Source organism: Solanum tuberosum, unplaced genomic scaffold (genome assembly GCF_000226075.1).
Source record: "Solanum tuberosum cultivar DM 1-3 516 R44 unplaced genomic scaffold, SolTub_3.0 scf00004, whole genome shotgun sequence".
NCBI lineage: Eukaryota > Viridiplantae > Streptophyta > Magnoliopsida > Solanales > Solanaceae > Solanum > Solanum tuberosum.
Genome location: NW_006238930.1, coordinates 1,649,624 through 1,719,183, shown reverse-complemented (window position 1 = coordinate 1,719,183; position 69,560 = coordinate 1,649,624). Strand labels below are relative to the sequence as shown.

The following is a 69,560-nucleotide window of genomic DNA, read 5'->3' as shown; positions in this document are numbered from 1 at the left end:
AGGTTGTTGCTTTTCTTGTTTTGGGTGTGTAGGGTTTTATTAAAAAGGAATTTCTGTGACAAAACAGAATTCTTATGCTTGTTTGTTCTTCTGAGACTCAAAATTGAATTTCAAGTTGTTAAGAAGAGGAGTTATAAGAGATTTTTTTTGAGGTAATTTAAAATTTTCACTTTATTAATTTCTTTTATGTTGTTTACTTGTTTTTCAAGTTTTATTCTCTGTTTGCCTTTTGAGCTTTCATGTATTGGTTTTGATCTTTATGTTTTGATTATTTGAAAGGAAGAAAATAAAAGAGAATTGGGAAATTGGACCAGAAGTTTTTTTTACTGATATTTCATACCTTTTTTGGGCAAAATCGAACAAGGAATTTTTATTTTATTTTTTCATGGAAAAGTAAGGAATTAATTCATAGATTGCATTGCCTTCAATTCCAAAATTTGACTTGAAAATTGAATAATTTTATTGTTATATACTTGTTAACCCATCAGAAGTAAGCAGGCTTTGATATGTTGATGTTTGTTATAACTTCTGTAAATATTGAACCTCACTGGCAATTTGACAGGGTGTATCGTGCCTGAGGAATTCCTCACTTGGCCTCCGCTATGATTGTATATTTGTATGTCCAAAAATGTTGTATTTGGCGTGCAAAGAGATAGCAATTATACATGAATGAATTGGGTTGGTATACTTGTTTTGTAAGACGAAAAAGTTATGCCTATGGCTCAAAAAATGAGAGAAGTAGAAGTATAATGCAAGATCAACGGAAGCACTTTCCGTGATCTGAAGACATATGTTTTAATTTTGGAATTTCCTTTTCATTCGCATAGCCAGAAGATTTCTTAGCATCGTGGATCTTACTAGAATTTTCAAGCGATTACTCTGGCTTGTTGAACTGAAGTAGATTGGATTGATTGTTTTTTTTTACTGAGCTTGCAACTGTGTTATAATCCCTCTAAAAAATTTGCAAGATTCTATTAGTCTGATTTAGAGTCCGTTAAGTCTTATTCGTGGTGTTTGATCTTTTTGCTGTCTAGTTTGCAGTTTTTCAGCTTTTTTTCTCTCTGTTTAATTGTTTTACTGACTTAATCATTTTTCTACCCCTTGTATGATTGCAGGAATGGGCACTAAAGTACAATGTAAGACGTACTTGCCAGGATTTTGCTCCATGAGTGATCTAAATAACAACGGAACTAATACCCCATGGCTCTTAGATCATGAAAATAAGTCAAGGAAAAGAAGTCAGTGCACTGATTCAATTTTGTCGTCGCAACCAATTGATGGATATTCGGGATGTGACAGAGAAAAAATGAGGCAGACAATTCTGGAGCATGAAACAATTTTTAGGCATCAGGTACATTGACTTTTAACTATTTCTCACTCAAATGGTTGCATTTCTATGGAGGGCTAAAATAAAGAGATCATAGTTTTAACATTTATGTGCTCTTGATGTGGTTTACACGTACAGATCCAAGAACTCCACCGGCTATATAGAAGACAAAGAGATCTCATGAATGAACATCAAAGGAAAGAAATGTTTAACAGTCAAATGAAGATATTCCAGTCTAGTCCCTCATTGTCTCATTTTCCTTCATTGGATTCTATAGCTGGCCAGCTATCAATGAAAGATGCTTCTAAGTACAAATCATCCTTTGATTTTATAGAGAACGATAGTAGGTCCATTCATTTCTCCCCTCAAGTCACAAACAGTTCAAGGGAATGTGAACCTCACCAGCCTGGTAGTAGTTTGTTCCAGAGAAAAATGTTCAACTCTAGATATGTAGTTGAAGAGTGCACGAATAACGAAGAAGAACAAACTACTATGAAACAATTGGGATTAGCTGGCATTCAAGGGAACCCTGCTGAGGGAATTTATCCAATCCCCCGAAGAAGAGATGTGAAGACACCTAGAGCTTTAGAATTTCATTCTGATGCTGATCTTGACAGAACCAATTCCTCAAAAAGGACTGATGAACTGGCTGACTTGAATAAACCTTTACCACTTGAAGAAGATCCTCCTTTGGTTCCGGATATCAATATAACCAGCATTACTTGCCTCGAGGATGGCAGCTCTGATGGGGCGAAGTTCTCTCCTAAGTCACTCAAGGAAAGGATTGGTGGAATTTGCCTCAACCACCCGCCTTGCAGGAATGAAGAAGAGCAGTTAACTTTTAAATTTAATGCTGGTAAGAATGTTTTCATGATGTAAACCTGTCTTGTTACTTTTCAACTGTATCAGTAGGCAGTTACTTTTCATATGTTTCATTAGAAAGGAGGATAAGCCGATAAGGAAGAATTTTTAGCTAGTATCCGATGCCACTTCCAAATCGACTTTCTTGACTTAGAGAGGATTCCCATATGGTGTGTCCTTTCTATATAGGGATATTAAGGGAAGACTAAATATATGTCAGCAACCTGTATGGTGCACAACTTTAGTTCTAGTTGTGACTTTTTCTTGCTGAGATATTTGTTAAATGAGTTGCAGTATGAATGTTTAGATGGACTACCAAAAGTAGGAGCGGAAAGGACCACCGTAATAGTCACAGAAAGATCTCTTGTTGTGTAACACCTCTTCATTTGATATACTGCATCCCCGTTTTCTTTCAATGCGTAGACAGTTGTTGAGGTTAATGCATATTATTCTAGTAAACAGGTCTCTATTATTGAAAAACTCTTAATTTTGCGCAATAGTCTCTACTGATGTTTGGACCTACCTTATTTCTTCTTTCCAATTTTCATATTTTCGTCTTTTATGAAGTAGAGGTCATGATTCTAGTAAACAGGTCTCTATTATTGAAAAACTCTTAATTTTGCGCAATAGTCTCTACTGATGTTTGGACCTACCTCATTTATTCTTTCCAATTTTCATATTTTCCTCTTTTATAAAGTAGAGGTCATGATGCAACAATCACACATGCCTTGCGTGCCGTATTTTATATTATTATTTTGCTACTAACTTTCGTTTTGATCTCATCTTCTGTTACAGAGCAAAAGCAACCAGATAACAGATCTTCTGGAAGACTTGAAACTGCTGAAAAGTTACCTAAAGCCTGTCAGTCATCACAAGGTCATGAACTTTTCAAGCACTCTCTCATTAAGGAAACCAAGAATGAGCACCCAAAGAAAAGGACAATTTTTGGCGTTGAAATTCATGAAGAAAATCAAGTACAATCTGCTAGCTTTTCCAATGTGCAAATGCCTACTCATAAATCTCAACCACTTTCTCAGAGTTATACTGAACTTCTGCGAAACCTTGCGGCCTATCAAGGCAATATGCATATGGGAAGTGATGTCAGATCAGATTCAAGTTCAAAGAATGTACTTCCAGACCAAAATGTTCTTTGTAAAAGATCTCAGCCAAGTGCTAAAGATTGGACAAATACTTTCAATTGTGTGAATGACATGGATTATAAATCTGCTGGGTTAAAGAATGCCAGAGATACTTCTGGTGTATCTCAAACTGAAGCTGCTGGAAAAACACATGTATCTGGAGATTCTCAGAGGAAACAGGAAAACCCCCGGGAAACATTGCCTTGGTTAGTCGGGAAATCACAGGAATGTGTAGAGCAGACCAAAGGGAAGGAAAGTTGTTATCACTTAAATCTGGACTCCTTGCAGAATTACTCCCAGCAGTTTTTTAGAAGAGAAGACACAGCAGTCAACTCCTCTCAATTTATAGATCAGAGACGGGGAACCTTGTCATCGATATCCTCCAAAGGTTCTGAATGCCAGAAAGTTGAAGTTAGTGACAGCACTAAAATAAGGACAATTTTTGGTGCTCCAATTTTAAGTGCCTCCAAGGACTCGCATGCAGCCCGTTCTCTCTCAAAGGCCACTTTTCCTGATATTGACGGTGTTACTGCCACAATCATTTCACGGGATGAGACTGTTTGTACAAAGAAGGTGGAAGCTAATGATTTTGTTCAAGAAAAAGGACTAAATGGTTGCACTTCTGGTTTAAGGTATCAGATTGATTTGAACTTGTCTTTAGATGAAGAAGAGGCACCATCCGCACCTCCTCTTCCTCAGGCTGTGGTGAGGATTGCAACCACTGAGATAGACTTAGAGGCTCCAGCAGTTCTTGAATCTGAAGAAGAATGTGGGAATTCTAAACTTACATTAGAAGAATCTAACAAGTCGAGTGAAGAAGCCATGAGGGTTGCTGCAGAGTCTATAATTTCCATCTCAGCGTCTAGTTCTGTAAATGGAGATACAAATGATGTGTTGCAAACTGAACCTAGTGACTGCCTCAAATGGTTTGCTGACTTGGTCTCCTCCCACTCTAGTGGCCAAGAATACATTACTAGAAAGATCAGCTCAGGTACAGTGTCCGGGTTTTGATGAGGAATCCATTCCCGATGGCTTTGATTACTTTGAGTTTATGACACTCAAGCTGGAAGATTTGAAGGAAGAAGAGTATTCCTATAAAATGCTGACAATGGTGAGCCATAATGACGAAGAAACGGGGGCCACTACCTTACCAAAACGGCCTCGAAGAGGGCAAGCAAGAAGGGGCAGGCAACGGAGAGATTTCCAGAGGGACGTTCTTCCTGGTCTTATTTCCCTGTCAAGGTATGAGGTGAACAAGGATATTCTGGCATTTGAAGAGCTGTTTAAAGCTAGTGGATCCTCTTGGCAGTCTAGCTTATCACATAGGAAAACCGGTAAGAGTGGCAGGGGAAGGCGTCGTTTAGCAAATGCTGATCCTTCCCCAACAATTCCTGCTGATTGCACACCTCCGGTAAACCAGCCTTGTTCTAGTGAGCTGGGGCTCGAGGAAAAAAGTCTAACCGGGTGGGGAAAGAGAACGAGGCGCTTGCCAAGGCAGAGATATCTAAACCATAATCTTACTCTTCCTCTGAAGCAATGTTGATGTGTAGGTTAGACTCACATCATGAGTTTGAACCTTGCTGCAGACAAAAAAACACTTGATAGAGGGGCGGGTCTATTATCATCAAGTTCTAAACCGTGTGCCATCTGGCCCTCGGGGATTTCTCGTGATAAAAAAAAAATTCTGAGGGAGAGGGGTGGAACGTCGGGGTATAAGAGCACCAAGGGTTATTGCAGCTTCTCTTAAGGGATCTCATGACCATTAGAGCTTATTTTGTACATTTCTGTGTAAAACTTAAATGTCACATTCACTGCTTCAATACACTATTGTAAGAGTTTATTAATAATGCTACATTATTTTTCTACCTTAATAGAAATCAATCTAATTGGAAATGAAATAGCTGGTGTATTCATCCATCAGAATTAGGAGTAATTTTTTGTGAAAAGTATAACGGAATAGATATATTTGAATTGAAAGTATAACATGAGATAGTATTTGGATTAAGTCTCAAAATATATTTTACGGTAAAGTGCCAAAAATACTCATAAACTATATGAAAAGATTTAAAAATACCCTTCATCCATTTTTTGGTCTAAAAATACCCGTTCATTCATCTTTTTGGCTCACTTATACCCTTGAAACTAACAATTTTCTCTTTATTCTTTATTTTTTAAAAATATTTATTATGTGTCATTCTCCTATTGGATAATATAAATAGCCCACCTCAATTAGATTAGGGATAATTTTAGAGACCTCCCTTCAGGTTTCGCTCTATAACACTCATCTCCCCTGTGGTTTACGATATTACGTCTACCTCTCTTATTTTCATTTTCTTGTAACCATTCTTTAAATCTGTTTAAAATAAATATAAATTAATTTAGATTTGACATTTTTACCCTTCTATATATTTATTTTTTATATTAATAAATATTATATAAAAAAAAACTCATTTAACAAATACTTTAAAAAGTAAATCAGCACAAATACATTAAGGGAGGTAGACGTAATATCGTAAACCACAAAGGAGGTGAGTGTTATAGAGCGAAACCTAGAGGGAGGTCTCTGAAATTATCCCATTAGATTATTTCTCATTATTTATCCAAACCAAAGCAAATATACCTCTTCAAAACCCCAATTTTTTTAATATAAAAAGAATATTGTAGTTTTTTATTATTTATTTATTTTTGGATCCAACTCCTCTCCATTTTCTCAATTTTTTACCTATTGAAGACTCATGACATAAGAAAAAATTAACGGCTAATATTTAATTAATTAAATCAAGATTCTAAACATGATATAGATGATTAATATTTTATAAACAAATTTATTATGTCATAATCATAACAATATATTATCTTATCCATAAATACATTACACACATTTTTCTCTATTTTCCTACTTAAATTTTCCCTACGGCTACGACCGTCCATCTTTTTTTTTTAAATGAGTTAATTTATAAGTAAAATTGTTTGTGGAACTTTTTCTTTGAAAAGTATTTATCACAAATTAGCAAAAAAATTAAGTTAACAATTTTTTTATTTATTTTAGAAAGGTAGATAGATATTGTGGCACTATTAATATTCTTATAATATATTAATTATTTAAAACAAATTTTTTTAAATTTTTTTTTAGAGCAAATACAAAAATTACTAGATTTTTTTATTAAAAAAATGGGGTCTTGAAGAGGTATATTTTATTTTTTTTGAATAGATTATGGGAAAAAATTTAATAGAGATGAGATTTTTATTTTATCTAATAAGAAAATGACAAATAATAATTTCTTTTAAAAAATAAAACAACAATGGAAGGGTATTTTTATACCAAAGGATGGTTGAAGGGTATTTTTAGACTTTTTTCCTATAGTTTAAGGATAATTTTGGCCCTTTTTCATATATTTTAAAACAATTTGTACTTATATTTAGTCCTTTTCCGTTTTGAAAATGACTCAAATTGTACCTATTTATATTACTAATTTCTTAAACCTCCTCATTTGTCACTTCCTAAATAATTTAATCAGATATTTCTTTGAGACTATTATAAGCAACACACATGGCTAATTGATTAGAACTGTTTTCTTTTGTGTTAAATATTTTTATTTAAAGTTCAATATTTTTTGTTAGAGAGTGATTTGTCTTCCATGTGAATCTCCCCGCACACAAATTCGAACACAGGATGAAAAATCAGAATATAAAAAAGAGGTCCTACCGGGAGTCGAACCCAGGTCGCTGGATTCAAAGTCCAGAGTGCTAACCACTACACCATAGAACCCTATTTGCATAAATACTTCATTATAAATATTACTCCCTTCGTTTAAAAAATCAACCTCCTTTTGTTTTTAGTCTATTTAAAAAAAATGATTTTTTTTTTTTTTTTTTTTTTTTTTTTTTTACAACTTAAAATATATTACCATAACCAACAAAAAGTACGAATACAAATGATGAGCACCTTTCTCTGATAACAAAGAGCAGGCCTCCTACCAAATCATAAGAAAACTAAAAACACATTAAATGCTGAATAAAATTCCTACATTTTATTGCTTTCTTGGAACTACTAAGTAACTGTAACCTTTCTCTGATTTCCTTCTTTATCTGTGCAATTGCCTCATCCGTCTGTACACATTTGCCTTTGTATCGCCTCCAATTTCTGGCACGCCAAGTATGATAAATGATAGCTCCACATATCGCTGCCATGATCTCTTTTTGAATTAGCTTCCAGTGTTTCCCATCTATACATTCCAGAACTTTCATTATACCAATATTATGCAATTTTTCTTTATTTTTTGTAACACTTTATTTTTATTTCTTAAACTTTCTATCAAGTCAAACTAGACCACTTTTATTTTGCAGGGATGAAGTAATATTATCGTCAAAACCGCCTGTTGGGGCTTGTGAAGACTTTGTTTGGCTAAGGAGAGAGTGTTTGATGGCATACCATTTCTGGACGTGGGAAAGAGGAGAAAGGGTGTTTGTTGGCATACCATTTCTGGACATGGGAAAGAGGAGAAAGGGTGTTCGTTGGCATACCATTTCTGGACGTGTTAAAGAGTCCATAGAATGCTATGCCTTTGATAGGGGAGACCGAATCACGGGGATTTCTAGTTTCCCTCTTCTCTTCGTCTCCAAAGTCCACTCTCTGATCAGCTCCCGGAGATAATCGGAAAACCAATCAAACTATTTTTTGATTTCCGATAAAAAAAAAATGTCTCAGATCCTTAATCCGAATCCAACTTACGACGTGATAATCTTAGGTGCTTCAGGTTTTACTGGGAAGTACGTCATTAGAGAAGCTCTCAAATTCCTGGACGTTCCCTCTTCCCCCTTGAAGAATTTAGCCATTGCTGGCCGTAACACTTCAAAGCTTTCCCAGGCTCTTCAATGGGCTTCCCGTCCAAACCCACCACCCGAAATCCCCATTCTTACTGCCGATACCACTGACCCATCTTCTCTCCGTGACCTTGCTTCACAGACTAAGATCATTCTTAACTGTGTCGGACCGTTTTATCTTTACGGTGAGCCTGTTGTTGAGGCCTGTGCTGATTCTGGATGCGATTACTTGGATATTTCTGGGGAGCCTGAGTTTATGGAGAGGATAGAGATGAAGTACCATGATAAGGCTGTGGAAAATGGATCCTTAGTTGTTTCGGCATGTGGGTTTGACTCTATTCCTGCTGAATTGGGATTGATGTTCAATTCGAGACAGTGGCTGCCGCCGGCTGTTCCTAACAGTGTTGAGGCCTACCTTAGTCTAGAATCGGACAAGAGAATTGTTAAAAATTTGGGGACGTATGAGTCAGCGGTGCTTGGTGCGGCTAATATGGACAAATTACAGGAGCTGCAGCGGAGCAGACCAAAGAGGCCTCGTCCTGTGGTAAGGCTTCATTTCATGTTGATACTGATGATCTTGGTCTCAATTCCATTACCCAACCATCCAATGTGAAGAGGTTTTTAGTTCTGGTTATCCAGTTACACCTTAAATTGCAGTCATGGTAACATCTTACTTTATTTAGTCATAAGGAACTCCCAACGGAAGGCTTGTTATTCTACAAGCGTTTCGCCATAGATTTCTAAATATTTTTTGCAAATATTATTTGAGTGAAATTTCATCACCTGTTTGGCTGTAGTATTTGAGAAACATATTTCTCTTTTTCAGGAAATATGATTTATACCTAAAAAATTTAAAAACTAACCATAAGTTTGTATTACAAGTCCATTGAATCTTCTTTGCAACAAATAACAAGTAGTGTCCATGACTAGAACAATATGGTAGTTCGGAGTGAGTGCAACAAGCATCATTCCATACATCGTGAAGTAGACAAAGCACTTGACTTTATTACCCTAAGCCGATTGTTCATCATTTTCATCAATAATCGTATCATCACTTTCATATTCACTGAATATTCTATCACTACTTTAGTGTTTACGTAAAAAATTATGCAATACAACGCAAACAACTATTAGAGAGGGTGTTTTTGTAAAAGATAAAAGTTTGGTATAGAATTTAAATTTTTCAAAGATGCCAACCAATGATGAGGTTATGTGAACTTTAGCAGGTATTACGAGAAACACAAGCGAACCCATATACCATGGTTATCAACAGAATAAAGCCTTACACAACTCATTGGAAAAAAAATATAACTCAATATTTATGTGTTACTTATTAATTTGTATCTGGCTTCTCTAGTTCAGGGTATCCGGCAACTTTAGCATTCTCTGTGGAGAAAATTTTACATAAATTCAAATGGTCTACTACATAGCCATATCAGAAGAAATTGAAGTTGATAAACTGGGAGTGTGCTTCGCGAGCAATATATCCCCTCTGATTTTAATTGGTTGAAACTTAAGTCTTGTGTCATGGGATATAGATAAATATAAGCTGAACCAATTTGTGAGTGGTATTAAAATGTGTTTACTGCTGTGAGAACCTCCAGATTTATGATTTACCCTTTTCGTCCTCTATGAAGGCATTCACATATAAATATGTACACTCAGTTTCATGAATCCATACGGCCAACATCTGGTCCTGTGGTGTGTTAATTATGTGGCAGGGAATGATGCTAAATGAGAAGTGATTTTGTCTTTGTAAAGATTGCATCAGTATTGAGAAAGAGTAATGGATTTTTTTTTATTCTCTTGTTTCACTGGAAGAACACTGTAGGTTAAGAAGCAATTAATCGTTACAACTTAGAAATCAATTAATCAGTATGTGTTTGAAGATGTAAACTGCAATCAAAGTCCATCATGTTAAGGTTGTTTTCCTCATTTTGCTGAATGTTCGCATCATTATAAAAATGTATTTTACATGTGGAACTTTGAGAACCAATTAACTCTTTCCCTAAAATGTGTGTCATAGTCAATATGTGATGATGCTGATGAGTATATGGTAGAAATTCATAACCTTATGATGGATAGCTCGAATCCGTGTATGACAGGGATCAACATTTTTATTACATGCATACTTTTAATAGAGATTCATTGTTAGAGATGGGCTTATTTGATACCTGCAACATTTGCTGGATTACTCATTGCATACTGTGTACCATGCTGCTTTGGTACAGTAACTTTCAGTGTTTCCTCTGTAAAATAACACATTAGATCAGTGAAGCATATTATCACTCTCTAATATTTTCCTGTTTGTTTTAGATTCCTGGTCCTCCTCCTAAGGGTCCATTGATGAACCATCTAAAGGAAGTTGGTGTTTGGGCTGTAAAGTTACCATCAGCAGATGCAATTGTAGTCCGAAGAACACTTTCATGTTTCGCTGAAAATCCTCATGGTTTACCTGGTGTTAATGAAAGCGCTGAACAAGTTGAGAGGAGGGAGGCATTTTGGTCAAGCATAAAGCCAGCTCACTTTGGTGTGAAGATAGCTTCAAAATCTCTGTTAGGAGTTGTTCGTTTCATTATAGTCGGGCTGTTCATTGGTCTCTTTGGTAAAACTAGTTTAGGGAGGTGGCTGCTATTGAAATTCCCTTCATTGTTCAGTCTTGGATGGTTCAGGAAAAAAGGTCCAACTGAAGATGAAGTGGCAAGTGCTACCTTTAAGATGTGGTTTGTCGGACACGGGTTTAGCGATGGCAGTCTTGCATCACAAGGAAACAGGAAGCCTGATACAGAGATAATTACAAGAGTAATGGGACCTGAGGTTGGTTATTTAACAACTCCAATCATTCTTGTCCAGTGTGCTCTCATTTTGCTCAAGGAACGAAACAATCTTCCAAAAGGAGGTGTTTTCCCACCTGGGGTTGTGTTTGGCCCAACCGACCTCCAAAACAGGCTTCAACACAATGGAATATCTTTTGATGTTATTTCAAAGAAGACAATCTAACTAAATGGTAGTGTTCCCTTCTATTCACATGGGAAAAGTTGAACTTCTAATAAAGGGAGAATGATACTAGTTACTTATGCTTTCATTATGTGTTTTTCTTCTAGACGTTTTTCTGAATGTTTATATGCTTGCTTAATACCTTAAGGTGCTTCCTCGACATTTGTCTTTCCGTATTTAGACTACTGGATAAGCTCTACTTTGTTTATCAATTTGTTAGGTCTGTTAACTCCTGTGGATCTCCGATGTCAGGAGCTTCCACTTTACACCTGTAAACTTGCTATAATTGACTGCATTTGATTCTTATTGTGCTTTAACTTATTCGTGTGTTGTTGGCCTGCAATCTTTTGACTTTAACAGCATACGAATTGCAGTTGCAATTATTTTTACAAGCAAAGGATCAATAGGAATGGCATAGATACATCATTTTTGTTCTGCTGTTAATGTTTCAATGAATTTCCTCAGCCTCTTCTCTGAGCTCCCTCCGATTTCCTTGGCCTTTCTAGCTTGTTTCCTCACTTTCATTGCATTTACCTTCATATTAACATCTCCCATTAAGTTTTTCACCATCTCTGCAATCTCCCCACCTTTCACTAGATTTTCCTCACCCCAACCCCATTCTTCTACCTACCTCCCCAATCCTGCCTTCTCTACAACTTCTGCATTCAACTTTTGATCACCATGCTGTGGCCACGCCATCATTGGCACTCCTGACCAAGCTGCATTCATCACTGAATCCCATTCGCACTGGTTCACGAAAAGTCCAATGGCTGGATGGTCCATAATAGCTGCCTCATAATCCCCTGGTTTCATTATTTTCCCTTTCTTTTCCATCTCTACCAGGACTGTATTCCCAAACAACTCTAGAAGCTCTTCTTTTAGCACCCATAGAAACTTATATCCGCATATCTCTAGTCCTTCTCCTATTTCTCTTAGTTGTTGTGCAGAAATCGGCTCTCTAGTACCAAAGTTAACATATACAACTGATTCAGCAGGTTGTTCATCTAACCATGAACACTGATTGTCTTCTCCTAGGTTGTAATTTCCCACAGGACCAACAGGAAAAACAAGTGGAAGTGAACTGGTTACTCTTCCATCATCGAGGGAAGCAATTGTTTCTGGTTCAAACCAGTCAAAGGTGTTCAGAAAGACACCAGTCACTTGAGGAAGAGCTCGAGCATTTGGCAGCAAGTAGTCTTGCAATACATAGTTTGATGGTGAATCGTCCAGCCATGAACGGGGGATGCTTGATTTTGTAACTGATCCTATACCTGGAATCTCAAGATTGCCCGAACAGTACTTAAATGCATTAGGATCTTCGGATAACAGTACAGGAAGGTACGCTACAGTAGAGTAAAATTTAGCTGATGTTGTGGAGATATTGTAAAGAGGAATATTGAGATTATTAGCTATCTGTGAAAGACTAGATGGAAGAATAAAAGTCTGAGACAATAGCAGAAACTGGTTCATCCAAAGAAGACACCAGAGGGCCGAGCTGGTGAAGTGAGTTACTAATAGCATCAATTTGCATGATGAATGGATCACTAATTGAACAAGTAGAGGTATTCAAAGGAAGAATTTGAAAATCTATTCGATTGATTTCTGGGTGAATGGCGAAAAAGTTGTTGATCAAGATGGACTTTGTGGTAGTTATTTCAAGTGGCATAGTGATGAAAGTGATTCTACATCTGTGTGAAGCTAACATGGAAGCTAATCGAAAAAATAGAACCATTTGTCCCACTCCCAGTCCACTTGGGAGAAATAATATGTGAACTGGCTTTGCATAGTTGACAATAGAATCAGACATCTCCATGGCTGAATTGAAGAATGATTTCTACTGATGAAAGCGATCGAATACCTAATTTTTTAAACGATTAAGGCGTGGCTCCGATCATATTAGTTTCGTACAATTAGGTATTTGATCGCTTTCATATGCTTGTTTGGTAGTTTGAGGAACAGTAAAGGAATCAACTTTGGCATCTGAAACTATATTATACATGGTGATTGTGAAGCTTGGGGCATTATGTGCAGCCAAGAACAAAGCAAAAATGATCAGGTTATATTTACAAATGTTTTCAACTGTAATTAGCTTCAAATTAACTGGAAAAAAAAATGTATAACCCAAACACCAGGGGAGAGTAATCTGAAATTTACTAAGTAAAGCTCAGATTTTAGTCCAGAGAAATGTCAAGTTTACCAAATGCCTTCATATATTTCATATTTGTGATGCCCTCCTAATCTATTAATCTATTAGTCAATCCTCAATTATACGTAATACGTCTATAATTCATTGGAGTCCTGCTAACATTTAGACGCTCACCTGTCCAAGAGGGTGAATACACCTTTATAGGCATGTAAGGGTTAGATGAAAAGACATATATTACATAATTATCATTATTCTTTCTCCTGGTTTGATATCACAAAATCATCATTTCATAATTTCATTGAGCTTTTCTCAAATGCCAATTACAAGAATATACTATTTAAGATCTTAAATTCTTAATTAACAGTATATGTATGTACTCCTTTTTATTTACAAAACTAAGTTTAAAATTACAAACATGACAGAATATTTAATTTTTGATTTTATTAAAAAAATATTTTAATATTCTATTTATTTCCTTTTGGGGGGGTTATGTGCTAAATTCATGGGATTGATAATTATTGTTTACTTTTTGGTTTACCAATCATAATTTTACTCTTTTATATTGTTTTTTTGCCCATGTCTTGAATTTTTGTTTTTTTTTTCTTTATATATTTTAATATACGAGTTTATTTCCTATTTTTGGGGATAATGTGCTAAATTTATGAAATTGATAATTATTGTTTACTTTTTGGCTTTTCAACCATAGTTATACTATTTTATATTTATTTTTTTGCCCATATATTGAATTTTCATTTTATTTTATTTTTGTATATTTTAGTATCCGATTATTTCCTATTTTTGGGGGTTAAGCTAAATTTATGGAATTGATAATTATTATTTACTTTTTTACCATAATTATACTCTTTATTGATTGTAGTGTTCTCTCACCTCTTTAACATTGTTTTCATACAAATATCTTTTTCTTTTATTGTGACAAAAAAGAAATTCTGAAATTTATGTACGTTATTTTTTTGACAAAATATTTTAATTTTTTATGGCATGACTTAAATAACCATTTAAATCTAGAAAGTTTATAAAGTAATTAAAAACTTGAATATTATATAGATTTCCATAGAACATTGGTGTTGAGTCACACCTCAATATATACCATATACTATATCAAATTTGTGTAAAAGAAAGAGCAACTTTCACATATAACAAACATAAAAATCATATTTGTATATTATAGCTATAGTTTGCATAATTGCGCTCTACAACAAATTTTATGTTTGCTATGGAGCTTTTGATTTTGTATAATTCGCTAGATACATCCAATTTTATACAAATTGTTCAGTTTTGTATAAACTCATGAATTTATACATTGTAATTTGTTTAATAAGATCTATATCTGTATAATTATAAGTGTATAGGAAGAAAATATATGTATTTGTATTTGTATATACACTTTTCTCTCGCTTTATACAAACACAAATGCATTTTATACATTTGTATACCGAATGGGTAATTGTATATCAAAAATGGCTAATTGTTTACCGAACCGGATGACAAAAAATGGGATGTTTGCTGCAAATTACAAATAAAATACACTATGGATATAGAATTTAGGGAAAATGGTCTGAAAAATACTCCAACTTTGGCCGAAATTGTTGTAACGATATCAAACTTTATGGAGGACCTTTTACCCCCCTGCACTATTTAATAGTGTATTTTAAAGGTATATATGTGCCTACATGGACACGTTACTATTTATAATTATGTAATATTTATGATGTCCACGTGGACACATATATACATTTAAAATACACTATTAAATAGTGCAGGGGGTAAAAGGTCCTTTCCAAAGTTTGGTATCGTTACAGCAATTTCGGTCAAAGTTCAGATATATTTCAGACCTTTTTCCCTAAAATTTAATTTGAATTAATAGTTTGTTATTTCATACAATTTTCCCTAAAAGAAATATATGTACCATATAATATATCAATATTGTATCATCTAAAACACCAAGTTATACCAATATTTAGTCACCTAAAATATCAAAATTACATCAACATTGTATCATCTAAAATACCAATGGACTCCATAGCTCTATCCACACATGTTACACATAAGGAATATTTTGAAAAGAAGTCGGAATTGCATCTCTTTTGATCTAAATAAACTTGGACACCCATATCGTTGTGAATCTTCATTGGCGGAGATGGATCCACTCACGACATATTTGAGTTCTAAATGATAAATGATTTTGTCCACACCCAATTGGAAAGATATAGTAGTAATCAAGCCTTCATATTTGGTGTTTGCATCATACATCACTCCTTCAATATCATAATCCACATAATTACCTGTATAAAATTACAAATTCTTAATCAATTTCCAAATGTAGTAGAATGAATTTCATAAATTAATTAAATTACACAATTTGGTAGTTAGATTGGTAATCGATGGTATACAAAACAATTGATGATCTAATTTAGTAGTTTGACCAACGTTTCACCAAAAACCTTATCAATAACAAATTGGCAAATTTGTTGTAATTAAACAACCCAAACCAAACTACATAATATCCTTGCGATGTATTATAGTGGTGTATAAAAACTTAATTCACACAATCAGTTACACCAAATAATTTATTTATTTTCAACTAATAATTATACATAATAAATTACCATCACAAAATACGCAACTCAATACTAATTATCTAATTTAGACACCGATAGATATTCCAAAATATTAAGTTGAAGTTGGCGTTTATACATGGTCTAAATATACTAATTACACCAATTCACATACCATAAGTATTTTGAAAATTAAGGTATACACTTCGTTATCACACCAATTTAGACAAACAAATACATCAACACATGTAGTAGAGTATTAATTTGACACCAATCCAGACAAACAAATACACCATCATATGTACCAGATAACATACCAAAAAAAAATTCAAATTAGGATTTTATATATGAACAATAACTAACATATAAATTATTTTTCAATATATTATTTATACCAACTCAGATAATTAAATACATCAATACATGTACCAAAATATTAACTTAAAGTTGTTGTATATACAATCGAACATAATATACCAATTACATGATTACATCAAATCACATACCATAAATAATTTGAGCATTATGGTATAATATACGTTATATATACCAACTAATACAACTAAATACATAAATACATGTACTGAAATTTTAACTTGACGCTGATCTTTTTATAAGGTCTAAAATTTTAACAATAACAACATATCACACACCAAAAAAACTATTGATATATGTTGTTAACATAAGGCATGCAACATACCAATCAAACCACATAATTGTTGATTTATGATTACGTTGGTACATTAATCAATTAAACCTAATAATATATATTTATATATATATATATATAAAACTAGTAATATACCATAAACAATTACTAAATTTTAATCTTTATTCAACAATTAAATCCAGCCAATCGATGCACCAGACTATCAACCAAATCATATGAATTTTATATTACACCAAAATCGACAATATAAACCAACGAATAATTACCAATAAGATTAAAACTCAGATGGTGAGAAAAATTAAATATATCAACCACGTAAAAAAAATTATATCAATTGTTTTTTTATCAAATACCTGATGAGTCCCATCGCCCGTTGTGTTGAATTAGAATTGAAAAATTATTGATAACCATTTTTGAATAGTCGATCAGAGTAGACATGAAGTTTTATTTTTGTCAGAAACCTCTCGTCGTGGGAGAGAATATATAACAAATCTAAGTAAATTAGGGAAGGTAAAATAATTGAAAAAAATTAAGGAATACGTGATAAGCGAGGCTGACTTTGTATACGTTTTTTTAAAATATAAATTCTAGTTTTGAAAAAGAAATATTGCTATACAAGTGGAAAAAGAAGTATTGTTATATTGTAGTAATTAAAGTTATTAAGTTGTATACTTAAGTTTTTTGCGAAAAGTCCTTTAATAGTGATCTTTTAAATGTCTTTTTACGAACTTCAAATCAATTTGTAGCTACTAATTTATGCTTAGTTAATCATCCATTAATTATTATTTTTCGCAACAATAATCACCTAAATCACAACAAATTTTCAAATTTAATCAAAAACTGAGTTTAACTTTCTTTTTGAACTCCTCACAAATTGAGAAAAAATAATTTCGAACCAAAATGACCGAGTCTGAAATTTCATCTTCCAATTTCCCTTCTTTTTTTTTTGTAAAAATTTCCCTTTTACATTTATGAGCATTTGTTTGTGGATTTTAGTTTCCGAGTTGGTTGCAAAATGAAAACTTTATATACTTCTTTTGGGCGTAGAAATTATTCTTCCATTTTCTCTTATTTAATTTTTGTCCTACTCGGTGTTCGAAGTTCATATTGAAAGTCTCTATTAAATTCATATCACGCACTACAGGTCCATTTAGGATGGCAGCTAACAAGTTTTTTTTCATATCTAAGGCTCGAACCCGAGACATCTAATCAAGTATAAAAACAGTCCCACACTGTACCATATAACCCATGTTGGTTCCATTTTCTCTTATCATTCTTTAACGAAAAATAGAGTTGGGGAAATAGATATTCTTCTCTATTTAAAAGCATCTTTTTTGTGAATTTTAGTTTCTGGGCTTGATAAAAATGGGGACTTAAAGTAGTTTTGCGGTGGAATAGTTAATTATTACTTTTAGATTGTGTTTAAAATTTGACAAGAAAAAAGAAATTGATTAAAAATACTTCCTTCGTTCGTTTTATTTGTCTTCGTTTGACTTAGTACATTTATTAAGAAAATAATTATTTTACTAAATTATCCTGATTAAATTATCTTTAGTATTAGATTTTAAAAAATAATTTAGAAAATAAGTATTAAATGTTGAAGGTAAAATATAAAAAAATAAATATATTTTTTCTTGATAAATTAAAAGTAACAAGTAAAAATAAAATTTATTTTAGAAATAAATAACAAATAAAAGTAAACGAAAAGAGTAATATATTGTTGTTTAGTTGAAAATTGGGTTAACTATTCATCTATTTAGTACTATCTTCTTTAATGGACGTGAAATTTTTGGGACAAATAAAGTAATACCTATGAAAAGCTCATTTTGGTATTTTATCTCGGGAAAAAAGAAGAGCCCATTTTGGTAGGTTGGTTGGATGTACCAGTTATATTTCATTAAAGTTTTCAGCTGTATAACTTTACTCTTCAACTGTAAAGTCCAAATCAATTAAAGATGGCCAGCGGTGGCCTTGCCTTATCCATAGAAAAATTAAAATTTTGAGTTTATGTGCTATGAAATTTAAGACGAGATGGTGATTGGTCATAATAAAGAATTAAGAATTTATATATTATATTATTTTGAAATGTTAAATAATATTTATCTACTTTATGAAATTAATAAATAATTTTATACTTAGTTCCTAATTTACCTTTATCATTAATTATAATTATTTCTATGTTATATTTTTTAAAATATTATATTTAAAAAATATATATTAAAATTATTTTTTTATTTATAGTTTCTCGTTAAGTAAATATCTAAACTGAAATACATAATTTCTTTTATTTTTGCTGTCTGCCTTCTTTCATGTCAGTCCTGATCACAAAGCTGGTCTATGCAAGCTGTAAAAGGTGAAAATAGGGGGCCTGCTGCTTCCAAATTTGGAAAAGAAAATTTTAGAAATAGGAAAGAAGTCTAAAATAGGAAAGAAGTAAAGAGAGTACTTAGTACACGTAATAAGGCTCTATAACTAGCCTATAGTATTGATAATTGTGCTTTATAACTATAATTTTGTTTGCTTAAACATGGTTAGTATTAGAGGCGGAGCTAGGTGGGGGTTCGTGGGTTCGGACGAACCCACTAACTTTTCCGTAGATCATATGTTTATATTAGAAAATTTAATATATATATACACACACCTGTGAATCCTTAACAAAATTGATTGGCAGCTCAGTGGTAAGAAATGACGGTGAAAATTCTTTTCACAGTGCTTTGCAATATTTTTCTCTTTTCTCCTAAGATTTAGAACCCCCAAATTTCTAATTCTGGCTCCGCCTCTGATTAGTATATACAAATTTTATATTTATCCATTTATGATAAGAAATAAATTATTTATGTATAAATTCAATATAATGTTTGGTTGATAATTTAGAAAACCACATAATAATCTTTATATGAGAAAATTTATTTATTATTTTATGCAGTATAAAAAGTGTAATAACTAATATCTGCATAAAATAACGTATGAACTCATTCACAACTAATCTTTATATTATTAATACTCGCATAACTTTAATCAGCTACTAAACAACTATGTGTAGATCCTCCCTCGCCTAGCATTTCTTTTCAATTAGTCTCACATAATTTTTTATACATTTATTTATTTAAATAAAAAATCTAATTAAACATCTCCTAATTATTTTTTATTTTTTTTAAAAGGTACGTGAAGAAGCTGTATTTGTGTGCTAAAGAGGTGTTCGTACATGCAGAGAAATTGTTCTTATAGAGTACAATAACTCAATAAAATAAATATCTAATAATATCATAAGATATGAATAAATTTAAATAAAATAGTAAGAAAACATCCTAAATAATATTTTCCTAAAAGAAATTTAAAAGGAAAATAAAATATAATTTGAGATGAAAGGGAATATATTTATTAGTATATTTTTTCTATATATTAGAAGAGAGAGTTTCAACATTATTGGCATTAGACGAAAGTTTAAGGGTATAATGATATTTTCAAAGATCAGTTTTCTTAGACCACATCAACAGCTTCATAAAAGACCAGTCATTTTCTGTTAAATTACAGATGATGCCATTCACTGAAATATCATTGAATTTGATGGGACCCATTGAACTATACGCTACACTTATGGTCCGTCTGTGTTCCCTCAACTTTTTCCATATTTTTTTAAAAAATAAAACACTTTAGCCATTGTCCATTGATGAGATTGGAATTGGTCCTAAATAGATTTTTTTAAAATGAAATATTATTAATTCAGATTGAAAATGTTTATATTAAATAATATTTTTAAAGTGTTATATTATATTAAAAATATCACGAATATTAAAGATTTAATTAATGGTCTTACTCTTATATGATTTATAATATGTTAATTACAAATATTATATAGTAGAAATAATAGAAAGTATAAATAGTAATTTTTCAATTCTCTCTATAAATGAAGAATAAGGAGTGAAATAGAGAATGATTGGAGAGAACATTCTCGATTTACTCTCCAAATATAGAGAATATAGAGTAAAATAAAGGTGGATCAGAAGATAGTTTTATAGGTTTTTTGGTTTCGAGATATTCAATAATTGATAAATATGATCTTTAAAATCAAACTATGAGTAAATATAAATAATATTTTATTTTTTTTAAATATCATATAAAATAAAATGAAAAAGTCAATAGACTCCTTACGCTTCGGAGATAATTTATTGTGATTGAAAACATCTTCCCCTACTATATTATATTTTTAGATAATTGAGATTTAAAAATTTAATTAAAATATCAATAGTATATAGAATTTATAAAAATAAATTATGCATACCTTATCCTAATATTTTGCATATAATTTTTTATAATGTTGAGCCCGTGCTGACACGGGTCATTTTTTCTAATAATTTAAAGACGAAGTAAATGTACTTTATTATTAATTAAAGTTTTCAACTATCATTATTTGATCGACATATTCATTATTACTCCATCTTTCCGATCCGTTATGAGCAGCAAAAATAACTTCCTTATATATATATACACACTTAAAACTCTCAAAAAACAAATTATTATTATTTGAATTGAAGATACATGTGGGGTAACTTCATAATTAAAATTTTATGAATTTAATTTTTAATATTTATGTGTTATGATTTTAAAGTTATGGTCATATATATTATTACTATATGTAGTTATAACTTTATTTTACAAATAAATTTATGTTTCATTTTAAAAATATTAGATTGAATTTTGATCGAGATGAATTTGATACTGAGGGGTCGTTTGGTAGAGTGTATTAGGAAAAATAACGCATGCATTAGCATTGTGTATTACTAGTACCTTGTTTGGTACTCTTTTCCAACCTATGGATAACTAATGCTTGCATTAGTTATACACTCTATTGTGTATTAAGGTGTGTATTGCTAATGTCATGGATTTCTAGGTATTAGCAATGCAATGGTTTTAATGCATGCATTAGATTAACTAATGACAAAACTACCCTCTAAGCCTAATAATAATAATAATAATAATAATAATAATAATAATAATAATAATAATAATAATAATAATAATAATAATAATAATAATAATAATAATAATAATAATAATAATAATAATAATAATAATAATAATAATAATAATAATAATAATAATAATAATAATAATAATAATAATAATAATAATAATAATAATAATAATAATAATAATAATAATAATAATAATAATAATAATAATAATAATAATAATAATAATAATAATAATAATAATAATAATAATAATAATAATAATAATAATAATAATAATAATAATAATAATAATAATAATAATAATAATAATAATAATAATAATAATAATAATAATAATAATAATAATAATAATAATAATAATAATAATAATAATAATAATAATAATAATAATAATAATAATAATAATAATAATAATAATAATAATAATAATAATAATAATAATAATAATAATCATAATAATAATTATAATAATTATAATAATTATAATAACCTTATACACTCTACCAAACGACCCCTAAGGGTGTACCCGCCTCTGTATGCATGTATACATACTCCTTCTGTTCGTTTTTTTTATTTTTTTAATTCATTTCAAAAAAATAATATTTTTTTAATAAAGCTTTATTTTATTTTTTCGCGATATGCTTAAGATCATATGAGGTGACCTGCAAAACTTTCAATATGGCCCCATTCTCTGCTATTGGTTTTCAAGTATATGCGTCATAATTGACCAAATATATAATAAGTACTAGCACAATTTATGTATCTTATCTAGTGGGGAAACCCTCTTGTTTAATTAATACGATAGACATCGAAATTTTATGATATTGATATTCGGTAAAATGAATTTAATTTTTTTTCTAAAATTTTTGAAGGCTACTTTACTTAAATTTCTAGCTTAGTTTTTTATAAAAAAGAATATTCTCGTGAAGAAACATTTTAAAGTTTCATAAACTTCTAAAATATTGATAAAAAAATTAAGATATCATATACTCTTTTTGTCTAAGCCCCCAACATACATTAGCTATCAAATACATTGCAAATGATTGTCTAAAATTAATCCTATATTCAAGAAATGCACTACGAACAATTTTTTAATCACGAAAGTGTTAATTAATTGATTACCTTACAAAATTAAGAAAGTACTAATTATTTTTTTCTATATTATCCTTGCAATTAATTATTTTTAAAATATTTACATTTGTTTGTAAAATTCCAAAGAAGTTTTTTTAAGAGATGAATTTAGTAAAATCATCTATGATATTTTAAGCACCGTATAAATAAGTGATCAACTAATATGAAACAAAGAAAGTATTTAATTGGTAAGAGTCGGCAATTATCTAATCTCCAAATTTCCACCTAGGAAATATTTTAATTTTTCTTATGCCAGATTTGGCTATATTTATATCACATCTACTTCTCATTTTTTCAAATACACTTGTCCTATTTTTATTTTTATTTTTAGTAGAAAATATAAATATTCATTATAATATGGAAAAAACTAACCCGCATCAGGTGTTTACATCAAGTCAATGCAATTTTCATTATTACGTGATTTAATGAAGTAAAATAAACTATAAATTTAAACACATGTCATGCATGTATTGGCTTGGTGTAAACACCCGATGCGGATAAGTTTTACCCATCAAATCACCTAACTCTACTGGTGCATTACATGGTTATGAAAATAGCTCATATATATTCCTACGTTTTTATACAAATAACTCACATTATACCCTTTTAATTTTTTATTTTAAAAAATAATTCATGGAGGAGTATATTTAATCTTTCTCACTTATTTGATTCAACAACTAATTTGAATTTATTATTTCGATGGACAAATTTATTTTTTCACATATTTTCTTGTAAAATTATAGTCGCGCCCAATTTTTTTTAACTGATATAAAAACTAAATTACAATATAGCCATATATATTTTAATCTGATAAATATTGAGTTAGTAGTTTAAATTTTTCTGTGTAAAGATAGATAAATTTTATAAAGACACACAAATGTAACCCCGGTCGATGGACACCTTTTTTTTAAAAAAAATGAAAATTAAAAATAAGCATGAGATTCAATTTTTTCTTCTTCTTAAAAGGCTTATATTTTAAGGGAAGTTGGGGAGTGGGAGTATTTTAATATTTGGATATTTGTAAAATTAGTGATATTAATTGACATTAAATTTTTTAGGCGAGATACCTTTTTCTTATCAAAGTTAAGAACGTTTTCTCAAAATTCAATTATTTTAATTATGATTAAGGTATTTATTAAATTATTTCAATCTATACCTATAAAAACAGTTGGACAAATGTTACTCTAACTACTATGCACTTAAAAAAAAAACGAAGAGTGTAATGGAGATGAACGAAACATTTAGGTCCTAATTATTAAGATTCTCGATAGTTTCAGATATTACTTCATCTATCATATTTCATGCTTAGGATACATGAGTTGGAATTTGCGAAATACATGTATTTTCCGAATTTTAAAATTGAGATACATATTTTATTTATTAAATTAATTGGTTGTAACTGATTTCCTTAATTAAAGAAGTAATTGAGGATTTTTAGAATACATGGACAATTAATTTAAAAAATTTAAATTAATCAAATCCCTTAATATAAGGCGGAAATCAAGCAATGTATCTATGTTTAATTAATTTCATTTTATTATTCTTTGAAATAATAAATTCATTAATATTATTAATAAAAGACAAAAAATATGTATATCTTAGTTATGTAATTTGATTAATTTCATTTTATTACTCTTAAAATAATAAATTCATTAATTTGATGTATCTATTATCAATATATGAGGTATCCAACAAACTAAACACTTAAATACATGAGCATCATACATGTACATCCATATGTATCATAGAAGTATCTAGATTTATTTCGTGTATTTTTGTTATATATGTCTAGTATTAATTTCATGTATCTATTTATATTATCTAATTTTAATTTCATGTATCTTTTATATGTATCTAGTATTTAATTTGATGTATCAAGTATCAATTTCATACACTATATTCAACATGTACATCGGATACATAATAAGCATATACATTTAATTATGTGTATCTAAATATAAAATGTAACTAAAATGCACGAATTTAGGAACAAATCAGGATGGTAGAGTATTAATTGTCTTATCATTAATCCAAAAAAAAAGTAAAAAATTTAAAAATTCTTCCATTTTTAGCATCTGATTTTTTTTCTTCTCATAGATACATATAATCTTAAGTCAGATACATGAACTCTTAAACTGGATACATGTACACCTGATGTGTATCCAACATTGTTAATGTATAGTACCTTTAACAAGAATCATCCGATTTTGAGGATGGTCAGCCATTAAATTAAAGAGTTTGAGAAACAACAAACAAAAAAATATAAAACCTAATTTGTAAAAAATTTTAAAATTGAACTTCAAAACATTATGAATTTTAACAGATACATGAGAATAATAAAACAATAGAAACAAACCTATATGCAAAATATTGATTTGAACATGCATGTATTGATAGAATGAAGGAAGAAAGAGGGAGAAGATGAAGGAAGAAAATGGGTTGTTGGACATGGAGGTGGGGAACAACGACAGATGGGAATAGAAAAAATTGACCTGTCAATGAATCATTATTTAAGGAATTTAAATTTAAGATAATTATTCAATACCATAATTAAGAAATTTGTGTATCCGATTAAATATTTTAAAATATATGATATAATTATTAAAAGTGGTAATATGTGTAATTATTTTAAACTAGAGGTAAATATAGTATATATGATAGTAATGTATATGTAGTTGCGTAGTTTTTCCGAACATTTATCCCTATTTAAACCCCAAGTTGAGCTTCCCAAAAAGCAATCACTAAAGAAGTGCTTAACCTCTGAAGACTTGCTCTTCCTCAATTTCTCATTTACTAAGGTGCTTGTTCTTCCCTTCTCTATCTCTATGTGTTCTGATTTATAATATGATATACTATGATATACGTTAAATTTTGAGAGTCAAACTTCTTTATTTTAGTTTTGTATTTGGATTGGACATACAAGCTTTAAGAATGTCGAAAGATAATTTAAAGAACATGCAAACAAATCTTGAATATAAATTTTCTTGTTTTACTCTTGAATTTGAACTATGTTATATAAATTAAAATGAAGAAAATATATGTGTGTATTCACTTTTACAACTAAACACAATGCCTAAGTTGGAGTTAGGGTCATTAGTCCCCCTATAATAATTAAAGAAATTATAATAATGCATCAAGAATATCATAGACGTTTCTCTATCCCTCAATTGGAACTAGTTTATTTCTTTTCCTCTTCTTTTTATTACTCCCAAGTTGAGTTTTGCGCCCTAATCTTGTCTAAGAACATTTTAAAACTTGGCTTCTTACGTTTAAGTATATTATGAGACCATTTTTCCTCCCAACAAAATGACCACATCTATATGTAATATAGATATTGTATAAATAGTTATGTAATATATTAATATTGAATTGTTGAGGTGTTTCACACTCTTTTAAGAAAAGAAGATTAAGACATAAATTAGGCTTAACTTTCCATTTTTACCCTTATTAATTATTATCAAAATTATGATTAAAATAACTAAACATTAATTAATAACTAATTCCAATACTAACTACTGAAGGGTAAAATTGGAAAATCATTCTAAAAGTAGTCTTGAAAATTGAACAATTAAGTTAATTTGAAAAATGAAAAATGTCTCAACAATTCAATTAATATGAAAGGGAGGGAATAATTTTTTTGAAATTTGCTTTTGATAATTTACTTTCTTAAATCATTTCTAGACGTAAATAGGAAAAAATATAATAAGATGTTAATTATTTGTCTAGTAAATTTGAAACGTATTGGCTATTACAATGGTATTCTACGTGGAAGAATTTCAGAATAATATAACTGCCAACGGTAATCCAAATTAAATGATCTCTAAACCAAAATGGGCTATCAGAAGAAGCAGTACTTTGGTTGCAATAAAACAAGTAGAGCGACCATTTTGGGTAAATATTTTAGATCCAATTTTTTTCTATTAGGAGAGTCGATTGCTTTGAGAATTGAGATCTCTCGACCATTTACAAAATAAATTTAGAAAATGTTTTTTCCAGATATCTTAATTATACGAATAGGATAAAAAAAAATTCACAAAAAAACATAAAACAAAATAATAATAATAATAATATAAGCAACCTATAAAATAAAATCAAGAAAACCTCTTTAGGCCTAATCGTAAGGGGTACAGAGGCGGATCCAAGATTCGGAGGCTAGGGGTGCCATATCATCTAAATGGTAAATATTCGGGTTATTTAGTTTTTTTATTACTATAAATAAATTGATCAAATATACATATTTAATAATGTCTTTTTCTTTTAAATATTCTAATATGAAATATATACTCTTAAATAGTTTGTTTTTTGATATATTTTTTTAAGAATAAGAGACCTTATTCTAGAACTTTGAGAAAACAAGAGATTTTTCACCTTAAAAATTCAAATGTGTATACGTCATTTAACACCATATAGTTGAAAAAAAATAAAAATAATACATGTAATCTTGTTATCTCCACTTAGTGTGACGTTAAAGATTGAACCTTTAAATTCAAAATCTTTAACATAATACTATCCATCATTTCAAAAACTTTTTCAAAAAAGAAACTATTTAAACATATTTTTATTAACACTTATGTGACCTTCAAAATTTAATACTCCCTCTGTCCCTAATTACTTGTCCACTTTTCATTTTATAGTTGTCCCTAATTACTTGTTCATTTTGACAAATCAAGAAAGGACAATTTTTTTTTACCTATTATACCCTCAATTAATTACTTTGAAAAAGGTAGAACTTCTTGAAAATCTTAAGCTTTTAATTCATCCACTTCATAATTAATAGGGGTAAAACAATAATCTCAGTATGTCAATAATTGTTTTCTTAATAGATGTGTCAATTCAAAAGTGGACAACTAATTAAGGATTGAGGAAATATCAATCTATAATTAATATAAAATATCATGCAACGCACGTATCAATTAAAGATAGATAAATAAGTAACGATTAGCAAATAAAGAAACTAACTGTGGGGGGAGGGGGGGATAAAGTGCTGCCAAGGAGATTCAAACTCTCAAATCTCACGTTGATAGAGTTGTGCTTCGCCAGTTGAGCCATTCAACATATTATTCATTGGGTGACAGATATAATATATATTCATATATTTTACTTATATACGTATATATACAAAGTTTTAACCGAGGTCACTGGGTGCCGTGGCACTCCACCCATAAAGTTAGATCCGCCCCAGCTGATAGAGTTACGTGCATGTATTAGTAAAGTAGAGCTTAGTTACTTATGAGTGAATCTATGTAAAGTTATTTTATATAGATATTAATTATTCCACCTTCTATGCTATATATAATAATATATAAATTCCATCATAATTTATACATGTATTAATTAAGTGAGTTTTTAAATAATCAACTAAATATTATATTAATTTTTAATACTTAGGTAAATTATTTTATAATTACCTATCAAGCGCCATATAAATTATACAAAAAATAATATATTATGAAAATTTATTTTCTATCAAACGACTCTATGTGATTTGGTCATTTAACTTCTCATGGCGCCATAAATGCTCTGCAAATCTGCAATACAGGAGGAGGAGCATTGATTTGGAAGTTTGCCGGGAAAGAAAAGAATCACGTGAGGCGTACGTGAGATTTTCTCTCCGTTAAAAAAATAACTGACGGAATCTGGGTCATAAGTGCATCATTTTGCCAAAAGATGTGGACCATTGTTACTGCATACAAAAGAAATAGGACCATTTTGCCAAAAATATTAGACTATCCAACATGTTTTACAATTTCCAATCGGGCCATATCACAAAAGCCCAGCCCAACTTACGACGTGATAATTTTAGGTGCTTCAGGTTTTACAGGCAAACACGTCATTAGAGAAACTCTCAAATTCCTTAACCTTCCTTCTTCACCATTGAAGAACTTCGCCATAGCAGGCCGTAATACTTCCAAACTTTCACAGGCTTTGCAATGGGCCTCCGGCCCAAACCCGTCACCGGAAATCCCGATCCTCACCGCCGACACCACCGACCCTGCTTCACTCCGTCACCTCGCTTCCCGGACTAAGATCATCCTCAACTGTGTAGGACCATTTCGTCTTTATGGAGAACCGGTCGTTGAGGCCTGTGTTGATTCCGGTTGCGATTACTTGGATATATGTGGAGAACCGGAGTTTATGGAGAGGATGGAGGTGAAGTACCATGATAAGGCTGTGGAGAATGGATCGTTAGTTGTTTCGGCTTGTGGATTTGATTCTATTCCTGCTGAATTAGGCTGGATGTTCAATTCTAGACAGTGGATGCCGCCGGCAATATTTAGTAAGGTTGAGGCCTACATTAGTCTAGAATCAGGCAAGAGAATTGTTGGAAATTTGGGGACGTACGAGTCAGCGGTGCTTAGTGTGGCAAACGCAGACATTTTGCAGGAACTAAGACGCTCCAGACCCAAGAAGCTTCGTCCTGAGGTAAGTTCCTATCACCTTCTCTCTATTGCTCATTACTTTCTATCAATGCTGTATGAAAATATAGTCAAACTTTTAACTTAGTTAGATTGGAAAGAATTTGAACATCCAACAACAACCGAGTGAAATCCCACAATTGTGGTGGAAGATTAGAGTGTACACAGATCTAACCACTATCTCATGGAGGTAGAGAGGTTGTTTCGGAATAACTCTCAGCTCAAGTGCAGCAATTTCAGGTGTGAAGAAGAAAACAATGACAAAAACATAACAACTATTAAGAGAGATAATATAAAACCTAAAGAAAAAATACAAACAACAACAAGATAGTGCAGTAGCCAAAACCTAGCAAACAAATGATGATAGATATTGGAAGGCTCAGTTCAATCACATCGTTAAATGCTTGCGTAACTATTCTAGCTTCACTACTTTTTCTTTCACTGGTGAAATGCTGTATGGTGACAAGCAATTGGTCTTTAAAGCTTGAGAGGTCGATTAGGTATTATGTGTAATTTGAAGGTGCAACTTTTAGTCAATGTCCAGTGAATTATGTTAAAGTCATTTTCTCATTTTGCAGAATGTTTACACTTCTATAATCTTACATTTGGACATTGAGAACCCACTGTTGACATCGATGAGTATATGGTAGTGATTCATAAATAAACCTTGTGATGGATATCATGAATGCATGTATCGATCATAGGGACTCATAAACTTTATGGTTGATTTCTGGTGGAATGAATGAGTAAATGATGGGGATTTATCAAACCAAATGATAAGAGAAATTCATTCTTAGATGGACTTCTTACAACTTGATACCTGCAATATTTGCTAGCTATTACATTCCTCAAAGCCGTACATATGTAGCATGCAGCTGTGGGGACAACATTCACGTTTTCTTAAATAACACATCGATCAGATCTGTGTAACATAGTATTTCTCTCTCACTCTCCATTAATATTGTTTCAGATTCCTGGTACTATTCCTAAAGGTCCATTGGTAAATCACCTAAGGGAAGTCGGGCTTTGGGCTGTAAAGTTACCATCAGCAGATGCAACTGTGGTACGGAGAACACTTTCATGTTTGGCTGAAGATTCTCGTGGTTTACCTGGTGTTAATGAAAGCACCGAACAGATTGAGAGGAGGGAGGGATTTTGGTCTACCATAAAGCCAGCTCACTTTGGTATGAAGATAGCTTCGAAATCTCTGTTAGGTGTTGTTCGTTTCATTACAGTTGGCAAGTTCATTGCTCTATTTGGTAAAACTGATATAGGGAGGTGGCTGCTTTTGAACTTCCCTTTAGTGTTCAGTCTTGGATTTTTCAGGAAAAAAGGTCCAACTGAGGATGAAGTGGCAAGTGCTTCCTTTAAGATGTGGTTTGTCGGACAGGGGTTTAGTGATGGCAGCAGCCTTGCGTCACAAGGAAATAGGAAACCTGATATGGAGATAATTACAAGAGTAATGGGACCTGAGATTGGTTATTCGACAACTCCAATCATTCTAGTCCAGTGTGCCCTAATGTTGCTCAAGGAACGACGCAATCTTCCAAAAGGCGGTGTTTTCCCTCCTGGGATTGTGTTTGGCCCAACTGACCTCCAAGATAGGCTTCAAGAGAATGGAATATCTTTTGATGTTATTTCAAAGAAAACTGCTCCCTGCAGTTTTAGTCATATTGAAAATCACATGCAAGAAACGTGACTTTCACGTATTCAAAGAAAACACAAAAAAGAAAAAGAAAAATATTCATATGGAAGTTAAAGAGATGTAAGATAGACGTGCTCCTCCAAAGTCCCATATGGCTCTCACATAACCAGAAATAAATCATGAAAGCTTCATGCAATATAAAAGGGGAATTTAGACACAGTGAAACTGATAATCTTTGCAGTGATCTTTTGTGTGGGCATTCAGTTCGATTTTAAAAAGTTTGATTTGATTTTTCAATTTGAAAACCAAAATTCATTGCTGTTGGTTTGATTTTTTTAAAATTTGATTCCGTGTTATATCGATTAGATTTTTCGGTTGGAAATTTTTATGTTGGGTTCTTGAATGTGATAATTACTTTTTTTTTTTATTTATTTATGAAAAGGACCTGTGATAATTACATTTAATTTCAATGTATAGTAAGTCAAATAGGCATTGGAAAAATAATATTTTTAAATATAAAATCAATCATATTTTTTTGACTTGTAGGAGTGTCCTGATCAGTAGCAATTTGTACTAGCTATATTTCTTTTTCTTCGTTTTCCAAACAACCTCATATTTCTTTGACTTTATTTTTTAACATTTTTGCTGCATGCCTTCTTCATGTCCGTCCGTATCTCAAAACTGGTCCATGCCGATAGTAATAGGTGAAAATAAGGGGCCTGGTGCTGCCAAACTTCTAACTTAAAGGTGTAGATCCACCCCGTCTAGCAATTATTATTTTTCAATTCGTCTCGTGTAAGTTTTTTTTTCTTAAAAGAGCTAAATTAAGCGTGTCATTATTCTTTAAAAAATGGTGTCTTTGTGTGCTATAGAGGTGTTCATATAAGCGGAGAATATTATTCTTGAAGACCACAAATAACTCAATAGATTTAGTTGGCTTCTTCGCTGCTCTTTTCGGGTTCTATAAATTTCATCGTTTAATTAGCTATTGAAAGAAAACGTATTTTATTTTGTCAAGACCAATGCTTGTAAGTTGTAATATCGATCAGGTGGAAAAATAGAAGACGAAAATCTTATATATAGTGGATAATTTGATGTAAAAACAACAAGACAATAGTTAATTGGATAGTTTTTTTTTTTTTTTTAAGAAATCACCCAATTATTAATGTTTCACTTAAAAAGTCACTCAATCAATTTATCATAATTTTTTAAAGTTAAATTTAAAAAAAATAAAAAAGTAACAATTTTAATCATTTTATTGACCCGCCGTACTTGATTCGATCCCTAAAATTACATGAGTCAAATATACTACATATTTACCGGTAATATCATAAAGTCATATTATTATTTTATATATATATCAAAACTGATATTGGCATAATATTCTGTTACATCTCTGGTTTAATTATAAAAATATAATAAATTTAACTATTTATGCAATGTATATTTATCTTCGCAGGATACCGACTGACAACGGAATGTCATAAACTAAATAATATCACGTGTGCATTGTTACCATGTAAAATTCTCTAAAATTAAAGGATCTTGATAAATATATCTTATATAATTTTTGTGAGCTGTATTAAGTTTGAGTTATTTTATAAATAAAATATCAATAATTGAATAACTTTTAAGTTATAAAATAAAGTTAAGTGACTTTTTAAGAAAACTCTTGTGAGTTGAGTGATAATAAATATCATCCCTTTCCTATATAAACCCCCAAATCGAGCTCCCAAAGAAGCAATCACTAAAGAAGTATATATGGCTTGCTCTTCGGCTCTTCCTCACATTTCATTTTCTCATTTACCGATCAGGTGCTTCTGTTTAATTTAATTATATCTGCGTCTTATCTATCATGTTTATGGATCATCATGATTAACATATATCTGTGTCCGTTCACTTCTTTTTTCTTTTATTTATTTATTTGGTGTCTGATATTTTACATTAAAATTGGATTAATCGAATTCACGCTAGGTAGGACCCATTCGACGATAGCGCTCTCTACCAAGAATTTTTTCATACTGATGTTTTGAACCTGAGATCTCTGATCAAGAGAGAAGCAACCCGTGTGCATTCACGTACAACTAAACAAAATGCCTTAGTTGGAGTTAGGGTCATTAGTTACCTATCATAATCAAAGAAATCATAATATTGCATCAAGAGTAGATAGAGGTTTCTCTATCCATTAATTGGATTTAGTTTATATTTTCTTGTTCTTCTTCTTCTTATTATTACTCCCAAATAGAGTTTTGGGCCTTAATCTTGTTTAGAAACATTTTGAAACTTTCATTGTTCACTTGTTCCCTTATGCTACCTTAATTTTAATATGCCTCAAGTAAGAATTATACCAAACTCAGAATCAGATCTTTACGTGTAAAAATGAAAAAAAATTATGCCAGAGGGACATACAACTAAATTCTCTTTGTCATTTTCATGGCATCTAAGAGGTCGTTGAGTAGCTGGTAAAAATTATGCATGTATTAGCAATATAACAATTAATTATGAAGAAATTTATGTATATTTTTAAGCTATTTTTATCTTGCATAAAAATCATAACCTATATTTCTGTAGTGGACCAATTCGTTAACATACTGCCAAGCCATTTTTTATTAACATAATGACACCGGGACCTTATTGCAGCCCACTCTACTGAATCAGTTGCTTTATTTTGGTACCAACAATTAAGAATTGTTTTCCCCTACTTGCTGCGTCAAAAACTAATCACAAGCTTCTGATAAAAAACGAGCAGTTCTAGTAAGATTTGTAATATGAATACCCTTACGCTTTGCAGAGATATAAGGCGCCATTTTAGGATTCCATTTCCTAGTGCCATGACCAAAATGAACTCCCTGCCTCCATCATCTCTTCCAAATTTATGCTCCAATATCTTCTTGTCATTTCTCCTCACAACCCCCCCCCCCCTTTTTATTCTTTTTCAAAAAAAAAGAGAGACAAAGAACCATGAACTGAAATAAATAATTGTTCCGATGGAACCTTCTTTTCTACTGTAGATTGGACGTAGATACACGACCCAAACCATTGTAAATCAAACATAAAATTAATTTTATAAGAACAACTTTCACATATAGCAAACACAAAAATCATATTTGTATACTATAGTTATAGTTTGCATAATTGCGCATGATAGCAAACATAAATATGTATATTTCGCTATACATATACAAAAGAAAACAGTTGTATATAATCTATTTCTGTTTCGATAAACATATACAAAAGATCAATTGTATAATCTGTGTTTGTATAAAGCGAGAAAGAGAGAAAGACAAAAGAGAACTGGGCAGGAGAATATTTGTATTGTATAATTATAAGTGTATATGTATCTGCATGTGTATATACAATTTTCTCTCGCTTTATACAAACAGAAATATAATTTATACATTTATGTTTGTATAAGCGAGAGAGAGATTGGCGAGCGACATCTGGAAGAGGGGAACGAGAATATATGTATATATACAATTTTCTCTCGCTTTATACAAACACAAACACATTTTATACATTTGTGTTTGTATAAAAAGCGAGAGAGGCGAGGGAGAGAACGAGAGTGGCGAGCGAGATTCATCAGGAGAGAGGCGAAATAACAACAGTTTGTTATGTGGTACAATTAAATCAAACTATGTTTATATCATTTAATTTAAATTAATAGTTTGCTATTATATACAATTTTCCCATTTTATAATGAAGAATTTATCTCATAATCAATTGTCAAACATAATATTACTTATACAAAATTTAATACTCCTATAACTCACCTCCAAACCAACTACAGGATGAGGAGCATTGATTTTGATGGATTCTCTACTACTGCATTGAAGTTTGGCAGGAAAGAAAAAATTCACGTGAGGCGTACATGGGATTTTTCTCCGTTAAAAACTGACGGAGGCTGGGTCATAAATGCAACGTTTTGCCAAAAGATGTGGACTACTAATGCTGCATATAAAAGAAATAGGACCATTTTGCCAAAAATATTGGACTATTTTGGACACCATCCAACAATTTCCAATCGGGCAATGTCACAAATGCCCAGCCCAAACCCAAACCCAAACCCAAACCCAAACGCAATCCCAAGCCCAACTTACGACGTGATAATTTTAGGTGCTTCAGGTTTTACAGGCAAATACGTCATTAGAGAAGCTCTTAAATTCCTCAACGTTCCTTCTTCCCCCTTGAAGAACTTCGCCATTGCAGGCCGTAACACTTCCAAACTTTCCCAGGCTTTGCAATGGGCCTCCGGCCCAAACTCGCCACCCGAAATCCCGATTCTCATCGCCGACACCACCGACCCGGCTTCACTCCGTCACCTCGCCTCCCAGACTAAGATCATCCTCAACTGTGTCGGACCATTTCGTCTTTATGGAGAACCTGTCGTTGAGGCCTGTGTTGATTCTGGGTGCGATTACTTGGATATATGTGGAGAGCCGGAGTTTATGGAGAGGATGGAGGTGAAGTACCATGATAAGGCTGTGGTGAATGGATCGTTAGCTGTTTCGGCGTGTGGATTTGATTATATTCCTGCTGAATTAGGCTGGATGTTTAATTCGAGACAGTGGATGCCGCCGGCAATTTGCTGTAAGGTTGAGGCCTACATTAGTCTAGAATCGGACAAGAGAATTGTTGGAAATTTGGGGACGTACGAGTCAGCAGTGCTTGGTGTGGCTAATGCGGACAAATTACAGGAACTAAGGCGCTCCAGACCCAAGAGGCCTCGTCCTGTGGTAAGATCTTATCACTTCTCTTCCTTGTTGGTTAGTGATTACTTTCCATTTTATGGTTATGTAAAACTGCAGTCATCGTAAAATTGAAATATTTATCTTGATATCATATGATTTATATACTCGTGTCTATCAATGCCTATGAAAGTATAGTCAAACTTTTAATTAAGTTAGAGTGGAAGAATTCGAACATTTATAGCAACAACATACCCTTGTGAAATCCCACAAGTGGGGTTTGGAAAGGGTATAGTGTACGCAAACTTACCACTACCTCGTGGGGTAGAGAGGTTGTTTCCGAAATATCTTCGTGCAACAAATTCAAGTACAAAGAAGAAGAAAACATTGTAGAAAGCATATTAACTACACGGTGAACAACAAAATAGTGCAATAATTGAAACATGGTAAACAACCAACAGGCAACAACAATATACCTAGTGAAGTCCCACTAAGTGAGGTCTGGAGAGGGTAGAGTGTACGCATGCCTTACCACTATCTCGTGGAGGTAGAGAGACTGTTTCCGAAAGGCTCTCGGCTCATGTGCATCAAACCCAAGTAAAAGAAGGAGAAAATAATGAAGAAAACATAACAATTAATAAGAAAAGCAATGTAAAGTCTATAAAAAAGAACAATAACGCAACAAAATAATGTGATTATCGAAACACAATACACAACATATGACCAGAACTACAAGGGTACGACTAGTACTATGACAGGCACTAACAAGCCTAAACCCTCGCAAGGCAAGACAACACTCTACCCCTACTAACCTTCTACCCAATACGTGACCTTCATTCCTTTCTATCTAGAGTCATGTCCTCGGTAATATGAAGCTGCCCCATGTCTCTTCTAATCACCTCTTCCCAATATTTTTAAAGCCTACCTCTACACTTCCGCGTACCCCCAACATCTAGCCTCTCGCACCTCTTCACTGGGGCGTTTATGCACCTCTTCTTCACATGCCCAAACCATCTCAGTCTTGCTTCCCTCATGATAAACAACTGACGATGCAAGTATATGGTAGGGATTCATAAACCTTGTGATGGATATCATGAATGCATGTATCATAGGGATTCATAAACCCTTTGGTTGATTTCTGGTGGAATGAATGAGTAAATGATGGAGATTTATCAAACCAAATGATAGAGATTCATTCTTAGATGGAACACTTGATACCTGCAATATTTGCTAGCTAAAATATTCCCCAAAGCCATACATATGTAGCATGCAGCTATGGGACAGCATTCATGTTTTCTTAAATAACACATCAGATCTGTGAAACATAGTATTTCTCTCTCACTCTCCAATATTTTCTCGTTTGATTCAGATTCCTGGTACTTTTCCTAATGGTCCAATGGTCAATCACCTAAAGAAAGTTGGGCTTTGGGCTGTAAAGTTACCATCAGCAGATGCAACTGTGGTATGGAGAACACTTTCATGTTTGGCTGAAGATTCCCGTGGTTTACCTGGTGTTAATGAAAGCACCGAACAGATTGAGAAGAGGGAGGCATTTTGGTCTACCATAAAGCCAGCTCACTTTGGTATGAATATAACTTCGAATTCTCTGTTAGGTGTTGTTCGTTTCATTACAGTTGGCAAGTTCATTGCTCTTTTTCTTTCTCAAAAAAGTTCATTGCTCTTTTTGGTAAAACTGGTATAGGGAGGTTGCTGCTCTTGAACTTCCCTTCAGTGTTCAGTCTTGGATTTTTCAGGAAAAAGGGTCCAACTAAGGATGAAGTGGCAAGTGCTACCTTTAAGATGTGGTTTGTTGGACAGGGGTTTAGTGATGGCAGCCTTGCGTCACAAGGAAACAGGAAACCTGATATGGAGATAATTACAAGAGTAATGGGACCTGAGATTGGTTATTTGACAACTCCAATCATTCTAGTCCAGTGTGCCCTTATTTTGCTCAATGAACGAGACAATCTTCCAAAAGGAGGTGTTTTTCCTCCTGGGATTGTGTTTGGCCCGACAGACCTCCAAGACAGGCTTCAACAGAATGGAATATCTTTTGATGTTATTTCAAAGAAACCTGTCTACCGAAATGGTAGTTCCCTGCAGTTTTAGTCATATTGAAAATCTTTTGATGTTATTTAACTTTCCAGGCTAACTTTAGAATCCTTGGCCGTTTTTCTTTTCTTCATAATGTTCTTAGGAAACTGGATCAGCTTTATTTTGTTTGAAAATTATTATGTCTGTCAAGTCCTGTGTATCTTGTAGGATAGATTTCAAATAGCATGGCAATGAAGTTGATTCTAGATCTCTATGAAGCTAACATGGAAGCTAGTTGAATAAATGGAACATTTGTCTCACTCCTAGACCACTTGGGAGAAATAATATGTGAACTGGCTTTGCAGAGTTGATAATTGAATCAGACATCCTGATGACTGGTGCAAATCAATGAGCTGATGTTTTGTAAAGATTAAAGGCATGGCCCCAATTACGTTGCTGACATCTATTGTGTCAAATTCAGAAGAAAAGAGAAAAGAAATAGTTTTGTACAATTAGGTATTTTATCACTTGCATATGCTTGTTTGGGTCAAGGAATTGATTTTAGTATGTTGTATTGAGTAATATAAGTAAACAATTTGATTATCTTGATTGGACTTGGCAGGCAATCTTATTAACTGGTAAATTACTTCTTGTAAGAAGAGGAAAAACTCATTAGGTGAGATAAATCATTTCAAACTTTGAGCTTGAGCATTTCAATTATTTGTCCAACAACTTTTTCTGATGTACCACCAATTTCCCAAGCCCGTTTGGCCTCTTCGCCCACCTTCTGAGCCATGGACCTGAACTTGTGATCTTGCATTAGCTCTTCAATCTTCTCTTCGATCTCTTCCGACTTCACCAATCTCTCGCCCAGCCAACCCCAATGTTTTGGCCACAACCCCAACCCTGCTTTCTCCACCACCTCTGCATTAAACCTTTGGTCCCCGTTAAGTGTCCAAGCAAGCATGGGTACTCCTCTCTGAGCTGCTTCCATAGCTGAATTCCAACCACAGTGGCTAAAGAATCCTCCTATTGCATGATGTGTTAAAATTTCTTCCTGTTTCACCCATTCTTTAACTACTATCCCCTGTTTCTTCTCTTCTATTTTTTCGAGGAGTGAACGTCCTACCAATTCTTGTAGCTCTGTTTCCTCTACTTTATCAACTATGACGGACTTTAATACCCAAAGGAACTTTTGCTTGCTCTTTAACAATCCTTCTCCAATTTCTTTTATTTGGTCCTTTGACATAGTTGTTCTACTTCCGAAGCTAACATATACAACTGATTTGGCAGGTTGTCCATCTAACCAAGAAAGGGAAGCGCATTTTCCAGGGTCTTCGTAGGGCTTGAAAGGTCCAATTGGCAGAAACTGAGGAAGAGTAATAGAGGTCTTGCCACTGTTGAGGGCTTCAATTGTCTCCGCCTCAAACCAATGGAACGTGTTGGAAACAACACCTTTAACTCTGGAGATAGCGCGTGCGTTTGAGATCAACTGAGTTGTGAAGAGATTCTGTGGATTGAACAAAGGAGGAGGGATGTTCGATATTGAAAATGAGGGCAAACCATGAAGCTTCAAGTTTTCGCAACTGCTTTCAAGAGTCAAGTGAGGTAGGTGGGAAAGAAGAGAAAAAAATCTAGCAGAAGTTGTACTTAAGATGTAGTAGGATATAGACAATGATGGATGATCAGCAAGCTGATCAACGCACGTTGCAGCAGCAATGTCAAGAAAAAGAGCGGAGATGGGTGGAGATAAAGAAGATAGAAGAGGAGGAAGAAGATGAACAGAGCGAATGATAGCTTCAAACTGGAGAAAGAAGGGATCACCGTGAGGATTGGACGTGTGGAGGGGAACGACATGAAAATCAAGGCGTTGAATGTGTGGATGCGCAGAAAAGAAGCTATTCAAATGGTTAGATTCAGCGGCAGAGACAGTAGGCTGGGCAGGAAGTAAAGTGACCTTACAATTACGAGAAGCTAACATGGCAGCAAGGCGAAGGAATGGCATCAAATGTCCCATTCCAGCCAGGGGCGGAGCTATGACATGGCGAGGGTGGTCAGATGAACAACCTTCGTCGGAAATTTTTTACGGGTATATATACTAAATATCGAGTTTTTTGGATATATACTAACTGTTGAACAACCTTGACACAATAAAGGTTGACAGCCCAGCGGTTAAGGTTGTGCAAAGATGCCTCAGCGTTGCGGGTTCGAGCCCAAGTGTTGGCGTTTTCTTTAAATTTTTTCATTATTCCGTTTGTTCTCTTAGAAAAGGCAAAACTCAGCCTGGGTTCTCGATCCCAGGCTTGAACATTTCATTTATTTAATATTTGTTCCGTTTTTCTCTTAAGAAAAAGTACAAAAATTACCTTTTTTAAGTTAAGAAAAACAAAAGGTCTATTTAAATGGTTGCATAGTGCCTTATGTAGAGAAAAAGTATTTAAAGATGTTTCTAATGAGTGTATTATGAAAACATTTCAAGAGATAAAGTGTCGTCGAGTGCAATTGTAGTTACCACTTTACAATTTACATATTTTGGTGTGTATGAAACTATCCATCAATATATTTGTCCTACTTCATCTTCCTTAGTTTATCCATTGATATTTTGTAAGTTTCTGTTTTAAGAATTTTCATTTTGGATATTTGGTTAATTTGATATTGAGGTATGACTATTTTGAAGCCAATCTTTATAATCGAACTAGCAAGGTTTATTTTTTTACTTGTCCTAAAGTATGAACACCCTTGGCGAAAATCTTGGCTCCGCCACTGATTCCAGCACTTGGAAGTAGAGCAATATGAGGTTCCATCTTTCAAAATCTATCTACTGAACTTTGTTGAGTCTCGTTTAAGAACAACGATGATATAGTTTCTAAATTCCTGAAAATCTTTCTGTTTGTTTGGAGAAGACTGGATTCTTTACTTATTAGTTCTACATTCTACCTAACACAATTAACAACTACTGGTCCAAGACCTGCTTCCATTTAATATACCTATTATTGTGATTTGGGCGAGTTAGGTTTCATTTAAGTTGTCAACTATCAGCAGTATTTGTTTGGTTTCATTTAAGTTGTCAACTACCAGTAGTATTTGTTTGAAAACTGCTGCTATATGGTACCGTTGGAAGATGAATGCACATATTATTTCATACGCCTACTAAAAATGATATGTTGATTACATATCTTTTTTAAAATTTAAGGAAATGCTAATTCAAATATTTAAATTTAATTAGAAAAACAGGAGTTCTGATCAATATGGAGTAGGGTGTCCACTAAATGCGGCAATACTCATAATTTAAAGGTAACAAAATAGTTGAATGAATATAAACACATTTCCCGTTATCCAGGTTTACTTTTCTATATTTGTCTTGGCACTCCTTTAAGAAATAATTAATAAAATAATTTTTACTATATCACTCCTAATTGTTATACGTGTTAGGAAATGAATTGAAAATAATTACGGATGTTAAATTGGTATAAAATGATAAGTTATCTCTTGATTTTTAAATTGGACAAACAAAAATAGTTAAGTATTTATTTTTAGTATAGTGGACGAGGGTGTATATAATCTTCTATTTATAAATATTTTATCGCATCTATATAAAGAATAAAGAAGAGCTAGAACAAGGATGTCCGAAAAGTAGTTGGGCTTTTTAAGATGGGCTTGACCCAAATTGAACGCGGTCTTCACGGAGTCGTTCTGTTTTTCCTTGTCCAGTCCAGTTCAATCCTCCGCTGAATCTCCATTTCCGTCTCTGAGGAGCAGTAGTGAGGTAAGTGAGAGAAGAATCACATGCAATGAGCGCCTGCAAAACCCTAGTTCGCTCTTCAATTTCCTTTTTTCAGTTTCAAACGCGAAGCAGCTACCGGAGAAGTTTTTATTTTCACATTTCATCCAATTTTTCTTCTTTCCGGCCGCTGCCTCTACTCTCTCTTAATCCAGGTACCTATTTTGTAATTTTTGCTTAATGATACAAGCAGGTACTTCAATGTTGTATCTACGTTTATACGCTTCTGTATTAACCTTGTTCTCTGTCGAATCTCGTTTTGAAATTTGTAAGTAGCATTCAGAATCGAACCGTGTAGAGATCCTTCAAGACGATATGGCAGCACTCAAGGAGCAATTTCACTGGAAACGTCAGAAGAAATGGCAGTTCCGCGTGTTGCCGCTGAAAGTCCGGGGGAAAAATCCAAAGACACAGTAGAGGAGTTACTGTACAACAAAGATGATGTCTCAAAGCTGATGAAAATGGAACGCAGGCCTGATACTGAAGGCCTGGGTCATCAGGAGCGTTGGTTTCCATATTTGGATAAAGTTAAGGCGGGAAGTATGTATTTGAGTAGTTCGGAGATATTGGAAGCAGTGACCCCGTATATAATGGATTCGAGGAAAGAGAGGTTTCGCCATGCTGTAAAGAATCGGACATATTCAGTATGTCTGGTGGTTGAAGGTTTGAGTGATTTTGGCAATGTGTCAGCTACATTTCGCTCAGCTGATGCACTGGGCATTCAATCAGTCCATGTTGTAGCTTGTGATAGTTCAAAAAGGTAATCAGCACTTTAGGTGAAAATACCTTTTTGTTTCTCACCATGCTCATTGCTTGATATTGATTGATAATTGGCAGATTTAGTAGTATCTATTTGTGTTACAAATGTACTTTTAACTAATACATGATGTACAACAATGTGTTTGAGGCAACACGCTTGCCTTAATCCAATAATTTCCCTTCATTTGGCAAGTAGAAAAGGGAGAATGTTTGATCCTGTGTTTTTAGCCAGCTTACTGTTATAATCAGTGGGGAAAAAAAGCATTTTGTGGTTTACTTAGTCGTCATGTTGATTAAAGGTTTAGTGCAAAGATTTCCAGTATTGGTTTACTGTCTAACTACAAAACAGAACCTGTCTTTTTGGTTGATTTTTTTAGTTTTGCAGGAAGAGAACGGTATTTATAGGCTAATTAGCTTTGTTGAGCATTGTTTGTGCAAGTGCCTTGATATTTACTATCTGCCTACAGGTACAGGGAGAATCGACATGTCAGCATGGGAGCTGAGAAATGGTTGGATATCGAACTATGGGATTCTGTTCATGAGTGCTTCAAAGTTTTGAAATCACGTGGTTATCGCATTGCAACAACACATCTTGGAATGGACACGGTATAGTGATTCTCTTTTATTTCTGATACTGCATTGCCAGTGTGAAAATTGGTATGCTCATTTTTGTGTTTCTTTTTTTTTAATTGCTTTCTCTAGATGTTTATTTAATGTTGTCTTTCTGTTGTAGGTTTCTGTGTATGATATGGACTGGTCATGCCCAACTGCAATTGTTGTGGGAAATGAACTTAGGTAGGTACTATATTCTCTACTGACCTGGTTCAAGAATAGTTGTTCAGCTTGGACCCTATTCCTACCTGCTGGAAGGGAACACTATATTTTGTCACATGTACGCTGTAATCATTAGAATATTCGGCCAGTCTTATGTTAGATTTTTTAATCAGTTTCTTTCTTGTCTTCTTGATTCTCTATTTTAACGATTTTCTTTGTGCCGAAGATCTTATTCTATTTCCTTGTTAAAGCAGAGATAATAGGAATTTTGCTTCTTTGCTAGTTTTTTTTGCATGGGTGGACTATGATTAATTTTTCTGAGATGGACCACAACCAGATAAGATATTGTTGTTTGTAGGGGAATAAGTGACGAGGCTCTTGGATCATCAGACTTGCACTGCAGTATTCCAATGAAAGGCATGGTAGACTCATTCAATGTTTCTGTTGCTGCTGGCCTTCTTATGCACCATGCCGTCTGTGACAGAACTTCTCGCTTGGTGCGTTCTCTGTTGTACTGCAGAACATTCACTTAATTCTCATTTCATACTATTTCTGTCCTTTTCTAATTTTCTTCTCCTCTGATGGAAGGGAGCGGGGATCATAGGATTGCAGTACATCCAATGTAAAGGAGAAACTATAAAATATAGGCGCTAGGATTACCTCATATTTTGTGTGATACATGCATTGCTCTGTTTTTTCTCTATTGTCAGATGGGGGTGTGGGCTAAAGTCATACATGTTTTATTAGCTACAAAGTATGTTCTCATTTTCCTTCTCTTTTCAACTTTTTGTGGTAATTGGAAAATAATGGTACAATCATCTGCCTATGTTTCTTCTCTCATAACAATTGAGTTCCCACACTTTTCCTATGGTGTTAAATCTTTTGAACCTGTTCCAAATTTGGTTGTTGACATCAACCTGAAGTAGTTGAATCCTTTCCTGTATTATTGTACCTTGGAAAATTCTGTTCTTTGGTGGTGTGTCTTCTGTGGTCAATGAAGGTGACCACGTAGTTGATATTAGTTGCTTAAAATCTCTTTCCTGTACAAGCATCTAGTCATCTTTTATTCATGATCTCGAAGATTCAACTTACATAGTTGATTTTTTTGTTCTTTTAAAAGGGATGCCATGGGGATCTAACTAGTGAGGAAAGTCGAATCTTGCTAGCAGAGTTTTCTTTGCGCCACAACGATAATGCAATTAGAATTGCTCAAGAATATGCAGAAAGAAAGATAGCTGAGCTTAAATCAAAGCTTTGAGTAAGTGGTCAAACTAGTTTTAGAAGGAAGATGTGCCTATTTGCACAAAGCGCCAGGTACTTCCCAACAAAAATAATGACCACTTTGCATCTTCTTTTTTTTCAGGTGTTTAGATTTTGAATGACTTGATTTTCCTTTTTAATTATTGTCAGGTCCTCCATGTATATGGCTATATGCCCAGACATTTCAACAACTGAGCAGCTGAGCGTTTGCGTTTTGTTCTGGTGCAGCTTATGTATAGTAAAATTTTACTCCTGTTTTTTTTTTTTTACATTGAACAGCCATATTTAAGTATCAACGGTTTATTTTATTTGTTAATTTCATAGACAATAACTCACAAAAATGTTGAGGATTCTGCTGGAAGTTTACCTGATTTAGTTGTCTTTCCTACTCTTTTAGATTTGCGCTCTCATGTTTAGGGGTTAATGTATTTGAACTATATCACCGTTTTTGAAAGACTTAAATAACATATTTGTCTAAAATAAGCTAAAAGATTGGCTAAGGTTCCATTTTATCGTCTGAAGAAAGGATGACCAACTCATTATGTAAGGAAACAAAATGCCTAGTTGGACAACATTCAAAATGAAATTTCGAAAAACATAAATATACCATTTTTCAGAAGATTCCCTTGTTTACAAAACATAAATTCCTATAGTTATTGGGGACCCTGACAAGTAAAAAGAAGAACTATCCCATACAGGAAAGGGAAAAAAAATGTTTTCTATGTTTTACCAACACAGGTTTTACCGTTGATCACTTGAACTCAAATATAATACAATGATCAGGGTTAAAAAGCAGAAAAAGAGAAATCCCTACTCAATCAAATTTAAAGTATCAGTTGTTTGTATGGTTGTTTTTGTGTGTTGCAAATTCAAATCCTCCCCAGGCTTCTTCAGTTCATGGGACCGGATGAACTCTTCGATTTTCGCCTTCAACTCGGTGTCGGGAATCAACATGTCCGCAGTTAGATGAGATCGGTTAAATGGGTCTGTCTGTAAACCAGTAGAAACACGTGAAAAATTGCAATATTCCTCATAAGTGGAATAAAAGACACCAAGAAACGGAGGCTTACACTATCACTAAGAAGGTGCCGCTGAATAACAGGCCGGTCCACTGTTATCCTCGAAGAAGGAAGAATGACAGGATCCTTCATTAAAGTATACTGCAAATCGAAAAGATATAGGTCAATACAAATGCTATCTATCTCTCGTGAATTAGGAGCTGCTTGATTCGACTTTTGAGTAAAAAGGCGATACTTACTTGGATTGGATCAAGGAATTCATCAGGAATGTCTCCAAGAGCAGCCTCAGCATCCATTGCTTCTGAAGCTGCAATCTTGGCCTTTGCACCAAGGTCGATGAACTCTTGTATGATCCTCATATCTTCACCAATTCTTCTAAGGACATCAGCTGCAGCACTAAATATCTGGAGCAAATCCAACTTGTTACACCAAAGCTCAATCAGAGAAATGATTTTAAGGAAGCAATTAACTTGAAGAGTAAGAACCTGATCACTGTACGATCGGCCATCTCTTATAATTGCAGCTGGAAAAATTTTCTCCTTATCTCCTCTTGCCAAATGCACATATATTTTCACAATCTTCACATGCATTACAAAAGAAATTGTAAAACTGTCTCTTCATCAAAAAAGGAAATTGTAAAACTTCTGCACAAGTATCTTCCTCTTGATTCTGGGAAGGATAATATGGGGTCTACAAGGACACACTAACCAAAATGAAAATGTTTGTGACTCTCATGGAACAGAGGATTACCAAGACAATGTAAAAACTTGAGACAAAAAAAAGTTAACTAATAAGGAAATACACTTTCGTTTGTGTCAGAAAGAAAAGAACCAACAGACAGCTTTGACAAAATTCAGACCAGAGACCCCATCAACAATCATACTAGATTTAGTTAAAAACAATGAAACTATAGGAAATACAATAGCTCAAGCAACACTGTATGCAACTGATATTTGGTGCTATAATATGCAACAAATTGCTTGATTTGGATTCTTGAACAGACAACTGATGAGCCGTGAAATTACAGCTCATTTGGCATCAAATGCATAGACTTTAAGATGCCAAAAAGGAGCAAAACACAGAAAAACCCTAATATGCGGCCTGCGGAACCAGACTGCAGGTCTACATATAAATGAAATATACTAGATGCTTGAGAAATGCAGCAACCCAGATCTGATCGAAAATAAATTAAGATTAGGAAAAGAAATTAATAGCGGGGATTTGGGATTTTAAACACATCTTATGACTTGAGCTTTAAAAAGAAAAGTCAACCCGTCTTTTATGGTGCGATTAATTTATCACACAAGGTCCGAAAGGACTTCAGATGAAATTTCGCTAATTGGGTCGAAAGGATTTAGAGAAAATATTGGAATCACCATTTTGCATATTTAAGCATTTAAATGAGTTTTAAATAAAGACACAATTGCATTACTCCCTCTTTGGAAACACAGCCCTGGTCCCCTTTATTTATTGAATCAAATCCATAAGTAACTTTTAGTGTTAAAATCAAATTTAAGTTATTTCCCCGTTATCCTCAAGGAATTTAGACTTTAATTCGAGCATTACAGTGAACAAGTAGATTTCACCTTATTCTCTGTGAAAATTATGCAATGCATGTTATGGGTAGTGGTAAGGTCTACATACACTCTACCGTGCCCCGACCCCACTTAGTGAGATTCCACTAGGTATGCTGTTGTTGTTGTATGCAATGTATGTTATTTTTAATACACTAAACCAAAGACTGCATAAGAAATAATCTCAACAATGCAAGCATTTCTAATACATCTTATTTAGCATTATTCTTATAATGCTACCAAACAACACCTTAATGGTACATTTTGGGCGTATCAATAACACTTCCTATATTTATTCATTAATTGGATAATGAGCCCGCCTCTCTACCCTTTTCCACTTAAATACCAGACTTTTGTCTAGAGAAGGATTCGAACTCTTCCAAACAGCTGACTATTTGAAATTTAAAATATGCTGGGAAGTCCCAAAAGGAAATGTCTGATAAAAACCGGAACAAAATAATTATTCTATAATCTCAAACTCTATTTGACATCTCACAAAATCAAGTGATCCTCTTTCCACATCCAGTCTATTAACTTTTTTGTTGAAGTTAATATAGCATGTTTCGAGCAAACTCGACATAATCTGTTCACACTTCCTACGCTTAGTAACTGTACAAGTAAAAGTAGGTTCCCTCTATTGGGACGTGGGAATATTAGAAACAAGGACTGTTGGAGATGGGGCAATGAGGCCAATTTAGGTAGAGAGGAAGCAATCTAGTGAAGGACAGAGAAGTAGAATTAACAGACATCTAATGCCATCTGGTCTTAGTTAGCTGCCATAGGCAATATCAACATATGTAAAGAACTTCATTCACCTGTTTCAGCAACTCTTTCGGACGAAATTCATACTTTTCAGGGTCTTTCAAGCTAAGAGATTTTCTTTGTGGACCCACCAGCTGTAGTAAGAAGTAATTCAACATGCTAGCAACTCTTTCCACCTGGAAAACCAATTTGAGAAAAAATAAGCGAAAAGATTAAAACCCACAGGTTCACAGACTATAATACGATACAACAACAATTGATATTGAATAGTGAACATACCATCTCAGGAAGAAGAAAAGGGACAGTAATTTGTTCTGAAGTAAATGCTAACAGGCTCACATCTTCATTTGCCAACTTCATATCAATTCGAATTATCTAAAACAACCAGCATATTTCACTTAAACTATGAACATATTACATAACTTTAGTAAATAAAAACATTTAAGGATTTAAAACTGACATTCTCTTGTGAATGGAACAGACGGGTTCTCTCCTGCCTTTCTTGAGCTGGTCTTTGCTCCCATTCCGCTGTGTTAGACATTTCAGCTTCCAGCTCTTTTAGTTCAAGAATTTTATTAAGACTTTCATCGAGAAGATAGATGCTATCATTAATCAAGAAGTTTAAGAAATTTAAGTAAACACCCTTCTCCTCCTCCTTGGCAATCTGCAATATTGAAGTTACAGATGAGTGTTATTGGAGAGTAGTTCACGCACTGTGTTATAAAATGTTCAGAGCAAAATATCACCCAAAATGATAAAAACTCCAACCTGTCTCCATGCATTCCGGTGACTTGGAACTTGCCAAAGATATTCAAGCAGTTCAGCAATGTTGTGGCGGATATTAAATTTATCATAGAACTGCAGATAGAGAGACGTTTCATTTAAAAAGCACAGTGAAAGCCTCTATCATCAAGTAGGACGCATTAGAAAAAATAATGCATGCATTAGGTTTGTGTACTACTAATACTTTGTTTGGTACACTCTTCTTAAGAAAATTTTGAAGACACAGACCAGCATTAAACCTCTTTACGGTGAAACAAGTATCACCAGATAACAAAGAAAACCCGAAACCTTTGACTTGACCACAAAAAAAAGGAAAAAGAAAATCTGATGACTTAACCCAGCATTCCGACCTTTTTATGCTGAAATAACACCAGAGAACCAATAAAACAGTATTTGAGACCTCTGGGAAAAAAGAGTTCCATTTAACAGCCATACTTCAAAAAATATACCTTCTTTAACTTCGAAGTTCAAAATTCCTTCAAAAAAGCCCTTTTGAGGAACTGTTGATAAGATGATCTACTTAGAACTGTGTTTGGTAAGCCCTTTTTTAAATACAATTTTAGGCTGATAAGTTGGTAAGCACATGTCAACAGTCATGGAGAAGCACACCTACAAACATAGTTTCTTGGAGGATATCTACTTTGCAATACTCTTCCTAAAATGTCACACTAGTTGTTCTTTGAGAAACATCTTTTATGAGAGGAAAATATTGATTACTTCACAGAGACTATAGGGGGGAATTGGATTATTGGTTACACTAAGACTTACGCTCATACTACCACCAACCTGGCAGAACTTCTAGCAATCTTCCATGGGCTACAAATAGCAGGGGAGAAAAATCTCCAACCTTTGGAGATCAACACTGACTCAGTAGAAGCTATTACCATGATAACTAATGGCCATTTAACATATAATAACATAATCTTTGGATGCAGGTTACTAATGCAGCAGTTGGGGGCACCAGTTCTCAGAAACGTATGCAGGGAACAGAAAAGGGTAGCCGATAAGCTGGCAAGAAGTGCATTTTTTAAACCAAGGTTTTTGGCAGTTCTTCCAGTGTACGACACTTTAGGAACTACTTCAGCTAGGGATATTTCTGTTTGTAATATTCACAATTATGGCCAGCTGTTGGCTCCACCATCATCAAATGGTGCATCCCCGAACTAATTATGTTGCCAGTTATTACTTAATTAATATTTATGCATCCTTTTAACCAAAAATTTAAGCTCTGACACGTTACTGACAATCCTCGAGAACAAGTATATATATTTTGACACTCCAGCAGATCTGAAGAATCTCCACTTTGAGAAGGTAATGATGAAATGAAAGGTCAGTGACCTGAAGTCTTGAAAATGAACAACACAAGCAGGACAAAGAAGTACGTTCAAGTTTCAAGATCCTTGCGAGCCTTTAAAAATAACTGATGAAGTTATGCAAAAAGAAAGAACTAGCACCAACGATCAGAAAGGAAAAAAAACTAGCATCAAATATCACTACTTCCTGAGCAGGGGGGAACTTTATAGGAAAAGTTTCACTTCTCCAAGCACATATCATCTGATAAAGCACAAAAGCATTACCTGTGTGTGGGAACCTGTAAATTCAATGTCAACATAAAGCTTCAAAAGATTTTTCACAAGGTACTCCAGAGAGAGTTGATGCCCCTCAAACAAAGTAGACGTTGCAGTAGAGCCGCTGTATAAAAAATTCACTTAGAGAGGTGACAGCACTAGATTCCCAGCACACACAGACACAAATAATAGTAGACGTAATTTTGAAAAATGCAATATCACAAATGATTATTTTGAATCACCTTCTGCGGGGCATCCAACAGTTTAGGACTTCAACCATCTTTGCTCTAAGGTAAGGGTTTCTGATATATTCTGGACTTGCCATGAACATGATAATGAAATTCATGAAGTCATCCTGTCAAGCAATGCAAAAAGATGATTGCATACAAAAAAGGAACACATGAAGAACAAGAATATGAATGGACATAAAAAGATCATGACTAAACCTACCAGCAAGACACCATCCAAAGCTCTGGGAATTCGAGAAGCAAAAATTAGCAGCTCCATGGCATCTTCAACAAAGTGCTCAGGCATAGATGAAAACTCCATAGGGCAAGGGGAAGGTAATGGCATCTTAAAACCACCAACAAGCTCGACCAGCCAAACAACCATCAACCTGTAGAAGGATAATGCACGCTGGAGAAGCCCTCCATCCTGAAAACAAGGCAATTTTTTAACTCTGTATACCAACAACTAAAAGTAGGGAAATGCAGAATATAACTAACATCTACTCAAACCTAGGATGCTGTTGATTTGCAAATTTTATATTTTACACCGAAAAAATCATGTATGCACAGAAAAAGTAAAGACAACCCCTACGAGTTGACACCCACACTAAGGAGCTACTTTGCTTGAAAATAGCAAAGTATAGCATTAAGAACAATATAACAAAAGCAGGTATAAAAAGAGAATCCCTTCACATACTCAAGATTGCATAATCCTACTAAGTATTAAAAAAAGGAGAAGTTTATATACCCTCAGTATTTGGGCTTCATAGCATAATTTCTCCTGTGAATACGATTCAAGATCTTTTTCCAAGCGAGCTATTTCCTGCTGCAACTGTGGCGAGGGTGTTTGTTCTAGCATGGTTTTCATGGTAGACAAATTATCTTCGGATCTTGAAATGTCCTAAAGTTGATAATTAAATAGTTAGTTTGGTACAAACACCTTGACCATACCATATTAACCTTTCATCCACTGTTACATATGGTTCAAGACATCCTTCTTTCACCAATAAAATTTAGTATTTCCTTTCTTCAAATCCCAACTCCTCACCTGAACAAGATGCTTAAAATCTGAAAATGCTTTTAGGAGGCCCAGGTTGAGCACCCGTGCAGTCATGAAGAAGCATTCACATATGAAGGGGTATTTAGCTTTCTCACTACTACTTGATATTGGGTTGTTATAGTGGAGAATTGAAGGTCCACCAGAATCATTCCCAGAGCTTGTAGCTTCCTGAGATGCCAACAACCGATTTTCTCCATCACTGCCTTCTTTAGCGACGTCAACTTTCCCAGGATTATTTTGATTTATCCATTCAGAGACTTCTTCTGATGATGCATGCAGAGCAGTCAACCCCCTAGTGTGAAACATAGGCAAGGTTAAAGCAACAAACACACATGCATCGAAAAGGGGAGGGATATAGGGAAGAAGAAAAATTCACCTCAGTTCCAGACGGGTGCTAGAAAACACATATTGGGGATCGATCTTGTCCCGTTTTGTCAAATTGGCATCTAAGAAAGGTTCACAGAGCCGAAGCATAACGGCACTGAGATTTACAAACATGCCTGAACTAGCACAAGATAATGGATCAACCTGCAAAGCATAATATTTTGAAGTTATGGCAGAGTAGAGAAAATCGGAACATACATAAACAAAATTACAATCTGCACATATCAGGGTGAAAAGGTATAAGTGCAAATGAAGTATCTAACGCAGAGCCAACAGATGCACACTTTAAAGGTCTGTTTCACATGTTACAGCTCCATAGTGTGATCTGGAGAAATCTTACCTGCAACTGTGCCCTTGACGAATTTTTGTTTATAACTGCTGCAAGATATCCAAGGACATTTTCACGAATAGTTGAATTTTTCAGAAGAGACATAAGCACTTCTGCCAAGCCATCATACAAGTTATTCATAACAGTTTTGATTGTTGTGAAAGAAGACAAGAGATCAGCAGGACGACGTGTGGCCGATTCTGAGAAACACTGCTGGCTGTTGTCCAACACAAGTGAAACAATCTATCAGTCCTTTGTTAAAAATAGAAGTCCTCAACAGAGAATACGTCAATGCAAATGCATATGCTAAGTCACCCGATACCAAAGAGAACCATAAGTTATTAGCTTGATGATGTCTGAAGAATCAATATTTTCAAGGTTGAATGAAGAAAAAGCATGATAAGAAAGATTGAACAAGTATGAAAGGCTGTCTTGTCTATTTCTCTAATTGGTTTTAGAATGGCATAAAACTTCTCTTCACTGTATAAAGTCATATAATACACTTAAGGAAACAACATATAATTCATAATTAAAGAGACGAGATAAATTTTAACCCACCCAACATCCGGCTGACTCTTGAAGATTGTATGATCAGGCAAAGCACTGACATGAAAGAAAGGACCCAAAATGCTTGTCATTTCGATAACTCTTCCATTCATATAAACACTATTTGGAATCCACCAAGGATGATTCACAAGACACTTGGCACCTACTGGATACTTAACCAAAAATAATAAAGCTCTAAGAGGCTGCTGAAAATTACCCAAAGCTGAAACCTTTAGCACAGTCCCTCTCAAATCCTCATACAACTGCTTCAGTATTGGGTCCATACTATCAAAATCCGCATCCTTTAATAACTCATCCAAAAACCCAGGTGGACTCGACACTCCTCCACTACCACTACTCCCACCAAACACATCCACAGAACTTGAAACCTCAGAAAACAACAAAGGAAGCAACAGAGATACATTTGCTGGTGCCATATCCCAATTGGGAAACATATCAGGATTTCCTAAATGTATCCTACAGTATGATACAGCAAGTCTCTTTACTTGCTTAACCACTAATTCCATCTCAGACCTAACGTTCTTATCCTTCATCGACGCAATCTTCTTCCCTTCTTCATGTGCCCGACGGTAACAGTTGACCAAATACTGAAAAGGTGGTTCCGCGGATACAAAATTACCAGAAAGTCGATCGATTAAAACCCTCTCCATCAAATCCCTAGACAACCTTAATTCTTTACCCTCGCTCAAAATCTCGGCCGCCGTCATCTCTAAATACACAACGCGTGTATCATTTTCCATTGAATCAACTAGAGATACAAGTAAAATTTTCCGAAGAATTATATCCTCGATCTCCGCCGGCGTCCTCTGTGGTTTAGAAGTCGCCATGATTTCAACAACAATAAATTAAACAAGAAAAATTGATGATTTGGGAAAAAGTAAGAGAGAAAATCAGCAGAATTAACAAACTAAAATCATTGTTAAAATAAGTGTAACGACTGCATAAGTGTATATACAAACAAACAAAAAATTAACAGATGAAATGGGAGAAAAGATTGAAGGGAGAGGTATCAGAGGTTTCCGACTCTACAGGTAAACCCTAATTACGGTGTCGTTTCTAATGCCATTGTTATAGTATTATGTAACCACGAGTGCTTTAGTGCCCGTTTGGATTCACTTATTTTTTTAGGTGTTTTTAAGTCAAAATAGTTTTTAAGCAGTTCTGAAGTGTTTGAATAAAGCTAAAAAGTGTTTATAAGCACTTATTTCAAGTGCCCGTTTGGATTGATTTATTTTAGGTGCTTTTAAGCTAAAATAGTTTTTAAGCAGTTTTAAAGTGTTTGGATAAAATTAAAAAGTGTTTATAAGCACTTATTTTAAGTGTCCGTTTGGATTGACTTATTTTAGGTGCTTTTAAACCAAAATAGGTTTTAAGCGGTTTTGAAATATTTGGGTAAAGTTTAAAAGTGTTTATAAGCACTTATTTTAAAGCTAAAAAATAACAAAAATAAACCAAAAGTCATAAGTTAGAAATCCTAACTTATGAAGTCAATCCAAACAGGTAACTCAGTACTTCTCGTGTTGAGATAAAGAGAATAAATTCTTATTGACTAATTACCTAGAAATATCACTTTTATTTCTCCTAAAATTATAATATTATTTAATTATTTATTTTAAAAATATATATATTTAAAACAATAAGAATAGATTTTTCTCTTTTAATGAAATGACACAATTATTCTCTCTTTTTTTAAATTATTATTTTTAAAAGGGAATTTTTATTGTTGTTAAAATTGTCGGGTCACAATTTTAATTCCGTTTATTCTTTAAAAAAAAATTACTTTTATTTGCTTATTTAATTAAAAGAAAATAAAGTTATATTTGTATTTATCTATTTTATCATATCAAGAGAGAGATTAAAATAGATTTTATCTTATATCATCTAGTATTATCTATTCATTCTATATTATTTTTCATTTTTAGTTGTTTATTTTATCATATTAAAGAAAAGATTTTAAAAAAAAATTATTATTACATTTTACATTAATTATTATTCTAAATCATTTATCAAATTATTCATTCTTTTAAGTTCTTTATAACGTACAATATACTAGTAGAATATCTATTGCAATTGAGATAGTGAAAGCAAAATGAACAAGAAAGTTCTAATATCCTAATACTCTATCCAAGATATACGATGTACACATTCAGATTCTAACTACCTACCTAATAAAGTTAAATTTCTTTAATTATATAAGTTGCTATTTGATTTATGAAAGAAAAGTTAAAATTCATGCTAATCTTTTTTGACACACACATCTTTGTTATTATCCTATAGGGGCTAATGAGAACTCGTTAATCATGACTGAGAAATTTTAAGGTTGGCAAGCTTTGAAGGGTGAGGTGTATATAAAACTTCAGGTAAAACTCCACATTGTAATGGGAAAGAAAAATAAAGAACTTTATAAGGCATAGCTCTAATTCACATGATATGCGGTTTTAGTGCTCGATATAGCATAGTCCAAAACAAGCAAATTTGTGCGGGCTTCGGCCCAAAGCGGATAATAGGTTAGACTTGGGATGCTGGGCCACATGACACCTAATACGAATCTCATATTGAAATAGACAAATCTCATAATAGAATAAGAAAGTAAAATGAAGAGCTTTGTAAGTCATTACTTAAGTTTACATGGTACTCGCGTTTTTGGAGCTTGATTTGGGTTAAGTGTAAGTTTGTAACCCAAAGAAACAAATGCAAACTTGAATCGTGACACCTAGTTGATCCGTCAGAACTGCGAACTTTACCAACAAGAAGATTTGCTTCTAAGGTGATTACAAAGGAGGGGGAAATCATGTAAAATTTATTTGAGCAAATAATTCCCGGGCCCTTTATATCAGATATTAAAGTTCAATGAATCAATGTCGTTGTACACAAATCTGGCTTATTGACGAAAAATATGACAAATGAGGATATAGTATCAAAGCTATTATCACTATTCAAGATGATCATGTGGCCTGATTGACAAGAACATTGCAGCATACTTCCGAAGACGCTGATCATTATCCCCATTTTCGATAACATGTATAGTGGGACGGCTAGTCCTCATCATGTAACGTCGCCAAGCTAACTGTATGTTGACAGCAGCCCAGGTTCTCCAATTGGATGAATAATACCTTGCTGTTCTCTTTAGCCTCTCGTTTGCAAATTTGTATCTGAAGTGATCCGTGATAAATCGGAGGTGGTTTGCATCTAAGCCAAATGCTTCTGTAGATTCAATGCAAGTGAAGGTTGCGGAAGAAGCTGGAAGTCTGTCAATAAAGGGACGGCGTAAGCACCAGGAAAGAAGTTCATCTCCAAAGAAGCCTCCAGGCTCAAGTATGCTTGTGGCAATCACTCCTTTACTGAGGTTTTGGCTACTTTTTACACGTCCACGAACAATGAACACAACTCTGTGCACTGGATCTCCTTCTCTTATGATCTGTTTAGACAGAACAAAAAAAGGTAAGAGATTGTCATAGTTGCAAGCAGTTATAGTATCACTATACAGAGTGCGCGAATTGGTAGTACCTTCTCATCTTTAGAGAACACAAGTGGCTTAACACGATCACAAATGTTATCTAGAATCAGATCATCCAAACTTTGGAACAGAGGAACCTGAAGTAATGAAATTCAGACGTCAATATATTTCCACTAGTAATATGTACCAATTTTGTGTTCTTAGAAGGGAAGTAAGAATTGGCTTTGTATTGTACCTTTTTAATAAGATCAAGGCAAAGAAAGCGTTTGATGTCCCTTCGAAGTCCCTCTGGCAAGTCTTTTACAAGTTCCATCTCATCTTCGCCACCCATCATAGCCCATCTCTGGTGTTCAAAGTGGCGAACTCTTTGTCTTAATTGTGATGGCAATTGTCTTCTCCTCATCCACCATTCCATATCCCTACATCTTAATTGCATTTTTCGCTTCTTTGCCATGACCGCGTGTAAAAACACCTTGAAAACAGAAATAAAATCAGCATCAATGAATCATGTCACTTTTTAGAAAAATACAAGTACTACTTAATAGCTTACCTGGATGTTACCAATCAACAGAGTAAAGAGCATCAATCCACTAAGCACAAGGCATATACTGAAAATAACTTCTAGCCAGTGACTTGTTGGTTCTAAGTCATTGCCAAATGTGCTGCAGTCAAACACCAAAAGTTGTAAGTGAAGTACTTCAACAAATAGTCTCCAAAGCAAAAGTCATCAAGACAGTTCATTTCCGTATTCATATCTTTTCCTCTGGCCAAACACTTTGAAGGGAATTAGAGATTTTCATGTTTCACACCATACAAAAATCAACAACATACCCAGTGTAGTGTGGGTTCTGGGGAGGGTAGAGTGTACGGCTGTACGCAGACCTTACCCTACCTCAGAGGAAGAGAGGTTGTTTCTAATAGACCCTCAACAACATGGAGATGGTCTAACCACACAATAATAAAAGCGAAAAAAAAATAATCTTTACTAAGATGTTGAAATCAACAACCTTTCTGGTCTGCATTAGACCAAGTTATTCACTTTTGAAGTCTTAACTATTAGAGTAATATATATAAAGAATGAAGTTATTTACCTAAGGGTCATCAGTCCCCAAAAGATGGGGTAAAGAATCTTAACAGTGACGGATCTGCTAGAAACAACAGGAAGTGCCCATTGGTATATCCCATATGGAAATGGTCCATTGACATCCAAACACATTGGCTTCCTAGTCACTGTTGTTGAGTTCCCAGCACATGGATTTCCCACAGTTCCTGTTGGCAATAGAAACTGATAACACACCTCCTCTGAGCATGACAAAGATAGATTACACGAAGGGTTGCGCTCACACTGCTGCCTTAGACATGAAGCCACTCTTTGTATTGCAAGAACATACCAGCATCCCCCAGCAACCTTCAAATAATAACTTTTACGCCATCAGGTTAAGTTAACTTACAACAAATCGTAATTCTCTATAGTATGCAGGGCAAAACTTACATGAGAAGCAATAAAATAAGCAATGAGATTAAGTCCAAATCCCCACCAAATGGTGCCAAAAATGTATCCAGTAACCTTTTGCATCCTTCTCATTAAGCTTATACAGTGATAAACTTTGGGAAGGAACTGGAACAAGAACATTAATAAAAGGATCGTCATTATAAGCTTTATCTGCTCTTCTCTTATTAGTTTTGGAACCACCAGCCAGAATACAGCCTGCAGAGGAAAATAAATCATGCTTATACAACTTGAGCAAATAAATAACAAATATACTCATATCTAGTGTAATCTCACAAAGTCAGGTAAAGAAATGAAGACAAATTAAAGACATACATTTATGGGTTAAAAACTGTACACTTTCACTTTTTGTTTGTTTTTGAAAAATTAGAAAAATGTTGGATGAAACCATAGCATAGTGAGTAGTACTAATCCGTGACCTTCAGGTTCTTAAGAAGTTTTTGTCTATGACCACTTTTAACAATCAAACCATATCTCCATAGGAATAATACCTAACAACTTTTTTACACCTACATATTTTATATTCCTATATTGCAGGAGTATTATAATATTCTAAAAAACCTTCCTACCATGACCTTCTAATATCCACCCTTTCACTCTCTTTTTTCATGTAACTTAACTACGGCGATCAATTACTATTCCAATAAAAAAAAATTATTTCTATAAAAAGTGAATAATTTTTATGGCCAAATGTATGTAACCTGTGGAACGGGAAGGATGACAAAAGCATCGAACCAGAATCCTTTAAGGGACCTAACATAGTGAGAAGCAATCGCACGCGCATCCCACACGAGTTTCCCACACCCAACCACCAGCGATTCTCTCGACACGTAAGCCAACCGAAACTGCAACCACAAATGGAAGAGGTGCACGGCGTCGACGCTAGTCCGAATCACCGTGACGATAGCCGCCAGGCCGCCGTCCATGTACAAACACGGCGATCCACCACGGCCGATGGATAAGGCGTAAAAGAATAGAGGATCAACGGCTAAAGCCATGCCACGTGCCAATAATATCATTCGGTTCCATCTCTGCACGCGCTTGCTTCGAGGGTCTAATACACGCCCGAACGGCCCCGATGTGTGCCGGCTGCGACTGGACCGGGATTTTCCGGTTTTCAAATCAGTCCGGTTTTGAATTGGAATTAGCGAAGAACCGGCTGAAGCTTCCCACTCCGGTTGGTTAGCTCCGTCGCAACTGGTGGAGTGGAAAACAGGGACGCCAACTTGAGTACATGCATAACATTCAATGGAATTTGAGATTGGATTGTTGTCGTCATCGTTGTCATCGCTGTTATCAGGTTGAACTGATCTTCGTCGGAATATGCCGAACCACCTGATAATACAATTCATAAAGCAAAAAAATCAGTTCAAATGGTTACGTAGCTAGCGAAGAATAAATACATCCCGTTCATCCAAAAATTATACTAGACTAATAAGAGGGAAAATTATACTACTACTTATTAGAATTTCTGGCTCTGCTATTGATCTACTGACCTTGAGAGGAAGAAGCGGACGTCTTGGTGAGAAGACATGATGTTGAGAAGAGGGAGGAACCATGGGAAAGAAAGAAGGACTATAGGCAAAAATTGAGTAATTGATAATATACTCAATTTAAGAGGGAGAAATCAAACAAGAGAATTATGTAGAAGCATGAAGAAGAAGGCAACATAATATGCATGTGAGGGAAGAAGTGAAGGTTTTTGGAGAGGAGGGAAAGTGGGGCAAATGTATGTATTAATGGGTCGATAATAATTTCAGGATAAAATTTGAAATTAATTTTCTCAAAATTATTTATAATTTGAAATTATGAAAGATAAAATAATCTCATTAAATATTCTAATTTAAAAAATATTTTTACTTATCTCATCCCGATCCGAGTATAAAATGATGTAAATGTATATAGGTGCAATAATTTTGAAATGGTACGTCTGTGGAATGAGCACATGAAGAGATTGGCATGTTGCTGTAAGGACGAATAATCTATTACGGAACGTCATGGTTGTGGGGTCTTGTTCCAGTGCGGCTTGGGGTCCCGTTTATTTTGTTTCTATGACTCTATTTTCTTGCTTTGTAACTTTCCATGTGTACATACAGAGCAAATCAACAAAGAATCAGCCAACTCTTTTATTTTGTACATATTGTCATAAATTGTTCACTGGTGCTAGCTGGTTTGATTAGCTTATACATAAGTGAAAACTAGCTAGTTTTAACTTTACATGTTAAGAGTATGAAACATAATCAATGATAAAGTTATTTCTGTGTAATTTAAAAGTCACAAAATAGATATTTTTAATATAAATAAACGGAAGGAGTATAAAAGTGAATCACGAACATAGCCAAAGGAAAGACGTGTAAGGAATGGAGCAGAGAAGAGCTTACTATAAAAAGAAAGAAAAAAGTGAGTGAAGGAAAAATCATGACGTTGAAGTTTGGCACTCGGATTCTGGCATTTGGCCAATCGAACAAATCGACGCACACAAAGCTAAAGCGGTGTACCAGAAAGATTTCATCGCGCATGCACACCTATCCCTGGCAACAAATCCTTTTTTTCTCTATTTCATTTTATGTGAATTTTTTTTTATTGAACATAAAGCTTATGAATGAAAGAAGAGAAAGAGAAAGTCACTCAACTTTCATTCTCAACTCAAAAGTCACTCAACTATGTCTTCTTTGCATAGAAAGTCACTCAACATATTTAATTATTTTTTTCACTAAAATTTTCTGACATGAAATTTTTATTTTAAACCAAAATTTAAAAAACCAAATATACATCCATTTAATAACCCGATCCATTTAATCCAACCCGCTAAATCATTAAAAAGTCGTCATTCTCTCTTAAATGTGTGAACTATTTCTTTTTCTTTCTTAAAATCAAGTATGCAACCAAGATCTCATCATATAATATAAATATAATGTACTAATTATACAATAAAAGAGATGGCTAAATTTCTAGGTGTGATAGGTGATGTGATGAAATAGCGGTGTAGATAACTCTTTGGCCCACATCTCATATACAATATATGAGATATATATGAAAACATCGGATCTCAAGCACGGAACGATAGAAGATTTGACTAAGAAATAAAGAGAAATGGAAGATTAGCCAATCATAAGTCTAAATAGGGAGACCTGAAATCAAGAAGAGGTCGGACCAGCTTGTTGTGTTCCAGCGATAATTCGACCAGAGATCAGAATGACGACTTTTTAATGATTTAGCGGGTCGGATCATTAAATAGTTTAAATTGTTATATATTTGATTCTTCGAATTTTAGTTTAAAATAAAAATTTCATGTCAGCAAATTTTAGTGAAAAAATAATTAAATATGTTGAGTGATTTTCTGTGCAAAGAAGGCATAGTTGAGTGACTTTTGAATTGAGAATGAAAATTGAATGACTTTCAGTGAAAAAAGTTGATAGTTGAGTGGTCATCAAAGTTATTAACTCAATCAAAGAAATATTTGAAATTTAGGGTAAAAACAAGATATATACTTCATTTATTTCATATTATTTATGTCCAACTATCTATTTTACCCTTAGTGAAATGATTTATAACAAATACAAATATCTATCACTTAATTTAGACTATAACTTTTTCAAAAGTCATTCTGTTTTCCTTAAACTTTGTGTCAAGTCAAACTAAATCATATAAAATGGGTAAAATGAGACGGAGGGAGTATTATTTAATTAGCTAACATTATTAGGGATGTATTTTATTAAACTAACATAATTAATTATATTTGAGAACTCTAAATTTGATTATTACTACTTTATGTAGTTATTTAAATATTAAGGGTAAAAAGGAAAAGAGTAATAAAACTTTCTTGATTTTCTAAATTGGATAAGTAATAAAACTTTCTTGATTTTCTAAACGGAAAGTGTCATATTTATCCCTGTACTATTAGAAATAGTTTAAATATGTCCTTCGTTATACTTTTGGTCCAAATATACCCTATATGTTATACTTTGGGCCAAATATACCCCTCATCCGTTAAATATTTGAATCTCAATCTTAAAATAGACAAGTGGAGGGTTGATATTAATTTGAAGTACCCATATCCTTTTTGTCCAAATCAACACCCAAAACAACTCATAACCCAACACAAATAAAGCTTCTAATATCAACAGACAACAATGGAGTAATGCTACGAAAATAACAATCTTCAATTCAATTTTGACCGCTTCAATAATGACCGCATTCATCTAAGTTGATGATTCTCAACATCCGAACACACACAGTCACTTCAAAATATCAACAACTTGAAATTTTGATGAGTCAACGGTGAAAAATTATTGAAGAATTTTGAATGTTTTTTAAACTCATCGTCAAATTTAAAGAACACGAAAGGCCAAAACTAAATTTAGCTCAATAATTCCAGGCAAGAGAAAATCTCAGCTAAAAAAAAAAACTAACCCAAATATTTTTCAATATTCCATTGATTTACAACAACTTCCATTCACAAATTTTAGAAGTAATTCGGCCATAAATATGAATGTCAATTCGAAGACCCAACAATTTCGTTTCCAACTTCTCCACCCAATATACCTTATAATTTTAGGGGGTGAATCGAAGCCAATGAAATTTCAAGCACCATATCAGTTGAACTTTTAAAAAATTTAGAATTAAACTGAGACAATGAACTCAATAGTGCACTATTTTTAAAAAGTTTGCAAATTTTTTTGACGTTTTGTATTTTTTATTGGCAAAACAAATGGAAACAGTAATTATAAAAACAAAATTCATGTACTGCACGAAGCTAATCAATTAGTAATGTTTTTGACAAACAATTGATTGTGCTTTTGTTTGCTTATAAATGGGTTTGGGCAAAAAAGTGTTTAACTGGGTTTTTTTGGGTGTTGGTTTGGACAAAAAGGATATGGATACTTCAAATTAATCACAGCCCTCCACTTGTAAGATTGAGACTCAAATACTTAATGGATGAAGAGTATATTTGGCCTAAAGTATAACGGTAAGGGTATATTTGGACCAAAAGTATAACGAAGGGCATATTTAAACTATTTCTACCAGTACATGGGTAAATATGACCATTTTCCATTTTCTAAATATAATACAACTATTATTGGATAGAGGGAGTATTTGTTTGTTTCATACTCTTCCATATTAGTTGATCATTTTAATAAAATTAGTTGTCTCATGTTAATTGTCCACCTTACTAAATTAAGAAAATATTAATTAAATTTTTCCTATATTACTCTTGCAAATAATTCTTTTTTGAAAGTGTTCAAATTTGTTTGTAAAATTCCGAATAAATTTTTTAAAGGTTAATTAGTAAAATTATTTTTTTATTTATAATTTTTTAATATACATATAAAAGAAATAGTGATCAACTAATACGAGGGGTGGAGTACAAAACTGCAGCCTGTAATTAGTACTCCACTTTATTTTAAATTGTAAAAAATGTAGATTGTAAACGAGTAATGGTATGACTATCTAGAAAAAGATCAGAAATCAATGAATTATATATAGTACAGAAATAATTGCAAGACGTACGGATAACCAATGATCTTATGTATGCAACTATATATAATACTCACTTCAATCAGACACCGTTTGATTGATATAATATAATTTTTTTTAAATGAAAGATCATTGATATTCATGACTAAAATAAATCTTAAGTAGTAATGTAACTATAAATCATTATATTTAAGGTAGAAAAAAAAGATTAAAAATTCTGTTTTTATAGAAATGTGACATTATTATTTAAAAGAAATCCTAGTAATCGGGATTACTTATATATACACTTAAATAGTTAAGTTTTTTTAAATAAAAAAATCGAAACTGCGGTGACCCAATGAAGTAATTGAGTAACCCTTCTCGAGTAGCTAATATTGTAAAGAATATACGAAGTCTTTAAAAAAAATAGAATAATTAAAGATCCAACTACATATTTATTATTCCATGCGAATATAATAAAAAATTTAAGATCTGTAAGTGAGAAATTTCAATCGAAATGTTTATATACCGAACATAACAAAACCAGTTTAATCATAATGCTTTTAAGTCATCCTCATAAAAGAAATTCATACAAAATAGGACTAGCAAAAATAGGGATATGCTTATGAATCACTAAAGAACTTACATTTTCGAAATAAATTTTAGAAGTCATATTTTGTATCATTGTATTTGTATGTAATTACGACATATAATCATACTCAATTCGGTGTTGATCAAAGTAATATATTAGTAATTACTTGGCAAGCAAATTAGTTAAGTCAAATCAAATAATTAAAGAGTTAAGGGACAAATTAAAACACACTTAAATTATCTCACTTTATTGAGTTTATGTGAATTATTGAGAGCGTAAATTTCCTACTTGAACTATATATTTATCATCACATTGTAACCGTTAATAAGTCACGAGTTATTTATTTTTTTATTTGTAAATCAATTCACAAGTTTAACTGATTAAACATACTAGCTGATTTAACTGATTATATTAGATCGATCCAAGTTATAGGAGTACCATTTAATTATAAGTTTGAGTTGAATATTTACAGTATAACACTAATTCATCCACAAAACATAATTCAGAGTATATTTTTGTGTGATTATGTGAATGATCATGTGAAAAATCAATCATCACATATTCACATTTCACAATCTTTACAATTACACACTCATAAGGTATCAATGATCTTCACTCATTCTAATCTTTAAAAATAAAACCCTAGGGATCTGTGACAAGGTTTCTTTCTAGGGTAAATTAATATCCATGGCTAATTGCAGTACTTATACTTCCTATAATAAAACTAAGCTTCATTTAGCTATTTCTGGGTTGAAAATTGAAATATATGGTTGCGAATAAATTCAGACAATTAGAAGAAAGGAAAAGGATGTTTTGAAACCTGGAGTTTGAGAGAAAATGAGCCATGCATATAGCTCTACTTCATGAAGACCAACTGATCGAAAAGTGCTCCAAGTCTGAAAAAGGACTAATTAACGTCCTTGGACCAGCAGAAAAAAAGAAAAAGTTATCTATATGGACGGAATTGCATAAGTTTCTGTCTTGATCAATGAGAAGAAAGTAAAATAGAGAGAGAGAGGAAGTAGAAGTATCGTGTGGGAGAGAAGTAATTAATTAAGAGAAGGACCAGGGTATAAATACGTACATTTGGTAATATATAACACATGATGAGTTGAAAATGAATATAATGAAGCAAGATGTGTGGTTATCATAAGTAGATTGAACACCAAGAACAATATATAAATTAACTTTATATTCAAGAAACAACAATAAGGAACATTATATTAGTTTCCATATATGTATATAGTTTGGTGTTTGTGAGGTGTGTGGAAGCTTCCTCCCCTTAGCATCAGTCACCCTCATACACTCCAAACAAAAACTAATTTACACACAATCCATGCATGGAGTTGAACAAACAACAACCTAGCTATTTCATGTACTATATAGCTATATATTCCATGTATTGCTAAATATAGTCAATGAGTAATCATAGATCTACTTATTCATATACTATATATTTTAAGTGACCTGATAATATAAAGATTCGTTTTATGGATATACATATTATAACTTAGGTGGTCCAATAGGACGTAACGAAGGATGCATGGAAGGTGATTTATAGGGCCACCGGTACGGAATAACGGGGGACTTCTTCTTTGTAGGGCCACTGGTCCCGTCTCATTTCACTAAGCTTACATGACAGGATGAGGGGCTTAGTAGGATATTCTTTTATATTTGTATATATTTATTTTTAAATTAACTCATGATTTTACGAATTTATAATTATTCTGCAAAAAAGGAAATATAATTATCTCTGAACATATAATTTTATACATTATAATTTATAATAAAGAGTGTATAACTTTTTGTTCACTCCTTCTAATTCTTAACATAAATTTTAATATGTAAACTGAAAAAAACTAATCAATTAGCAACATTATATTAGATTAATTACACAATAATCAAATTGTACATGAATAAATGATTTGTTTATGTTTACATGAATTAATAATCACGAGTATCATGATGCTCACAAGGTAAACATTTAATTTTTGAGAAAAATAATTGTGTTGTTTATAAAGCAACGTTTAGTAATCAAATCACATATTTAATCAGAAAATATTTGTCCGTTTCACTTAGTAGTTAATAATACTCCTATTATTATTCCCTTCACGTGATGGTTCCTTTTATATATTTTCTTACTATTCCTTTTACTTAATTATTTAGTTCCCTCTTGGTATGATTTTATAGGAGCAACAAAACAAATACTAATTAACAAGCTATATATATAGACACGCCTAAATCTTATTCGAAATGAGACATTTTACCAACAAATGGCCTACTAAATCCTACAACGTCCCAATTTTCAAGTATATATATACCCCACTCCCTTAAGGGTCATGTACGGTAAGTTGAAGTTGTGTCATATTTTGCCTAATCACCTCATCTCAACATTTTTAGGCCTACCTTTACTCATTAGCATGTCCACAACAGTCAACCTCTTACACCTCCTAAGCAAGCCAGATATCTACACATTTTCTAGATCTTCACATACCCGAACATTCTCAACTCGCTCACTTTCTACATCTTGTCCTTCATCTCACTTTATCGTAAATAACTTCATTTTTAATCTTTATCTTTTTATGCCCACACATCCACCTCAACATCCTCATCTCTATCACTATCATCTATTGGACATGAGAATTTTAACCGACCAACCTCCGTCCCATAAATTATATGGGTAAAGTTTTTTAAATATATAGTCGATCTAATCACCGCCCCATATTCAACTTCTGTGCCATTAACCCACTATTTAACTCAAAGTTCTTCTTCTCTTTTTTTTTCTTTACCCCGCTCCAAGTATAACTTTGTTACATATGATTTTTATGAGATCAATTTCTGGTAAAATTAACCTCTTCATAAAATATTGAAACTTCATATGTTCATACTGTAATATAAATATTTTTTTATTAAATGAGTACTAGGGGCAAATATTAAAGATCAGGAATTTAAGAGGCAAAAATTAAAGACCCCTTCAAAATAAAAGTATTTGCGTGAATGATTTAAAATAATACAAATATAACTTATATAACCCATTCTAAATAATTTAACAATTAATAATTCAGTCAAAACTGTAAAAAAAAATCACACACAAAAGGATATATATCAAAGACCTTATATATCAATAATTACTATCTAAATGATTGCTTTTAATCAATAATTGATTTGAGAGGGGCCTATATAGCTCTCTGATTAAGTCACTGAACCAGCAAGACCATTGATTCAATAAAGCATGTTTTTTCATAATTTGTCGTTGAGCTCTGTCATCATTTTTTGATATAATCCCATTACAATATATCTAACCTACCTCCTAAGATATTTTAAACGCAGAACATAATAATATATAAAAGAAAATATAATAAACTCATTAAATTTAAATTCTGAATTCTCTTTCCTTTCTATGCAATTAATAGTATTATAAGTCATGTTTAAATCTCAAACGTGACATTTTAAATCTCGTTACATATATAAAATTCTGACTCCACCTTTATTGTGGATAGGGTACCTATCGAAATACTTTTGCGAGACAACCATTCAATTAATCCTCATTGTCCCATTGATAAATGATAACATGTGTTCCTGCTTCACCAAAATAATGAACATATTCAACTTTCCAGACTGGGAAAAAAGCTCCCTTTTTGTTTTTCTTTTAAGAAAACCTAAGAACATGCAATTATCATAAATACTATTCCCTCCGTCTCATGCACTTTCCGAATTTCGAGATTCAAACAAGTCTATCTTTGATCATAAATTTTCCATAGATCTTTTAAACATTTTGAATTATCAATTACTCTGACTTGTAGTACTTTTTATATAGTTTAAAAACATATAAATTAAATTTCATTTCAAAAAAATTAAAGATTTCATGCGCAAATTCCGGTAAAACTTAAACTGTTTGACTCTCGAAAAATGAAAAGTACCACATAAATTGAGTATATATGTTAAGAAAAAAACGAGAGAGGAAGTAGACAGAATATTTTTGGAGGAGAATAATTGTGAGAGCTATATTTACATGATCCTCAGAGATATTGCATGTGAGCTGTTCACAAGTAGGACTAGTTGGGTCAATTTAGTTATAAAAAACTAAGATGGACGTATCTACACGTAGTTCAAGGAAATCGGACCACAAAAATTATTTTGTATTACTCCATCATAAATCCATATATATTTATTCTATTAGACGAGTTGTGACGTGACAGACCATATAAGAAGAGATACATATTACTTTGGTGAAGAAAATAATATAATGGAAGAAGTTATGGAAGAAAATTCAGACAAAAAAAAGAAGAAATTGAATAGGGGGTGGGAATGAGAACATCGATGGCTAGGGCTTCTACGAAGGAAAAGTGTGAAATTTGTTGAGGTTGTATATATTTTGTAAAGAAATTATTATTATATCTTGAAAATTAAATAATTCAAAGTTAGTCATGGTAATTAGGATTTTATTTCAATTCATGAATTCACAATGTGAGAACTTTCCAGGATTTACATAAATATTAACTAACATAAGCTATTATATGTCCAGACTAATATATTGATTTTTTTTTTCATCAATATCTTTGAGTCAGAGTTATTCGATATTTTCATTTTGTGAGAGATAATAGTCCAATAGGCACGAAAATAGTCAAAACACGCTTAGCTCAAACACCATCAATCGCTTAAGAGAAAACAAAAAACATTGCTCATCTTTTTTATCATAAAAATCGTTGATAAAGATAGAAGATAGGAAATGAGAGGTGGCTGAATAAGAGAATATGGTAAGTCAATTTCATATACCGTACAGCTTTATTGGTACAACTAAAGTACTATCATTTTTATTTTATTTTTTCGACTTAATATTTTTTATAATAGTATATAGTATTACACTCCAAATGGAACTAACTATTGCTTTCACTAAGTAGACACGGCATCTTACTTTCGTGTCATTCTAAAACTTTGTGATTTTTTTTCTTTAATTTTACTATTTCGTATTCGACAGTTATACTTACTTCGATTCAATATTAAATTTGTCTATGATATTTCGATTGAGTTTGCTCATATTGTCAGTTCTCACCTCAAACATCAATAATGAAAATTATGGTAAGATTAATGATAAAGTTAATAAATTTTCCTTTGGTGTCACTTGCATTATTAGAAATTAGAAGGGAAATCTCCAAGTTCCCATCAAAATAGAAAAGGAAAAAATTGGAAACAAACTATTAAAGGAGAATATATAATATGGTAAAAACAATCTTATTTGGGAAGAGTCATTTCATTTTTTAAAATTTCCTCTTTCTCTTCTCTTCTGATATTGCTTCAACATATTTGTTTTGATGGCCCATTAAACATAACAGTATATGATTGGCCCGTTTATTTTATTTTTTCTTCTTTTGCGAATTTATTCACTTTTGGTTACGCAGCCCATTGATTCGGAGAAAAAAAGATCTTGGCCCATAATTTAGTATTGTTGGCCCATTTATGTTACTGGAACTCTGGCCTACTTACGTGGGCCCATATGATGCATCATGTTCCATCATACTTGTACTCATGTCGTGAATTTTTGGAGTTCATTATTGAAAACATCCCCTTAAAATTATCTGCATTAATTTATTTAGACACTTCAACTAAGACTCGTACCTATTGAATACCTCTATTCTCCTGAATTTGAACCATTTGAACATTTTTTACCTACATGACATATTGTTTGTGATTCACCTCAAATAGGCGCGTGAAATGTATTTAGTTTAGCATTTTTTTTTTGGAAAAAAATATTCTTCATTCTTCCTCACCTCTTTGCCATCACTTCCTCCACCGCACCAGTTCACACCGCCAATGCATCCTTCTTCTTCCTTTTTTTCCTCTGATATTTTCGTTCTTCTACTTCCATCTGTTTTGTTTTTCTCCATTGACATTCATAGTAGGATTGGCAGCATCGTCACTGCCACCACCATGGCGGCCATCATAATCGTCATTTTTATCATGTTAATATGTAGAGGGCTTGAAGCTTGAATTTTTTTTTTTTGCTGTTAATATAATGTTTTGGGGTTAAATTAATGTAGATTTGTGTGATTTTGTTTGACTAATCAACTATAGAACTCAAAAATCCGACATAACTCAATTTTTCCGACAATGTCATAGGAGTTGGTTAATTTTCCGATGAAATTCATCTTTTCGTACAAAAAATTGAACGAAGAAGAAAGTAAAAAAATATATTTCCTATTTAGCGTAAAGAGATCGACAAGAACTAATGACTTGGAGAAATTTATCATCAACTCCTCCCCAACTTATTTTA

The 69,560-nt window shown here is 33.1% G+C and overlaps 9 protein-coding genes and 1 non-coding gene across 13 annotated transcripts in view; 5 read left to right on the top strand and 5 right to left on the bottom strand.

Moving 5' to 3' along the window:
• Positions 1 to 5,192, top strand: part of LOC102597991 (uncharacterized) — a 5,625-nt gene extending 433 nt beyond the window's left edge. Inside the window, exons 2-5 of one of the 2 annotated variants that reach the window (XM_006338346.2) lie at positions 1 to 152; positions 1,116 to 1,351; positions 1,466 to 2,183; positions 2,984 to 5,192. The exon at positions 1 to 152 is cut by the window's left edge and continues 21 nt beyond it. In XM_006338346.2, the coding sequence (XP_006338408.1) occupies positions 1,118 to 1,351; positions 1,466 to 2,183; positions 2,984 to 4,338 (2,307 nt within the window). In that variant the 5' untranslated portion in view covers positions 1 to 152; positions 1,116 to 1,117 and the 3' untranslated portion in view covers positions 4,339 to 5,192. The remainder of the gene's footprint in view (positions 153 to 1,115; positions 1,352 to 1,465; positions 2,184 to 2,983) is intronic. The other variant, XM_006338347.2, reaches the window with a different exon arrangement.
• Positions 5,193 to 7,024: 1,832 nt separating this feature from the next.
• TRNAQ-UUG (transfer RNA glutamine (anticodon UUG)) lies at positions 7,025 to 7,096 on the bottom strand. Its single transcript has one exon. It is a non-coding gene; the product is annotated as a tRNA-Gln (tRNA).
• Positions 7,097 to 7,665: 569 nt separating this feature from the next.
• On the top strand, positions 7,666 to 11,469 carry LOC102598547 (probable mitochondrial saccharopine dehydrogenase-like oxidoreductase At5g39410). Its single transcript, XM_006338348.2, has 2 exons — positions 7,666 to 8,695; positions 10,468 to 11,469. The coding sequence occupies exons 1-2, from the start codon at positions 8,027 to 8,029 to the stop codon at positions 11,149 to 11,151; spliced, it is 1,353 nt and encodes a 450-aa protein (XP_006338410.1). The 5' UTR covers positions 7,666 to 8,026; the 3' UTR covers positions 11,152 to 11,469.
• Positions 11,470 to 11,775: 306 nt separating this feature from the next.
• On the bottom strand, positions 11,776 to 12,961 carry LOC102601756 (UDP-glycosyltransferase 708A6-like). Its single transcript, XM_015308012.1, has 2 exons — positions 12,611 to 12,961; positions 11,776 to 12,561 (listed from the first exon to the last, which is right to left on the bottom strand). Exons 1-2 carry the CDS (start codon positions 12,959 to 12,961, stop codon positions 11,776 to 11,778), a joined length of 1,137 nt encoding a protein of 378 aa, XP_015163498.1.
• A 15,264-nt stretch (positions 12,962 to 28,225) lies between these two features.
• Positions 28,226 to 30,762, top strand: LOC102601424 (probable mitochondrial saccharopine dehydrogenase-like oxidoreductase At5g39410). The gene is made up of 2 exons (XM_006338711.2): positions 28,226 to 29,070; positions 30,034 to 30,762. Exons 1-2 carry the CDS (start codon positions 28,315 to 28,317, stop codon positions 30,760 to 30,762), a joined length of 1,485 nt encoding a protein of 494 aa, XP_006338773.1. The 5' UTR covers positions 28,226 to 28,314.
• Positions 30,763 to 34,525: 3,763 nt separating this feature from the next.
• LOC102601081 (probable mitochondrial saccharopine dehydrogenase-like oxidoreductase At5g39410) lies at positions 34,526 to 38,797 on the top strand. The gene is made up of 4 exons (XM_015306836.1): positions 34,526 to 35,441; positions 36,763 to 37,026; positions 37,065 to 37,482; positions 38,721 to 38,797. Exons 1-4 carry the CDS (start codon positions 34,641 to 34,643, stop codon positions 38,768 to 38,770), a joined length of 1,533 nt encoding a protein of 510 aa, XP_015162322.1. The 5' UTR covers positions 34,526 to 34,640; the 3' UTR covers positions 38,771 to 38,797.
• LOC102596262 (UDP-glycosyltransferase 708A6-like) lies at positions 38,100 to 40,700 on the bottom strand. The gene is made up of 2 exons (XM_015306833.1): positions 40,194 to 40,700; positions 38,100 to 39,442 (listed from the first exon to the last, which is right to left on the bottom strand). The coding sequence occupies exons 1-2, from the start codon at positions 40,229 to 40,231 to the stop codon at positions 38,119 to 38,121; spliced, it is 1,362 nt and encodes a 453-aa protein (XP_015162319.1). The 5' UTR covers positions 40,232 to 40,700; the 3' UTR covers positions 38,100 to 38,118.
• A 346-nt stretch (positions 40,701 to 41,046) lies between these two features.
• Positions 41,047 to 44,481, top strand: LOC102595691 (tRNA (guanosine(18)-2'-O)-methyltransferase). Of its 2 annotated transcripts, none has more exons than XM_006338338.2 (7): positions 41,047 to 41,363; positions 41,482 to 41,968; positions 42,435 to 42,573; positions 42,701 to 42,762; positions 43,100 to 43,238; positions 43,862 to 44,055; positions 44,152 to 44,481. In XM_006338338.2, exons 1-6 carry the CDS (start codon positions 41,219 to 41,221, stop codon positions 43,997 to 43,999), a joined length of 1,110 nt encoding a protein of 369 aa, XP_006338400.1. In that variant the 5' UTR covers positions 41,047 to 41,218; the 3' UTR covers positions 44,000 to 44,055; positions 44,152 to 44,481. The 2 variants fall into 2 exon arrangements, with proteins under 2 accessions (XP_006338400.1, XP_006338401.1); XM_006338339.2 differs by having other exon boundaries at positions 41,049 to 41,363; positions 41,485 to 41,968.
• A 101-nt stretch (positions 44,482 to 44,582) lies between these two features.
• LOC102595360 (probable ubiquitin conjugation factor E4) lies at positions 44,583 to 53,321 on the bottom strand. The gene is made up of 16 exons (XM_006338337.2): positions 52,265 to 53,321; positions 51,719 to 51,923; positions 51,371 to 51,522; positions 50,983 to 51,286; positions 50,683 to 50,835; positions 50,158 to 50,361; positions 49,950 to 50,062; positions 49,717 to 49,831; positions 48,125 to 48,214; positions 47,817 to 48,020; positions 47,636 to 47,731; positions 47,410 to 47,532; positions 45,506 to 45,598; positions 45,260 to 45,424; positions 45,072 to 45,161; positions 44,583 to 44,991 (listed from the first exon to the last, which is right to left on the bottom strand). The coding sequence occupies exons 1-16, from the start codon at positions 53,098 to 53,100 to the stop codon at positions 44,812 to 44,814; spliced, it is 3,123 nt and encodes a 1,040-aa protein (XP_006338399.1). The 5' UTR covers positions 53,101 to 53,321; the 3' UTR covers positions 44,583 to 44,811.
• A 1,723-nt stretch (positions 53,322 to 55,044) lies between these two features.
• LOC102595037 (cyclic nucleotide-gated ion channel 2) lies at positions 55,045 to 64,212 on the bottom strand. Of its 2 annotated transcripts, none has more exons than XM_015306820.1 (8): positions 64,110 to 64,212; positions 57,942 to 58,575; positions 57,223 to 57,438; positions 56,822 to 57,138; positions 56,281 to 56,392; positions 55,966 to 56,202; positions 55,781 to 55,867; positions 55,045 to 55,691 (listed from the first exon to the last, which is right to left on the bottom strand). In XM_015306820.1, the coding sequence occupies exons 1-8, from the start codon at positions 64,133 to 64,135 to the stop codon at positions 55,206 to 55,208; spliced, it is 2,115 nt and encodes a 704-aa protein (XP_015162306.1). In that variant the 5' UTR covers positions 64,136 to 64,212; the 3' UTR covers positions 55,045 to 55,205. The 2 variants fall into 2 exon arrangements, with proteins under 2 accessions (XP_015162306.1, XP_006338398.1); XM_006338336.2 differs by lacking the exon at positions 64,110 to 64,212 and adding an exon at positions 58,737 to 58,981.
• Between the last annotated feature and the right edge of the window lie 5,348 nt (positions 64,213 to 69,560).

What these genes read in the sequence shown, in the direction of transcription:
- LOC102596262 (XM_015306833.1), bottom strand. Translation starts at nt 40,231, where the DNA reads ATGGAACCTCATATTGCTCTACTTCCAAGTGCTGGAAT. An exon ending in CTACTTCCAAGTGCTGGAAT is followed by an intron (nt 39,443 to 40,193) that starts CAGTGGCGGAGC and finishes CCTGGCTGGAAT; the next exon opens with GGGACATTTGATGCCATTCC.
- LOC102601424 (XM_006338711.2), top strand. Translation starts at nt 28,315, where the DNA reads ATGTGGACCATTGTTACTGCATACAAAAGAAATAGGACCATTTTGCCA. An exon ending in CCAAGAAGCTTCGTCCTGAG is followed by an intron (nt 29,071 to 30,033) that starts GTAAGTTCCTAT and finishes ATATTGTTTCAG; the next exon opens with ATTCCTGGTACTATTCCTAA.
- LOC102595360 (XM_006338337.2), bottom strand. Translation starts at nt 53,100, where the DNA reads ATGGCGACTTCTAAACCACAGAGGACGCCGGCGGAGATCGAGGATATA. An exon ending in CGTCAAGGGCACAGTTGCAG is followed by an intron (nt 51,523 to 51,718) that starts GTAAGATTTCTC and finishes TATGCTTTGCAG; the next exon opens with GTTGATCCATTATCTTGTGC. An exon ending in ACCGGAATGCATGGAGACAG is followed by an intron (nt 48,021 to 48,124) that starts GTTGGAGTTTTT and finishes TCAATATTGCAG; the next exon opens with ATTGCCAAGGAGGAGGAGAA.
- LOC102595691 (XM_006338338.2), top strand. Translation starts at nt 41,219, where the DNA reads ATGAGCGCCTGCAAAACCCTAGTTCGCTCTTCAATTTCCTTTTTTCAG. An exon ending in GCTTGTGATAGTTCAAAAAG is followed by an intron (nt 41,969 to 42,434) that starts GTAATCAGCACT and finishes ATCTGCCTACAG; the next exon opens with GTACAGGGAGAATCGACATG. An exon ending in GTTGTGGGAAATGAACTTAG is followed by an intron (nt 42,763 to 43,099) that starts GTAGGTACTATA and finishes TGTTGTTTGTAG; the next exon opens with GGGAATAAGTGACGAGGCTC.
- LOC102601081 (XM_015306836.1), top strand. Translation starts at nt 34,641, where the DNA reads ATGTGGACTACTAATGCTGCATATAAAAGAAATAGGACCATTTTGCCA. An exon ending in GTGTTGTTCGTTTCATTACA is followed by an intron (nt 37,027 to 37,064) that starts GTTGGCAAGTTC and finishes TTCTCAAAAAAG; the next exon opens with TTCATTGCTCTTTTTGGTAA. An exon ending in GAAACCTGTCTACCGAAATG is followed by an intron (nt 37,483 to 38,720) that starts GTAGTTCCCTGC and finishes CTGATTTGGCAG; the next exon opens with GTTGTCCATCTAACCAAGAA.
- LOC102598547 (XM_006338348.2), top strand. Translation starts at nt 8,027, where the DNA reads ATGTCTCAGATCCTTAATCCGAATCCAACTTACGACGTGATAATCTTA. An exon ending in CAAAGAGGCCTCGTCCTGTG is followed by an intron (nt 8,696 to 10,467) that starts GTAAGGCTTCAT and finishes TGTTTGTTTTAG; the next exon opens with ATTCCTGGTCCTCCTCCTAA.
- LOC102595037 (XM_006338336.2), bottom strand. Translation starts at nt 58,774, where the DNA reads ATGTCTTCTCACCAAGACGTCCGCTTCTTCCTCTCAAG. An exon ending in GTCCGCTTCTTCCTCTCAAG is followed by an intron (nt 58,576 to 58,736) that starts GTCAGTAGATCA and finishes TTGTATTATCAG; the next exon opens with GTGGTTCGGCATATTCCGAC. An exon ending in CTTATTTTATTGCTTCTCAT is followed by an intron (nt 57,139 to 57,222) that starts GTAAGTTTTGCC and finishes TATTATTTGAAG; the next exon opens with GTTGCTGGGGGATGCTGGTA.
- LOC102601756 (XM_015308012.1), bottom strand. Translation starts at nt 12,961, where the DNA reads ATGGAGATGTCTGATTCTATTGTCAACTATGCAAAGCCAGTTCACATA. An exon ending in TGTCTTCTTTGGATGAACCA is followed by an intron (nt 12,562 to 12,610) that starts GTTTCTGCTATT and finishes AGTCTTTCACAG; the next exon opens with ATAGCTAATAATCTCAATAT.